This window comes from Leptosomus discolor, chromosome 4 (genome assembly GCF_034619465.1).
Source record: "Leptosomus discolor isolate bLepDis1 chromosome 4, bLepDis1.hap2, whole genome shotgun sequence".
NCBI lineage: Eukaryota > Metazoa > Chordata > Aves > Leptosomiformes > Leptosomidae > Leptosomus > Leptosomus discolor.
In genome coordinates, this window is record NC_141394.1 from 67,540,968 (window position 1) to 67,613,056 (window position 72,089).

General features: G+C 40.2%; 1 protein-coding gene across 4 annotated transcripts; it reads left to right on the forward strand.

The window, feature by feature from the left end:
- The first annotated feature begins 20,132 nt into the window (after positions 1–20,132).
- BOD1L1 (biorientation of chromosomes in cell division 1 like 1) lies at positions 20,133–59,690 on the forward strand. Of its 4 annotated transcripts, XM_086463662.1 has the most exons (26): positions 20,133–20,339; positions 20,819–20,943; positions 22,241–22,431; positions 23,679–24,302; positions 24,780–24,929; positions 26,250–26,419; positions 27,989–28,112; positions 28,479–28,623; positions 30,491–30,566; positions 31,429–35,842; positions 35,912–37,567; positions 39,637–39,704; positions 41,282–41,351; positions 43,926–43,969; positions 44,890–44,981; positions 46,089–46,164; positions 46,796–46,880; positions 47,857–47,930; positions 49,310–49,385; positions 49,466–49,500; positions 51,450–51,495; positions 54,448–54,482; positions 54,597–54,681; positions 55,128–55,284; positions 56,947–57,090; positions 58,289–59,690. In XM_086463662.1, exons 1-26 carry the CDS (start codon positions 20,133–20,135, stop codon positions 58,395–58,397), a joined length of 9,078 nt encoding a protein of 3,025 aa, XP_086319788.1. In that variant the 3' UTR covers positions 58,398–59,690. The 4 variants fall into 4 exon arrangements, with proteins under 4 accessions (XP_086319788.1, XP_086319787.1, XP_086319785.1 ...); XM_086463661.1 differs by having other exon boundaries at positions 31,429–37,567; positions 46,089–46,173; XM_086463659.1 differs by having other exon boundaries at positions 31,429–37,567.
- Positions 59,691–72,089: the final 12,399 nt, after the last annotated feature.

Here is a 72,089-nt window from a genome sequence, read left to right on the forward strand (position 1 = left end):
TTTGAGCATAGTATGCCATTTTCCTCCCTGACAGGTTAATCCGTTTATTATTCATCCATTTAATCAAAATACTGTGTCTCCATGCTAAGAACAAAATAAAACGTCCAACAACACTGGTTCTCTTTAAATCGATTCATAATCTTGCACAATTTGATTTGTCTTTGAACTCAGCTTTATTTCTTAACTATAAATTAGAAGCAGGAAACCTATTTCTTCAGATTTTGCATTGCTGCCTCTAGCCACTTTTATGGAATGTTTTCCGGGTTTTGCAAAATTATCAGCATTTCATTACCTGCCTCTGCAACAGCCATGTATCTACTGTGAAAAGGTCACCTGAAAGTTAATGAACTTCATGCTTAACCAAACTGCTCTTCTCCTGTGGGACAGAAGTTTTCATGAAACTCTGTAAGGCTCATCTTGCAAAGTTTCCTAAACATGTTCCAAAAAAGAATAGTTCTGTCCCCTTTTCACAGGCAACTGGCTGTATTAAGATTTCTGCAAACATACGAGCCTCGAGTTCTCAGTGGCATCATTTCTAAAGGAAAACTACAGGAGTGTTTTGAACCTGTCACAGAAGGATTACGACCACGTAGCCATACAGAACAATCATATTCCCTTCCAGGCCTTAATTCTTCCAGAGGATTCCCTGTTTCCACTGCAAGCATCTCTTTTGATGCACCACGTATGTTTTATTCACAGACTCATCATATTAGAGCACTGGATTCAGGATCGATTCAGGTACTATGCCTAGATCTTTCTCCTCAGGCATTTCCTCATGATAACTACCTTGAGTACAGAAGAATTACATAATATTGCATTTTGAACTACTGATTTTCATACCACTCCTCTTACTCCAGTCCTCATTTCTTATCTTATATCCCAGCCTTTTTCTGTATGAACAATGCCTCCCAACTCCGGCCAGCCAGCACACATCCCTGTGTTTCAAAGAAACTATTAATGAATTATGAAATATGAAAAGCCCCATGAACAACATTTGATTCTCCCTCTGATCCTTCCTTTCCCAGCACTGATGACTGTTGCCATGTTCTCTGCCTTCCAGTTCCCTCAGGTAGCCTCTACTCCAGCAGCTTCCACTTTGGGACCACAGCAAATGTTTGCTTTTATCAAGGAGTGACATCAGAGAAGTCCAGCAGAACTTATTCTTCATGAGCCTGTTTTATTATACCCCACTTTGCCTTTCTTGGGTCACAATACCAGAGAAAACTTTGTGGCCATTTATTGCACATTTAGCTGGAGGTCACAACATCCTGAAACACCTTTGTGGAACTTGATGCTGCCTTTAAAGTGAAACACTGCAGTTAGTTAGATTTTTAATCTGATCTACTACTAAGAATAACTCCACGAACAAATTGCTGGAAAAAGATGCCTAGATGATTATTGCTTTTTTTATTTCATTTTTGGAAGGAATGTTCTTGCACCAAGAAGTACATTCAAAATGAAAATTTTTTTAAAAAACAAACAAACAAACAGAAAAAACCCTAAACGTGTAAAAGACAAGGGTAGTTGTTTTGGGATTGTTCCACTTTGCATTACAGGCAAATTGCTCCAACAGGAAAAGGGATGTTTTGTCTTTTTACTCTTAGAGGAAATGATTACAGCATTAAATGTCTGTAGGCGAACTAGAAATAGAGCAAGACTTGAGTTTAAGGGATGTTAATTCAACTGAATGCAAAATCTGCTAGACTCTGTGGTGTCTGGATTTCATTCACTGATAACCGGAGTTGCTAGTTCAAGTGAACTGTGATTTCCACCTACATCAACCACTGAGTTCAGAAAATGCCACTCCGAAAAGAAAAAGACTATGTTGTCTAATGCTTTCAGCTCACGATAAGGAGATGGTGTTTCCCAACTAGACGAGGTTATGGAATTTAATAAAAGGTATATTCCAATAAAAAGCCAGATTAACAACCATGGAAATTTTTAATAAGACTATGTTGTTTGGGGGAAGAAACCCAAAGAATTTTGTAGAAGCTGTAAAAACTTCTGGTAACCACTAGAAATAGACTAGGCAATCCCAGACTACCTAAAGGTCAAAAGATCTGTGGTGTGCCTCACTGGCACAGAGATGTTAACCTTGTCTCTTATATGTCACTAAGCGCCCTTCCTAGTTAGTTACTGGTTATTCTTTACTCTGAAAAAAAAACGTCTTTCTCTTTACCTTTCCTTTGAAATGTCCTGTTTCCCCCTAGTACAAAACAGGAAAGGAATTTGGGATAGGAAAACAGTTCCTTCTCCAGCTGCATTACCAAATCCTGATCTCAGCCCTCCTGGAGGCCTCCCTGGGGCTTCAGCCAGGGTTGCCTTTTCCATGGTTCCCCCCAACAGTAATAAGAGATAACAGCTCACAGAACTACTGAAGATTAACTGTTTGAAGCACACCCTGGAAGTGAATAGCACTTCCAGAGCTTTAACTCGTAGGGCCAGGATGTATAGAGGCACAACAGGGCTTGACCAGGCTCAAGCCTGGAGGCATTGCAGCAGTCCATGTGCATGATCACAACCACTTAGGCTGGAAGGGACATCCAGAGGGCTCTGGTCCAACCTCCTTATCAAAGCTGGGTCAGCTGTGAGATCAGAGCAGGTTGCTCAGGGCTTTATCTAGTTGAATCTTGAAAACCTCTGAGGATGGAGACCGCAGAACCTCTCCAGCCAAAATGTGTATTTTAAAACATCTGTTGTTCAAGTGCTGGCCCAGAACAGCAGTTTGCCAGGCCTGAATATCCCACTGGTTTTAAGTCTGACACCATTGCTACTTATCTGTCTTGACAGAAATCATCACCATGGCACCCAAGCACCTGGAACAATTACCTAAGGGACAATATGGAAATTGCAAGGCAGCTCCCAGCACAGCTAAGAGAACTCAAGAGCAGCACAATGCCCAGTGTATCTGTAGGCTGCTAGGGGCTAATGGCACACTCTTATTTCGCCCTAAACCTGGGTGACTGCGCTCTGGCGTGAAACCTCCAGCTGCCCGCCTGTGGCAAAAGCAGACAGCACTTCCCAAGCTGTCAGCGGATGCTCAGGTATCATCACAAGCAGTGCATAAACACACCTGGGCATAGGCAGCGTGACAAAGCAGGTGATAAAGCAGACGAGTTTCTTCAAAATAGCAACTCCCTTTGAGAGGTTATGCTTCAAAATGTAATGTCCTGAACCTTTTTCTTTAGTTGTTACTGTAGCTACACAAACTCCACAAAACCACCACTGTACTTCTTTAACTGAACAAAAACAATGTTTCGTACTCTGCTTTCAACCAACAGACATAATGAATCTGTGCAGGTTCATTTGTTCTGATGGACCACATGCCCATAGCATAATTGTTTAACTTAGCTGTAACTTAACTTAAATTTCCTAATAATCCTCATCAAATTTCCTCAAGCTGTCAGAATACAGACCATATTTAAATAGCAGATTCTAGGTATTAATAGTCCAGAGAAAATGGCAGTTAGACAATGAAAAACTGATTTTTTTCTTGCCACTACAAATAGACAAACAACCAACAAGTTATTTTAGCTTGCTTGGTGTGTCTCAGACAGCAAGGCTAAAATCTGTTGTGAAAAGATTTATGAATGTCTCAATTTCAAAGAGAAATTCAAATTTCCCACAAAGGTGAAAAAAATCAGCATTCATTAATTTTCATAAGAAACCATGCACTGCTGTACATTTTGATATGCCAAAGAGGTCTCAGAATGGGGCAGCAAGAGGGGATGTCAATACTGAATAGGCTTAGAGACGCTTTGCAAGACTGGCACTTACCCAACAGAGAGCTCAAGGACTTGCTGACCTTGGGTATGTTATTGGCCAATTGTTCCACAAGGAAAGGACATTAGACTGCTTGGACCTAATAAATGAGACAAACACTTAACAACAGGCATGGAAATACATTTATTTTTTTCCTTGTTCCATCATCTGTTTACAAGATTCATCTGAAATATTACTAAGTGACATTAAGTCTGGATGCTAGAACATGCAAGTTTATGAGGTCTCAGTACAGGCATATTAATTAATGTCTATGCTTCACAGTAAAAGATATGATACACACAACTCAATTTACACAGCTCAGTTTTGAGTTGTGGGAGTTCCTGCCTGTAACTGAGAGCTGGGGAAGGGAAAGGAACAACACTGACTTGTAAAGCAATAGGCTTTCTAAGTTCTGCTTTAAAAATTCTTTGATGACTAAGTAAGCGTTTAAATGTTAAGAGAGGTTTGGAATGAGATCTCGCCCAGCTCCCAGTCAGAACATCCGATGCAAAGCAGAAACAGCTATTTGAATAAGAAGAGTTTGTGTTGTGCACACAGAACTTTTCTGTTCAGACGAAAAGTAGAGATTGCCACCTGCTGACCAAACGGAAGGTAGCAACGGGGACGACGAAGCACTTGCAGTGAAATCCAGGCTCTGCCAAAATCAACGAGGATTTGCAGCTGACTGCAGCAGAGTCCACATCCCACCCTTGCTCTTAACTTGCCTCGCCAGACAAATGAAGACATTTACTCATAAAGCCCCAAATCTGCCTACTTTATCTGTGGAGAAAACAGCTGACAGAACAAGAAACTCAGCTAGCAGGTCTCCAGTTCTGTCAGCTTCAGCTGATGAGCTCATATTATCAGTCATGCAATGGTTTGGGTTGGAAGGGACCTTAAAGATCATCTAGTTCCAAGCCCCCTGCTATGGGCAGGGACACCTTCCAGTAGACCAGGTTGCTCAAAGCCCCATCTAACCTGGTCTTGAACACTGACAGAGAGAGGGCACCCACAGCTTCCCTGAGTAGCCTGTTCCAGTGTCTCACCACCCTCACAGGAAAGAACTTCTTCCTAATATCTAATCTAAATCTGCTCTCTTTCAGTTAAAAATCATTGTCCCTTGTTTGTCACTACAGGCCTTGGTAAAAAGTCCTTCTCTCTCTTTCTTATAAGCCCCTCCTTTACATATTGAAAGGCCGCTATAAGGTCTCCCCATAAGCCTTCTCTTCTCCAGGCTGAACCCGAACTCTGTCAGCATTTCTTCATAGAAGAGGTGATCCAGCCTTCTGACCATTTTCATGGCCCTTCTCTGGACCTCTCTAAAAGATCGATGTGTGTCTTGTACTGGGGACCCCAGAGCTGGATGCAGCACTCCAGATGTGGTCTCATGAGAGTGGAGTAGAGGGGTAGAACCAACACCCTCAACCTGCCTGCCTCACTTTTCATGCAGCCCAGGATACTGTCGGCTTTCTAGGCTGTGAATGCACATTGCTGGCTTGTGTCCAATTTTTCATCTATCAGTTGATCGAGGGGGAACATCTGATCAATGGGATCCCACAGTGGCAGGAGGGCCCTGTATGAGGTGGCTAGTGGAGACAGGAGGCAGGACTGGACAGCAGCCAGGGACATATTGCTCCTCACCACACCAGAAAGAGGGCTGCAAACACACCTGGCATAGCCATAGCCACCTGGAAATACAAGGCCTGTACTGTACTGCATTTCCCAATGAATAAAGGATAAGAGGCAGGAGAGGGGGACACCCTTTGTGCTCTGAGAGAGGCTGCAGCTTGTCATCCCTCCTGAGCTACCACAGGATCCACATAGAATGGGGACCTTATGCCTCAAGCACAGTAGAAGCTTCAAACCAGAGCTCACATCTTCTTAAACATCAAACCTTATCACTTCTGGATATATCTAGAGAAAATCAAGACTATACGTGAGCAGTGCCTCTTACTTCACCAGGGAGACCAGGCATCATTGTGTTATGCTGCTGGTTCCTTTCCATACTGACAAGACAGAATAAATAATCAAGAAAATATTTGCTTTGTTTTCTTTCTGAAACACAATAGCCTATTTAATAAGACATGCACTGCACTCATTACTGGGGGCATGTAAAAATATAAACACTAAAACATACATTTCAGCATGCTTTTGGGGTTTTTTCAGATTTTGGAAATGTATTTTTAACTTGAGGTGGAAGTGAAAGCAAAACATGAACAGTTTTCCACAAAACTGAAAATCCAGCCTGATGTGCTCAGGGCTAATTGCAAGAGGCCACTGGACACAGGACTGGGGCCATATGAGTTTGCCTAGCTCCTAGCACACAGCCAAAGGCACACAAAGAAAGTTAAAGCATGTCTGGAGAGACATTACTTTTGTACAGCCCCAAAAGACCTTGTGTAGGCTAGTACCTCCTCATTAGCACCTAACCTCTGCATTAAACCATGCCGCAGGAACTGTGCCAAACCCCTAACTGTCCTAAGGCAGTCTCCCACATCTCAGCCATAGTTCCTACCCCTGTGCCTACAGCACAACACAGTTTTGTCTAGTGCAGATCATACCATAAACTGAATCAAAGACCCACTAGCAGTTATGCAACGGCAGGTAAAACAGTGATGCAGATGTAGGAACGAGCAATCTGAGTTGGCAGGAACTCCTTAAATTCCTTAAGTCAACATCAATGCCAAAGTCAGAACGTCATGGAACTACAGGATCAAAACATTGTGGCTGGTGTCCAAAAATCTCGAGCAGCAACATCAGATTTGCCCCTCACTTCAATCAGGAGTGCAGAGAGGTAGAGGCTACTGACAAATTCTTTCAGCAAAATGCTTTTAGACTGCATATAAAGTAAATTGGATCAAGTTTGTATCAGTTACTTTAAAACACACATCTCAAATCCAAAGGGAAGTGAACTAGGCATTACAATGCCATGAGCCTAAACACACATGTTAAGCAAAACCAGGAGTTCCCAAATTGTCAGAAAACAATTTATTCTTGTGAAAAAAAAAACATTTCTGCAATAATGCTCCAAGTGAAAAGAACTTTTCTGTGCTGCAGGCGCAAGCCTACGTACTGAATATGCAGGTTTCCCAGCACCAACATGGGTTCACGCCTTTTAAACAAGTTATTTGTTTTGCATATGTATGTATTCATCATTCATCTACTGTCTTGCTTCCTCCTGCCCCCTCCAGCATCCAGCTGTTGATGCTTGTCTCAGAATTGCCCTTTTGCAGCAAGTGGCACACAAATCCCAAATTGGCTATTATTCATGGTTTTGATGAGGGCCTAAAAATTCTGCACACTTCAGAGAGCCTAGCCAAAATGTGTAAGTCACACACCACTGCACAGAGAGCTTTGTCATGGAGGTGAATTTGGGGCTGAGCAAGGTTAGATGAGCTCTGTGGATTACTGCCTGCCTCTTGTTACGGGCAATGTGGGAACACTTTCCTCAATAACAAATTTAAGTTTTCTTGCTCAAATATTCAGGCTACAGAAGGGAATGTGTCCCTTTATGTAAATACTGGGGAGCTTCTTCCTCTGAAGACCTAAGAAATTAGGTCCAAATATACATAGCTATTGAGTTACACAAGTGTCCCCCCAAGGGAAGAGTTTGACACAGCATACTAGAGAAGGCATAAGGGGAAAAACCATGTGGGAACTGTCATCCTAGGAGGGGGGTGATGATCACTGTTAGGGACCAGAAGAAATGGATCATATGATCCTTGTTTGGAAAATTAAGACATTAAATTGGAAAAAATTTATATACATCAGCTTTAAGCCTATATATTGGCACAAAAACTAAATAGACATAATAAATGGACAATTAAATACTATCAGTATAGACAGTAGTATATCTGAACTGTTCAAAGTTTGTTACTTTATGTCAAACTGAGGGAACTCTGAAAGGAGGGTTAAATGAGAAAGCACAAGGAAATAAACAATTGCAAAGTTTTAATGAGTTTTGCAGTCCTTTAAAAAACATGAAAGACCGCTGGAGATTTAACAACGAACAAAGGCAAGATAGAAAAGAAAATCAGGTGCATGTTAGCTGAGATAAGAGCAGCATGCAGCCAAATAGCACATACTTAACAAAAATTGTCACTTCATTATATTTAAACCTTAAAGAGAAACTTTGCTCTTTTACTCTATCACAATATGAAGCCTAAAAGTAAAATTGTGCTTTGAGACTTTAAATAGATCATGTCTCCCTGGCAATTTTAATTAGCATGCTTCTGTTTATATAAATGTGTCTGTGGGGAGCTGGTTTGAAGAATGGAAGAATAAGCCTAGATGAGTATATGAATAATTTTCGTATTCATAATTTAAGTTTCCTTTGTCTGCCCATGAGCAAAAGGATCCAAAAAAGCATAAAATTAATACTTTAAAATTATTGAAAACCCCTGTTCATTTAATGCACTATTTGCATTTTCCTGGCTTGCTCATATGCTAGTGCAAATAGCCATCTCAAATAGCATTGCAATTACACAGAGCGGTATTTCAATAAAACGTAATTGTAAGAAGCAAGTTCTAACTGCAGTTAAACTGGAGTTAAAAAAAATGAGGGGGAGAGAGGGGGAAAAAAAGGGAGGGAGGATCTTTGGAATTCTTATTCAGAAGACTTCACTATTTTGTGACAGGAAGAGAATTTGAGATTAGTTGTATAGAAGAAACAGAGATGGGAGCCCCATCCCCCCCTCCCCCACTTACTCTGAGTGCTTTAATATCAGAGGAGTAATCTATAATTTACATCCCAGGAGAATCTAGAAATATTTTCCCCTGCCCCAGAGGTTTGGATTACTTGTCTAATAAATTATTTTAATCTGTCCCTCAGGCAAAGTGAGAAATTTGGCATATGGCAACTCTGTCCTTCCCTCCTCTGCCATACATAAGATAAAATCCCACTCTGATTTACACTCAATACTCCACCACTACAATTAATAGAACTGCGGCAGGAAAAGTCAAGGCATAATCTAGTGCTACAGAAGTTTTTCAGGAATGGTAGATTTCACAAACTTTCACTATTACCAACCTTTCTTGAGTTCTGAAAGTTCACGTGTCGCTCTCCTGACTCCCTTCCTCTCTTGAGATATTTTATTGCAGGCTAGTAAAGAAAGTTCTCTTATGCTGTAGAGGACTTTAGTTTATGGGGAGCGTGCATACATCGTATTTGTAATAATCTTGTCTCTTCAGACTGTTTTCAACAAGCAGTAAATCATGAATTTGGCTGAAACAAGCAAGTACGGAAAGATATTTTAAATGACAAAAAAAAAATCCAGATCTTGCCAGGGAGATCTTTTATTAGTTTTTAAATAAAGCTGATTTTAACAATCACTTTGTAATCAAAGCTGAAAAAAATACCTCCCAAAGTTCATGCCAGGAGAGACACACAGACCAAGATACAAATAGTTGTTCTGTTCATATGAATAGACAGACTGTGGGACAATCTAACAGGCGGGCTTGGAGGCAGGACATTGTAGTACCAGTCCTGAGAACCTCCTTTCCCCTTTAGCACTTTCAGTAGCTACACAGCTTCATGGTCTCCCTCCTTCTTACTTCAGAAAGCAAGGGGGAAAAAAAAAAAAAAAAAAAAAAAAAAAAGAGAGAGACTAAAGTATCTTTGTCCAATGTGGGCAACCATTCATTCTGTCTCAGTGGAGGGACAGTGAGAAGAGTTGGAAGCTGGTGCTTTTTTTCATTAATGGACAGAAGTAGATACAATCAAAACTCTGGAAAACTTCAGACTATTTTCTCACAAGAGAAATCAGTCCTGGGAAGAACTTCAACTTAGGAAGAGTCAAAAAAATAAATTTCCATCTATACTCGACATTCAGTCTGAGAAAACCATAACTGCTTTGTATCATTTCCTTTGATGCCAGCAGTCTTGGCAGAACCGGAATATTTTGTTATCAGTAATAAACACTGCAAAACATCCCACTGCATGTATCACTTGAGGGCAGCAGTCTGAGACCCAAGGACAGCTGTCCTCGTTTCTCAAGCTAGGCACCCTAGCTACCAGCCTCTGAACCTGACACGCATCTTTTCAGCAGGCCAAAAAACATCTTGACCCCTGCCGCACACAGAAGCACTTACTTCCTCTACAAAAACATCTGCTGGCACTAGATGGGAACAGTGGTGTTACTGCAACAGCAAAAGACAGAAAGATAGAGAGCAGGTTCTTGCTCAAGCGTCCCTAGTACAGAGGAGCAAGTAGACCTCAGGCTGTGGAGGAGAACAGAGGGTTACTGGCATACAGTTGGTATTTTAATTCTCCAAGCCTTTCACTGTTTTTCTAAACCTGCCTTTCTTGAAGTTTCAACTGCTAAGACACTTCAGTGAGCCCTGAGCAATAAGGTACTTCGGATGATCAGGTTTCCTTTTGTTGATCCACATCACACACCATCATACAGGAGAAAGAGACATTGCCCAAAATTTTCCCATCACCTTACTGATAAAAGGGAAGAATATGCCTTTTAAGTCAGCGTATAACGAGAAAGAAATTAGAACTGTCTTTATGTAAAGCGTACCATACAGCTCATTAAAAGAGCCTGCAGCAAACAGAGATAGCTTTAAGACATTTCTAACCGCAAAATAAATCCACTGAAGTGCAACACTGCTCTCTTAAGAATTACTTTTACAAAACAAGCTGTACAACATTAACAAAGCCAGTCGGGTGACAATCATTCACACGGAGCAACAAAGACCATGGGGTAAAATAAAGAAGGACAGGTTTGTGCTACCTGAGGCAATGTCTGCAGAATAGGCTGCAGACAAAGCAGTCTTGCCCTCTGTGCTTGGAAGGGGCTGCAGGCAAGCCGTCTGGATCCAGCAGCTGTGCGGTAGTAGTGCCCATCCTCCTTCCAGCCAGCATATTCTTAAAACAGGAAAAAAAGGCTCCTGCAAAGTTGTTTTTTCCTCCTTTACAGCCTCAATAGTTCCTTTTTACTGAGCACAAAAAATGTTCAATATTCTTTACTAATCCCATTTCTGGAGTAAGCATCACATTTTTCCATTTCACGAAGGTTTCAAACCTTGATAGGAGCAAATAAAAGCTAAAAAAACCACCCACACATTCAGATTTCTTACTCTCATACGCATTCATGAAAGTAAGTTTTAAGAATGGTCTCTTCCTACTGTAGGATCAAACTTGGGATGCCTGAATGTTTGGGGTTAGCATTTGTAACACTGTTAATAGTTTTCCCTGCCTTTCCATTTTTCTCCAGTTAAACAAACTAAATAGAAAACCTTGCATTTCTCACACACCCCAGTGTGAGGGACCAGGCACACTTGTCTGGGATTTTTTCCCCTTGTCCAACTTCTACATCAGTTCCTATTCAGAAAGCAGCTGGTCTCTGAATATATTCAGAACTGGTTATCTCCATATACAATATATCCCAGCAGATCCAGGCTTCTATTCTGTTTTTTTTTTTTCTCCCCAGGAAACAATTATTTCCCTATTTGTCAGTCTTTCTCCAACCCCTGCCTGACAACTTTTGAAACAGTTGGCTAATTTTAATGAAATCTGGCAGAAAAACATGAATCTTAAAGACATTAAATTCCTATCATCTTTCTGAAAATCAATAAGTGAGGAGGAAAGATTTTAAGCAAGCATTATAATTTCTGCTGTTTCACTGAAGATTTTTTTTCTTCTATGTTCCACCTTCTTCAGAACAAGTCTCGAGGGCTGCCCTTGGCCTTGAAGTGCAATAGTTTGGAGTACTCCTCCGGGTAGGCAGGAAATCTCCAGGCTCCCGATCAGGTATACCACCTGGATTTATAGTGGGACCAGCCTCAGATGGGCAACCTCTCCTCCTCTCTCCCCACTAGATGGACAGCCAGGCAAGGATGCCAGGCATGCTGCTGGGGTATCCAGTGGAATCTGCAGCAGACTGGGAACAGGAGAACACCACTGACAGCACGCAACCCACAGCCTCCATTTGCAGCCAGACCCAGCAGGGTGGTGTGTTTTGCCTATGCCTCCTTCACACCAGCCCTTCCCCTGCATGCTCCTGCCTCGCCAGTGACTTTGGATAGAGTTCTCTTAATTGCCCAGCAGTACAGGGAACCAAACACAGAAAGTAGGTCAAAAGCAATCAAATGACCCACCTCATTTTCCCTCCCTCCACCCCACCTCTCCTAGAAGAATGCTGTTGAAAGGTGACTCACCATTCCTTTTCCTCTGAATGTGTGGCACCTCCAACAAGAACGAACAAGTCAAAAGCCTGTATTAACTTTTTTATTTTATTTTCCTAAATAACATTTTGAAAATTTTCCATGGAAACTACTACTTTTGTACTAGATACAATAACTCTAATTTTTACTTCAGGACTACAACCAAGGCTGCAAAAATGATGGCATGAGCAATCTTGAGCACCCTATTATTTAGCAGAAAAGTCCTGCTTTGATCCATCTCCCTGCTGACTTCAATGGAACTACACTAGGTATACATTAAAGCAAAATTCAGTCCATCAGCTCTACTTTAGGCTTCATACATCCCATTTAAGCAATGCCTCCACCTTGATTTCACCTTGCTGCAGTCAGCAAAGAATGCTGATATAAAAGGTGTTGTGCTTTCGTGTATCCACTCACTCTGCTTTCATGTTTAAGCTGTACCATTTTACCTTACCATTAAAATTACATTTAGGCAAAAGTGAGAGAGTGTAGAAAGAGTGTATAATCTCTTGTGCTCTCTCTGGAGGACCAGCCTCCATTAAGTTTTTCTCTGTCTCCCTGCACACAAATAGCAAAAACATGTATTTTCCAGTCAAAAACAAACAGCAAAGTAAAAACTCTATTAAAGGGAGCACAGTCACTCATTCTAACATTTTTCATCTGAATGGAGAAATAAAGTGGTGTTTCTCCAGCAGGCAGGAAACTACATTTCAAAGAAAAAAAAAAGCAGAGATCATCAGTCACGTTAGTGGGAATTAGATGTCCAATCCCTTAGATGCCAATAACAATCCCAACCATATTGCATCAATTAGCATCAATATTGATTGCTTGTGAAGAAGTAAGAAGGCTTCAGTGCTTCCCTCCTTTCCCTCTTTACCATGGAAGAGTACAGCAGTCATGTACACGGGTAGGCTTTCCTTTCATGGGCAGGGCAAGGCTCCATCTGCCACTGAAGATTTCTTCCTAGTTACAGGGAAAAAAAAAAGTCTCTAGATTAAAGCTGTTTGTTACAGTAATTTTTTTTTTTTTTTTGCTCTCAAATATCATCTGCTAAGCAAGCTCTACTCATCTTCTGGCAAAACTTGGGGATCCAGGCACTTATTCCTTGGCCGAGACATAAAATGAGAAAAAAGGGAAGAGATGCGTGGCTGTACCTTCAAAATAATGTATTTTAAAAGCATCATGTGCAAACTGGGCATCACACTGAAGTTCTGAAATTGGAAAACATAACCTTGTGATAAGGTTACACTCAGAAGTGTAACTTTAAATCATTTCTACATGTTAAAGATAGATAAAGATTAGTTCATTTCTCCACACATCAGTGAAAATGTATTAGAAAATGCAGTTTGTTGAAGTGTGACTTAGAAGACTTTACACTTTTTTTTTTTCCCCCCAAACTTTGACCAGATAATCTTCCCGGCATATACAACCAGTAGTACTAGCTACTGAACGCTTAGTATTTTTAAAGAGCACTTCAGTCTATCTATTTGACTGGCCACTTCGAGAAGCCAGCATGTGCTGTCTCCATTGAACTAAAGCGTCACTGACAAAAATCTCCCTGCTCAGCTCCAGTGAGAAAACCAGGATCTCACAGTAGTTTTAGTTTTGCTCAAGAAATCTCTTTAGAAGTGACTGAAAAGTTCTAGAGGTGTCAGCACAAGGTCACAACAAGCTAGCTTAAATAAAAGCTTTCCTTTCATCACTTTAAAACGTGTTGTCCAGTCACTGTTTTCATTTCTGCCAAGTCTTTCACTTGCCAAAGACTTGCCTGCAGAAAACACTTAGGACAGGCAGCCTCCTACTGAATGAAAATACATTTGCTATTCCACTGGATAATACACTTCATCCATCAAGCACCACCTTTTACATAGGGCCTATTTGCCAGCGCCAAATAAAAAGAGATACATGTATGTATATATGTGCTGGAACAAATCAAAACACTACTAACACCTGGAAAGAAACATGGTTCTACAGCCAGAAAGAGCATTTCAAGCATGTTTTATTAAACAACAGTTTATCCAAGTGTTCTTTATTTATCAAAAAAAAAAAAAAGATGACAAAATCATACCCTACAGTCTTGGAAGTCCAAAAGCATTTCACCCACTGCAACTACTGCCATGTAAGGATATGGACAGCACTGTGATCACATCACAGCTGAAGGTACAGTCCATGTCTTGGCTACATTTCAGCCTCGCAACTAGAGCATTTCATGCCACAGCTCAGCTAAAGCCACATTTGATGTTATCGATGAAGCATAAAACCTCAGCAATGCCAGCACAATTTCTCCGCTGTTTCAAAACACGGTGGACTAGATTGCGGTTACTTGTGTTGCTCCTAGGCATAATAATTTTGCCTTTTTTGGAAAAAATCCCATATCGGCATGCATCAGAAAGTCTGAGACTTGAACTAGAGACAATCATAAAACATACTGTTTATGCATTGGGAGAAGTAAACGTGAAATATGCATCAGGAGATGCACATTTATACAACAAATCAATTCATCACCGACAGTTCTGGGTTTTATTGTGCCACAACAAATAACACATAAGCTACACACCAAAATAAAATAAGTCTCGGAGAATGAAGCAACAGTGGTAACACAGATGGTGCAAGGCACAGCCATGTTACCACATATGTAGAGGAAGAAGTGAGCAATTCATCCGGGGCAGAGCTCTAGCTAGTGTTGGACAGCATTAAGAGTTTTTACTATGCAAAAGTCTGCTCAGGCATTTCAGCCATTCCCAGTGAAAACTCTCTACTTTTTCCTAAAACACTGAGACTGCTTCTAAACAGCTCCCCTTTCCACATACCCTTGTTTGTAAAAGACTACAGAGATTTAAGAGGAACGTTATCCTATTAAGCTTCTCAACCCTGTAACTCAACACTGCCAGCAACACTTCAGAGAGCAGAGAACTCTGCAACAGAGTTCATCGCAGAGGAAGGGCGTCTCTTAGCAAAACCAAGCTCGTTCAGGTTGGTACTTCACTCCTATGCAAAATGAAGAATTTTTACTTTCTTTTTACCTTAAGCCAGCTGCATTTCAGATACTTCCTAAGTTTATATTCATTTTCAGCATACACTGCATAAACAGTTTTTCAGATAGAAGAAAAGAATACACAAAGAAAGTGTTTTATTAAAAAAAAAAAAACCACCCACAAAAGAGAAAACATCAACTAGCCTGCCAAGTTCTGTTACCACTTTTATTGGCTATGTTATGAGCTGGCTTCAAGAGTTTAATTTTGTTAACACCCATGAAATCAGTTGGGGACATTGGCCACTCTGAATTCAATGCTTGTGGTCAGCAGTCACAGAATAAGATTTCTGCAACACGGTCTAAAAAAGAAAGAGCTACTGCAGGTACTTTATTTTGACTTACACTGATGCCAGTAACAGCATTTCCAAACTCAACTTATTATTGTATTACCATTTAGAAGTGGATTTCCTGCTTCAGAGGTGGCATAAATATTCCACTTATGTCCCAAGTTACTCAACCATAACCTGAGACAAAGAGATGTTAATCAAAAATTACAAGCTGCATCGCTTGCTGCCCTAACAGCAATGGCTGAAACAGGCCTGTCCAGCCTTACAGTCCTGTATTTGATTTGAGGAGACCAAAAGCAAGCCTAGAGACAGAAAGAGAACGAAATACTCTCCCAGCCTCCAGCAGCACACAATGCAGGTACATTCTGAGCCAGAAACACTTTTCCTGAATTTCATAAGTTGTCATGATTTCATGTACCTGTACAGTCTCCTCTTGCAGCTATATAAACTTTTTGTTCCCACAATATTGTAGACATCTCCTTTTTCTTTGTCTTGTAACTTAAATTTTATGTTGTAATTTAAATGTTACCTGAACTTTAAGAACTGCAGCTGGAACTAAGAAATATCTGTTACCCACTTTATTAAGTAAGAAAATATTTAATATGAAAAGTCTCAGAAAATTCCTCAGTATGTCAAAAATATTCAAAAATGGGACTGTTTCCCTAAAAGGGAATGCAAAAGCAACTGTAGTCATCACTAGTTTGTAAATACCCATAACGGGGGCTGCAGGATATGAAAAAATTAACAAATAACACTGACATGATTTTTTAAAAAAAAAAAAAATTTCACTAGAAGTTCCACATAAATTAAAATGCACTGCAGTCAGAACCCAGAGTATAAAATGAAGATTCTCATACTGTGATTAGGGATCACAGATGTTAACACCAGAAATATTCCAAATTACTTTAGAAAAAGTGTAATTCAACATACAGAAAATTTGCAGTGCAAGACATAAGCCAAACAGACACTATATGCAATTCAACTGTTTACATAAGTGAAAACTAAGGAATGAGGCGAATATGGAAAAAGCAGAAGTTAAGGAGAGGTACTCTTAATACTGTCCAGAAAAAGAATTGTTCCAAGCATAAGGTAAGATATGAAGCATGTGCAAATTCAAGTGATAACATAAACATAGGTTAGAAAAACTAACTGGGGCTATGAAAGTAAACAAGGAGATTCTCAACTTAGAACAACAAAATACTGAGGGGGAAAAAAAAAAAAAAGAAAAAAAAGCATTCTTCGTATTTTCGTATTCACTCCAGACTGTTTCTGTTAATTATCTGCCAAGTCTTTTTCATTCTGTTATCTCACAAATAAAAACATTTTACTGGCACTGGATATCAGGCATCGCTAAGTGACTAATAACTATGTAAACTACAAAGATAAATACAGAGTACCAAAATAAGCAACTACAAGTACTAAATAGCTCTGGAACAACTGAAACAATTGCACTTAAATATGTAAGTAAGGTCATTTGTGAGCTCACAGAAAACAGCAAGATGGCTTAACATTTAGTCATACAGTCATAATTCTTTGCATAGCTATACTATGGTGCAACCAACAAATAATGTATCTGTTTATTAACATAGAAGACTTCATGTAACCATAGCTTAGATAATATAAAACAGCAAAGCACGCTTAAAGCTAACAAAGGTGTCTACGCTTAGCCCATATCTGGGGCCAAACTGTAACAGCTGCTCTGTCACCTGACAACCCCTCACCAGCCAGGAAGAGGAATCAGGAAAAGGAGAGGAGACCCACAGGTTGAAGTGAAAACAGATTTAATGAAACAGCACCAATACCAAGAAGGGTACACAAAGTCACTACCAAATGAGCACGCAGCAGCCACAATTGACAGAGGAGCAGTCCTCAGGAGCAGGAAGAAGCCAGAGAAAGAGCAGGAGAAACCTCAACAAAAACCCCACAGGAGCTTCCTTGCCTCAGCAAACCTTCCCCCTTTATAACGACCATGACATTAGGGGATGGGCTACCCCTGTAGCTAACTCAGGTCAGCTGCCCTGGCTGATTCAAAACTGCTAACGGCCTGCATGGCATGGCTAGGCTGGGATTCTGTCCCAGCCAAACCAGAACAAAAGGGCTGATTTCAGTTTAATTCAAATTTACCTTTCATTTATTTTCAGAAGGCTTCCAGTTTCCTCTACAACACCCTCCTGTAGGACAATGTACAGCTGGACCCAGACAATAAAAAAGCCTTTTTCAGCCAGCATTCAGGGTAAAGATATCTTATTTGATAAATAAGATATCTGATGAGCCTGCAATGGTTGGTAAATTGCATGAAACATGGGATGATACCTAATTCAGAGCACGGAACAAGCTTTTACATTCAGCTGCTGAATCAATTAGAGTATGGACTGCTTGTTGCAACAGTTTCAGACCACTAGACGTAACTGATCCCTGTTAGCACTTAAATTCCCAAATCTCATTAATGGATTCCTGCTCCCTAGTATGTATCCTTCACAGTGCATTCATTGACAGAGTCTGAGACAAAGACCACAGCTATTCCAAGTTGTCTGTGACATCTTGTACGTGAATGGTATACCTTTCTGTGAGGCAGGTATCTTGCTTGGGCTGTTAAAATTAAGAATAATTTTTTTTCTCATTTTCTGCACCACCCTTGATAGGGGCAGGGACAACATGGATCAAAACAAAAACAAAACAACACAACTAAAAAAAAAAAAACAACAAACAAAACCCAGAAGTTACAGTGCCTTTTCCTAACACAAAATTCTGAAAATATCAACTTCCCAGTAAAGCCTAAAATTTTTGTTTGCTACCACAGTAAGTCACACGCTATTTCTAAAATTAGTAGATGCATTTACTAAAATGACACCCTTTGCTTCTGCCCTTGCTTGCTTGCTTGCTGCTACGTGACCTTTAGTCAGCAGTGAAGAAACTTCTTTATTGAGATGTAACAGAGCTGGTAGAACACACGTTTAGACATACCAGTCGGGGCTGTACCAGGCTCCAAGCTGCAGATTCCCCACCCCTCTTACACTTTGGTGCTTTAATCCTTCTAGACATCCATGTAGGAAAGATGAAGCTACACAAATTTAAATTACTCCAGTATCCAGAGATAAAAATCTCACAATACTTTTAAATACTTGTCAGATTTGTTTCCTTCTGGGGAGTTCTAAATACTCTAGGAGTACTTAGTTTACAGCAGGAAAACTAGGGGCAAGCTTTATACTTCCAACTTGCTTTTAAGTGTGCAGTAATAATCCTGACACGCTTGCCTTTACAATCAAACTGATTCTTTTAACAATTACTCTAGAGGGTGATTCCTAACATTTGTAGCTGGACATTTGTAGCTCCACTCATTACATCACAAAATTTGTGTAACCAAAAGAGTATTACTGCTGAGTGCCTTTTCTTTTGCTGTAAGCCAGTCACTCTTTCTATTTTTAAATGTTTTTGTATTTCTTGTCATCCTTACGCACCCTGGTTAGGCCAGGAGCTCAGCCACCTAGGCAAGAAGAGACTAGGGAGCCAAACCACAGCCAGCACCGCCCCTCAGTTACTATAATGAAGTTAACCTCTCTATTTCCAGCTTTTGTCTACCGCCTCTGGGGTCCTGCTTTAGCCCTAACAGGTCAGCCTGGGAACCACCAGCCTGCAGTCTGCACTGAATTCAACTTCAGAGACTGTGGAAGCAGGAGATACTCAGAGGAGTGACAAGGGCAGTTAGAGCCACTGCCAAGGCTTCAGGGCAGCATATTAAACAGTTGTGACCATAAGGCAAACAAAAGGAGGCGTAACAAATCAAGTGGCAAAGGGGAGACGGCCTGAACACATTTGTATTGGGAAAGCACGTGGGAACGCACTGCAATTTAAGGAAACGCGCCTAAACTCAAGTATTTTCAATGTCTTCCCCCAGCCGCCTCACCCAGGCCTCGCACGGCCCGCAGAGGCTGAGGCGGCGTGAGACACCGGGCCCCACGTAAAGACCGAAGCCTTCCGTCACCCTTGCGCTGGCGGCAGCAGCGCCCCCTGCAGCAGAGGCGGGAGGACCGGGGGACAGCCGTCTCTCAGCGGCCAGCATCAGCCCCCGGGCGCCCGGAGGGGAGGGGAGGGGAGGGGAGGGGAGGGGAGGGGAGGGGAGGGGAGGGGAGGGGAGGGGAGGGGACCCGCCCCCACCGCCCCGCTCTGCTCCCGCAGCCCACCGGTGCCACCGCCCCCCGGCCCCGCCCCCAGCCGGAGGCCCCGCCCCGCCCCGCCCTCCCGCCGCCGACCGTCGCAGCGCCCCGGCCCCGCCCCGCGCCTCAGGGAGGAAGCGCGCGGCGCTGCCCCCACCATGATGGCGGCCAGCGCAGGAAGGGGCGGGGCGCGGGGCGGAGCTGCGGGGCCACCGCCGGGGAGTGCGGCAGCGGCGCGGCGCGGGGCGGCGGGCGGCCGGGGCAGCGGGCGCCCCGCGCTGCCCGCAGCGCCCAGCCGCGGCCGCGGGGCGCGGGGGGCTGCCGGCGAGGCGGGCGGGGGCTCAGGGCCGCCGCGGCCGCCCCTCTCCGCGCCCCCCCCTCTCCGCGCCCCCCCTCACCACCACCACCACCTCCCCCTCCCCCGCCGCCGCCGGATCGGGGCCCCACTGGAGCGGGCCGCGAGCGGCTCCGCCCCCTCCGTCTCCTTAAAGGGCCCGCGGCTCCTGCGTGCGGCTCCGCCAGTGCTCGCCTCGCGCCGATGGCGCCGCTCTCGGCGGCGGCGTCCCTGCTTCCCCTCTGGCCGCCCGCCGCTTCCTCCCTCCGTTCCCTTTCGCTTCCGGGGTCAGCGCTGCCGCGGCCGCTGCTCGGTAACAAACCCCGTCCCGGGGTCCGGCCGGGAGAGCCGGCAGCCGCGCCCCGCGCAGGCCTCGCCGCCCCGCCGCCCCCATGGCCAGCAACCCCCAGCCGCAGCCCCCGCCGCCGCCGCCCCCCCCGCCGCCCCCTCAGCAGCCGCCGCCGCTGCCGGGGGCCGGGGCCGCCGTGGCGGGCGGCGCGGCCGAGCCCGAGCTGGTCTCCATGATCGTCAACCACCTCAAGAGCCAGGGGCTCTTCGACCAGTTCCGCCGCGACTGCCTGGCCGACGTGGACACCAAGGTGGGGGCGGGCGGGCCCAGCGGCCGGCGCCTCGGGGGGGTCCCGGCGCCCCGCCGGTGCTCTCCCCCGGCTCCGGCAGGTCGGGGACAGGCTGGGCCTGGCCGAGAGCGGCGGGGCCTGGCCCGGGGGAGCGCGCCCCGCGCTCGGGGGTGGGGAGCGGCCTCCTGGGCCCGCGCGGGGCTCCGGCACGGCCCGCGGCCCCAGGGCTCTTCTCGGCCTCGCCGGGGGCAAAGCTGGAGCCCCTCTTTTTAGAGGGGAGCGTGGGCTGGCCGGCGGTACAAACACGCCTGGTTTTGCGGAGGGTTTCTAGCGATACGGGCGTGTTCACACGCTAGGATCGCTGCAAGGGAGCGGGAGCGGCGACGCCTTCAGTGGACTGGGAGAGTCCGAAGGGGCTCACAGCTCTTGCAGCCCGGCCTGCGGGAGGATGACTGCTTATCAAAACCCTCCTGTCCAACCTCTCTGTTGTTTCTTTCTAGCCTGCCTACCAGAATTTGAGACAGCGTGTTGACAACTTTGTTTCTAATCATTTGGCTACTCATACCTGGAGTCCTCATCTCAACAAGAACCAGCTGAGAAATAACATTAGACAGCAGGTGCTCAAGTAAGTGACAGCTCTGGAGTTTCTCTCTTTGAACATGTTTATGTCCTGCAATAGGTGACAGAGGCTCTAGGTTAGTTGTGAACTATCTGCTTTCTTCAAAGAAACTTTGAAGAAGCTCTTTTTTATTTAGCATTTAAAATGTGGTATTATTTCAGACGGCCACTCACCATCAGCACAAGTCAGAATTGGAGTGCAAATATTATGTTGCCTGATCCAAGTTGATGCAGGGGTGGAAAGCTTGTTTCTGACTTGGAATGTAACATCCTAGCTAAAGTTTATCTTTAATGTCTCTTTTAAAGAAGTTATTAATAAAATTGCTTATCCGAAGTTTTGAGCTAAGGAAAGTTAAAAGGATTCGACAAACTAAGCTCTGTGGAGTACAAAGCTAAAGTCACGAAACAAAAAAATGGTTGTAAATCTAGTTAGACAGAAAAGAGATTTTTTTTCAGAACTGCTGTTATGTCAAAATGATGTCAAACACTTGTCTAATGTTACGTTATCTTATGAGGGTTCCTCTAGTTTTTCATCTCAAAACTTGGAGTCATAAGAAGTGTTAGGAAATTTCTTCAAAGTAGAATGAGTTTGGGCACTAAATTGGGTCAAACAAGGGATTTGAGAACAAACTTACTCAGTTACGCTGTAGTGGTACCAGTGGTAACTTGTACTGAGGAGGTGTCTTGTTTTGAGGGAGGGGAGTGGTTGTTGGTTGGGGGTATTTTTTAGTTCTTTTTAAAGGAGCAATGAAGACAAGAGGCAATATATGTACCACAAAAGATTACAGGGGTCTAGAGAGAACCCATAGCTATGGAATTCCCTATTGCCATTTATCTGATTTTACTAGAGATTAAGGGTGTTCCATAAAGCTGCAGAACTCTGAGGTGTCTGGTCTAGTAGTCATTTGTTCCATATGCCTTCTAGAGTTCATCTGTTTTGTGCCATGGAAATTGATAACATCAGGTTTCATCTTAATTTTTTCTACAAGTGTGTTTACAGTTAGATAACCTTTGCGGGCATAACCAATAATGACATAACAACAGGCTGTTTGTTGTGTTAATTCCATGCGGCTGGATTGCTTTGTTTCTCTAGCAGTTTTTTTTCCTTAGTTCATAAGGCATCAAGAGAGCTGTTGAAATACAGGCAGCTGGCTAAATACATAGCCACAGTGGTGCCCAGAAAATGTTAATGCTTCATTGGAGGTTCTTAAGAGTGTTTATGTCACATCTAAATGAGCATATTTCATTAAGATGTTCTTGAAAAGTCATTTTTCTTACTAAGGATTCATGTAACTTTGTTCCAGGTCTGGAATGTTGGAATCTGGAATTGACAGAATTATTTCTCAGGTTGTGGACCCAAAGATCAACCACACATTCAGACCTCAGGTGGAAAAAGCTGTCCATGAATTTTTAGCCACATTGAATCACAAAGAGGAGGCAGGCCCCAGTACAGCTCCAAGTGAGGAGAAAACAGATGCATCTGTTACAGTACAAGGTATTCTACCATATCTCTGAGCAGTCTATTAAAAAAACCTCGGTTTTTGAGAGAGCAGAAACATTTGCTAGGTTTATTGTTAGCATCAGTATTAATAAGCTGAGCTCCAGGCAGCATACCATGATACTTGTCTCCTACTGCATGTATAAAGGTAGAAAGCAAGAGAGATGTACCATGTACCACTATGTCACTCTGTCACTTCTGCTTGAGATTACAAGGCATTGGTTTACTGCAGGGAAAAAAGTTGGTCTTGGGGTTTGTCTCTCTAAGGATTATAGGATCAGATAAGGTACAGCTGTAGGAGAAGTATAATTCTTTTTTTTTTTTTTTTTTTGGCATGCATTGGTAGATTGGAAAAAAAATGCCTATGAGACAGTTACCTATCTTAATGCAGTCACTGCATGCAGTAAAATTGGAGTGGCTAAGGTCCTCTCAGGAGCTTAAGTCCTCTTGTAAATTGTACAATCTTTAGTTTGTTTATAAACACAGCAGTTTTTCTTTATGGTTTTCATTTATGTTGCCTGATACCGACTTATAAACACTCCTGCAGTTAATTGTCCATTCTTTCCCTTCCTAAGAGACTCCACAGCAGTCCATCTATTTGTAACCAGACCCTTTATTTAAATCCTAGCCCTTTTCCTGTGAGGCCCACTTCCTTTAAAGTAAGTGGGTTAACAAGCCAGCTGCAGCTCTTAGTGCTAGTTCAGTTAACCCTTTCTCATCCATCTTCAGAGTTACTTCTAAGAGGATGGGAAATAATGGGTGATAAGGTATTTCTGGTAGTCCTATTGTTATATAATCAATATGCTGAGTCCGTTTCCCATATGGTTTATGGAGATACCAGAGGTATGAAATACAGATTTTATGCTGCAGTATTCTATATTGTCCTTCTCCAGAGTCATCATCCCACTTGGAATGATGGTGAAGTTGAACAAGTATTGTGTTCAGAGCATCCTTCCCATAGACAACCACTGCTTTATTTAGCTGATCTCAGGAACAACGGTGTGTCACAGAGCAAAATGAATCTCTGTTAATCAGGTCATAATTGCTACAGGAATGCAACTGCTCGTTCTTTTTTTTTTTTTTTAAAACCAAAATCTCTAAATGCAAGATTGGTCTAACCTTTTAGTTAATTTTACTTATTTTAAATAGAGTAATTATTCTTTTTACTTTCACTTAACATTCTATCTGAACAGAATTATGAAAACTAAAATGAACTAAAGCAGTTTTCTGTCTTACTATTCAAGGTGTCTCTGCTACAACTCCTAGTGGCAACGTAGCTAGTGATGCAATGTCCATTTTGGAAACAATAACTTCTCTTAACCAAGAAGCAAGTGCTGCCAGGGCTTCAACAGAGAACTCAAATCCCAGGAGCAATGACAAAGTTGCAAAAAGACTCTCATCTCAGCAGAGTGTGGATGGTAGCACTGATAGAGAGAGAAATGCAGAGGACTTGCCAGACAGAGAGAAAGCAATTTGTGATCTTTCTGGAGAAGGAGCTGAAGCATTTGCAAAGTGTGAAGATTTAAATGAGCTTCCCTGCCAAAGTGAAGAAACAAAAAATTCAGCAAAGGATACTAATAATTTGGCTCTTACAAGTAAAGATACAAGTAAAGAAATTCAACAGGAAAGTGAAGATCAAAAGAGTAAATTATTAGATAAATGTGACAAGAAGCCAGACAGCAATGAAAAAGGTGAAAGAAGAAAAGAAAAGAAGGAAAAACTTGACAAGAAGTCTGACCATTCAAAGAAAAGTGATGATACTATGAAGTCAAAAGAAGAAAAGCAAGCCAGAGAGCTGGAACCAGTGAAACAGTTAGTTCCAGAAAAAAATAGCAATAAACATAAACCAACTGAAAGTGCTAAAGAAGGTATGGTGTGGGCAATGCTTTTCCTTAAAATATGGATGGGGGGAGAGGTAAATGTATTCAGGAGTTGAATCAGAAGTATATTTGGAATGTTGGCTCTCTACTAGTTCTGGCAAATTTGTCTAGATAGCCACAGCTAGATGTTGGTTCATCTCCCTTAACTGAGGTGCCGACATTAGGAATCAGATGAGCTTTGATTCCTCAAGTGGTGATTGGTCATCAGCATTACTATGGCACGTTCTGTCAACGATTCTAGTCTGCATTTACAGTTTCTTGTTGTACCTCAAGGTGATTTTTGTTTTGAGTAAACCAGAATTAGGCTAATAACACTTCGTTAAGGTGTTATCTTTTTTTCCCCCCTATTTCTTGTTCTTAAAATAGTTCGGTTTTCAATGGCAAAATCGCTGTTTTGGTAAGAAAAATTTCTCAAATACAGTGTACTGCATTACCGCCCTTTCTTTTTATTTTTTCCTTTGCAAGAAAATACGTCAGTAGATTCAGATATGGATGTACTCAGTGACATCACAGTCAGCTCTGTCCATACCAGTGACCTTTCTTCCTTTGAAGAGGACAGTGAAGAGGAGACTGTAATTTCTGACAGTACTGAAGAGGGGGAGATCACATCAGATGGTAAAAGAATCATATTGTTAAGTAGCAAGAAAGAATATACAACACTTCCGTTGAGTGCATCATATCATAAATTTGAGGTTTTGCAGTGTGTTTTATTGAACTTATTTATGAGGAGAACTTAAACGTGGAATTGATAGTATTTGTGCAGTTACGAAAGACAAGTAGTGGACGTACTTTGAATATGTTTTTAACAGCTTGATATATTCTAAACATTGTAAATCTTTTGTACTACAGTACAAATAGGTGACAGAAACACTTAACAGTGGTGGGTATCGCGCTTCCCTATGTTTGTGGCTTGTTTTTTTTCCCCCTCCCTTCTGCCATGAATTTAGTATAACATTGGAGTGCTTTGTTTGTGACCCCAGGGTAGTGGTTATAGCTGATTTTGCAGATCAGGTTGGGTTTAGAGCTTTAGGATTGCAGGAGTTTCCAAATTCTATGGCCACAGTAGAAGGAACAAGAATGGATCTAGCTTTAAGAGTTTGGAGACACTACATCTTTTTACTGATGGGTTACCTTTTTGTGTTCTCCTTGTCTAGAGCAGACCTCAGACTGATTTCTGCTGATATGTGGCTTTTAAAGTCACTAAGACTTTCCACTCCGTAACGAGTGCCTTAGTACCTGAATGGGTTGCCTGTAGTATGCTGTGAGCTTATCTTTTCTGCCTTAACAATATTATTTAGAAGCATTGACTTAACTTGCATATTCTCTCGCTTTGGTGTTACCTTTAAACGTGACAGCTTGCGTTCAGTTATGACTAAATATTTGTCATATTTTGAAGTAAAAACAAGCCTTTCAGGGATACAAATAATTTGTACGGTATGGAGCGAAAGTGTTTTTGCTGTATTTCTAATAATCCTGATAAAACTGAAATAGATTTATTTATTTTTACTTGACAGGAGTATAAACAACAGTGTGGTTTGTGTATATATTCAGTAAGCCTATCTAGTTTTATGCACTCAAATGTTGTACAAATTTTTTTGGTGTAGGGAAGAAGCTTGATTTAATACATAGCAGAAATAATGTTCTGACTTCTTATGCAGTGTTAACTACTAAATATTAGATGTAAAAAGGCAACGTGATTACAGGCAAGAGGGTAAGCCCAGTTGTATCCCAGTTTATTCTGGGATTTGTATCTTGTGATTTTTTTATTTTAGCTGAATGGTGTGCACAAACACATGACTATGCCTTTCAGGTTTTCATAATCTAGTGATATTTTGATGTTAAGGTTTAATTTTTTTAACTGTTTATGTTTTTAGAATAAATAATTGTTAATAGATTTTATCAATATATCTCTACGCTTCACTAACCTTTCTTCAGATGAAGAGGAGAAAACTAGTCAAAGTAAGACAAAGCCTCATGCTAATGAGCTGAGTGATGGGAAGGCCAAGCCTGTTCGTCATGCTTATGTTCGCAAGCCTTTCTTGTACTCCAAATACTTCAGTGATTCTGATGATGAACGAACTGTAGAACAACGCCGTCAGTCCATTGTAAGTGTGGATTTCGTGACTGCTAACATTCTGGCTCCTTAAACTTTTCAGCACAGAAATTCCCTTCTTATTTGGTGGTTCATGAGGGGAAGTCTTTTGTTACTTCTCTCTTTTCCTTTCCTTGTGTTACAACTGGCTCTCGTTCAAACTTCCACCAATATTGAATGATCTGCTCTCCAGCCAAGTACTGTGCTGGTTATAGTTTGAAAAGTTTCTCGTGGTGAAAGCAACTACAGACTTTTCCATCTTCTTCCTCTGCTCTAAAATGAACAATCTTTTGGTGTTGACAGGGGATTTACTAATTACATGCACTGTCTTCGCAGAATCACAGCAATAGTTGGATTCTTTCTCAACTGAGTAATTTGATAGGGAGAATGAGAACTGCTGCACATAGGAAAAACCTGGTCTTCAGTAGATTTAATGTATATAATGACAATTTGGGTGGAAAAAGTAGCCCATAATATCTACCTGCAGCCTGCCTTCAGTGGGCTTTTCTGTAGTTCGGGCTTGTGTTGACTACTGCAGCCTATTTCATTACCTCATCTCTTTACAAATATAGTTCTTTCTGTCCATGAAAACAGAATTATGTAGCATGTCTGCAGCCATTGAGAATGGAAAGAGAGGTTTAAGCATGTTCACTATGTGCTGTGGAATCATAGAATCATAGAACGTTTTGGGTTGGAAGGGACTTCAAAGATCATCTGGTTCTAAGCACTGTGCCATGGCAGGGACGCCTCCCACTAGACCAGATTGCTCCAGGTTGCTCAATCCAGCCTGGTCTTGAACGCTGCCAGGGATGGAGCATCCACAGCTTCTCTGGGCAACCTGTTCCAATGTCTCACCACCCTCAGGGTGAAGAATTTCTTCCTTGTACCTAGTCTAAACCTGCCCTCTCCCAGCTTCCAACCATTATGGTGCATCCTATCACTGCAGGCCCTTGTAAAGAGCTCCTCCCCAGCCTTCTTGTAGGCCCCCTTCAGGTACTGGAAGGCCGCTATGACACAGAAGAGGGAGCAGCAGTTCTTTTAGATCTTTTTCCTTTGGCTAAATATATATATTTTTTATAGTTATATCTATTCTATATATATATATATACACTATGTAATATTATACATACGTGTATATATATGTGGATAAAACTAGAAATAAGATCTGTTCTTGAGAAGGTCTCATAGGCTCAGCCTGCGGTGTTAAGCAGCAATGAAACAGAATCCTAGACTGGTAGGGGTTGGAAGGGACCTCTGCAGATCATCTAGTCCAACTCCCTGCTGAAGCAGGGTCACCTAGAGTGAGTCACATCCGGGTGGGTTTTGAGTATCTCCAGAGAAGGAGACTCTACAACTGCTCTGGGCAGCCTGTTCTGGAGCTCTGGACCTCAGGTAGTTTCACTTCACAGAAGTGTTGGAGGATTCCATTAACTTTCATATAATGATTTCTAAGGACTGTTTATTTTTTAGTTTGCCTCAAGCTACTGTGTTCTGTTTTCTGTGGGTTTTAGACATGCATTTGTAGTCAAAAAATATTCTTTGGCCTAATGATAAATTGTTTTCCTTGGTTTTGCATCTCCAGGCCAAAGAAAAAGAAGAGAGACTCCTAAGAAGACAAATTAACAGGGAGAGACTTGAAGAAAAACGTAAACAGAAGGCTGCAGACAAAACAAAATCCCTAAAAACTGGAAATCAAAATGCTAAAGGTATGAGAAATATAACATTAGCCTCCGCCGCCCTGCATGTGCATGCTTGCTCTCTCTGGAAAAAAAAAACATTCAGCTTAAAACATTGGTAACAGATCTTTAGTCATTTTCCTTAAAAAACCAACATTTCGACAGTGGTGTAACAGAAAAAAAAATATATAATACAAATTATTAATACAAAATTCCATATCTTCACTTTTTCATACATCTTTTCATATATCATTATGTTGCTTAAATGTGATGAATACCTATATACACTAGTATTCTCTGCTACATACTGGTACTCTCTGTGCTTTCAGTCACGTTTATAGCTGAAAATAATATAATGGCATGCTTATGTATTTCATCATTTGTGTATTACTTTAGGAAAAAGTGGCTTGAACTTAGAAGAACCTTCATCAAGAAGTCTTGAGTCAAAAGCTACTGGTACCAGCATTAAGGATGTGCTTAAAGAACAGAAATTTTTAGAAAAAAAAGTGGCCTTGAGCAGAAAAAGAAAAAGAGATTCAAGGTATTCATGTATTTTTTCAAAAGGAATTAAGTTTTTGACTATTCATTTTTGGACATTGAAAATGTTCTCTTAAACTCTGCAGTTAGCCTTACCCATTTTAACAGTTTCCTCTTAAAATTTTCACATAATTTTGTTACTAATAAGCATGGATTTCAGGCAGAAAATCAAATTATGGCTGCTTAAATATATTGCAGCTGGGACTGCAGTAGCAGCCTGTATGTGGCTTTTCACATACAGAGTGGTAATAAAGGCATGAGAATGGAGAGCTTTCATGTTTGTACATCAAATATGTCAGTCAACTTGTTTGGTGTTTAAATTGTTGTTTTACATAGATATAGCATAGAATCACAGAATGGTTTGGGTTGGAAGGGACCTCAAAGACCATCTAGTTCCAACCATCCCTGCCATGGGCAGGGACACCTTACACTAGACCAGGTTGCTCAAAGCCCCATCCAGCCTGGCCTTGAACACTGCCAGGGAGGGGGCAGCCACAGCTTCTCTGGGCAACCTATCTCACCATCCTCAGGGTGAAGAACTTCTTCCTTGTATCTAGTCTAAACCTGCCCTCTCCCAGCTTCCAACCATTACCCCTCATCCTATCACTACATGCCCTTGTAAAAAGTCCCTCCTCAGCCTTCCTGTAGGCCTTCTTCAGGTACTGGAAGGCTGCTATAAGGTCTCCCCAGAGCCTTCTCTTTTCCAGGCTGAACAAGCCCAACTCTCTCAGCCTGTCCTTGTAGGAAAGGTGTTCCAACCCTCTGACCATCTTGGTAGCCCTCCTCTGGACTTGCTCCAACAGCTTGAAGTCTGCCTTTTGCCGGGCGCTCCAGAGCTGGACGCAGTATTCCAGGTGGGGTCTCATGAGGGCAGAGTAGAGGGGCAGAATCACCTCCCTTGACCTGCTGGCCACACTTCTTTTGATGCAGCCCAGAATATAGTTGGCTTTTTGGTCTGCAAGTGCACACTGTTGGCTCATGTTCATCCTATCATCCACCAACAGCCCCAAGTCCTTCTCCGCAGGGCTGCTCTCAATCCACTCATTGCCCAGCCTGTATCTGTGCTTGGGGTTGCCCAGACCCAGGTGCAGGACCTTGCATTTGGCCTTGTTACATTTCATGAGGTTGGCCTGGGCCCACCTCTCCAGCCTTTCAAGGTCCCACTGTCCCTCTGGATGGCCTCCCTTCCCTCCAGAGTGTCGACTGCACCACACAACTTGGTGTCATCAGCAAACTTGCTGAGGGTGCACTCAGTAACACTGTCCATTGCACCGACAAATATGTTAAATAGCACCAGTCCCAGTACTGATCCCTGAGGAACACCTCATGGCACTGGTCTCCACTCAGACATCGAGCCATTGATCACAACTCTTTGAGTGCAACCTTCCAGCCAATTTCTTAACCACTGAGTGGTCCATCTGTCAAATCCATGTCTTTCCCATCTGGAGACCAGGATGTCATGTGGGACAGTGTCGAAGGCTTTACACAAGTCCAGATAGATGACATCAGTTGCCCGTATACACATATACATACCTGTCTACATACGGATATATATGAGGCAAGGATATCTCTTATCTATTTTACAGGGACAACTGTAGTACTAACATTGTTGTACTAATATTTTCATACTAATATTCTCTCCTTTAAAACACTGATGTCCAGAGGATGTCTTTGAAGCTGGTTACACATAATTTTCCAAGAGTAAAAAGCTTGGAGAAATTGGCTTGTCGAAAGTTGTGTGGTCGTGTTCTATTTCACTATTTTTAATGTGCATTTTTCTCTCTCCATCTTTAAAAACAGAAAGATTGCAAACTGATGTTAGGCTGATACCAGTTTTTTCCTTTTTTTAATTGTCTGAATACTTGTTTCAGGCATGCTGAAGATGGCTGCAAAAAGAAGTATGAGCCATCTGAAGAAGATTCTAAAGAAATGCAAAAGGCAAATGAGGTATGTGTATCTTGAGCATAGACCTTATGATCTCCCATTTTAATTGTAACTGTACTTGTTCATATGCCCATACCAAACTGCATAATATTGCATTTGTTCTTACAAGTTAGTGATCTGACATTGCTGTAGTGATGTTTTTCTGAATTCCAGTAGCCGCTAGAATAAACACTGTATGTATTTGATGCTGATGCATGTTGTAGTAGAACACAAGATACAGTTTAAGCCCTATTCTGTGAAGCATATTGGCTTCTTAGAAAGAACAAAGTGTGTCTTTATATATAAAGACTTGAGGAGCTTGATCTATTGAAACTTCTCACTGGGAAATTTAAAGGAAAACTGAATGTAGTCCAAACACTAAAGAGAATTTTTATGGTGAGAGTTTTTACCAATAACATTATTAACAAAAAAAAAGTGATAATTGAAAGTTCAAATGGAAGTCTAGATTTGTCTTTTGTGGGTTTTGGGGTGTTGTTTGGTTTTGGCTTGTTTCTTTTCAAACAGACAGCATAATGGCTGTGTAAAGTAATCTATGGAGTACTTGAAATGGTGATTGTCAATTCGAAAATCTATTTCAGTCATTTTAGAAAGAAAAATAACTTTATAAAGAAAAGATACTCAAGTTCAAACAGACTGCTTAAGATTAACTTCTGTTTCTTTGTATTTTCACACAAAGTCAGATAGTTGGAAATGGCAAGTTTCATTTTCTTACTGACTATATTTTAGGTGAATTTTTATCATGATGTTAAGCATATTCTCTGGTGTATTGTTTTACAGAGAGTTTGCCCTTAAACAGTGCTGTTTGGTTACATAGTGAAGAAACTGCATAACGTTTACTTATATATATCAAAACTTTCTTTTGTAGACTTTTGAAAAAAATTCTTCCAAAGAATTGAAGCATAATCATGGGAAAAGTGAAATCTCTAAACAGCTTAGAAGACTTTCAGAATCGGTGCATTCAACTGAGGAAAGCAAAAGTGATTCTAAAGCAGAAAAAGAACATAAAAGAAAAACTTCCACCTCTCTTCAGGCTGAAGGAGCCCAGCAGGACAGTGAAACAAAGGATCCAAAAAGACAACTGGATAGAGCAGAAGTCAATACTGAAGAACTACAGAAGCAGAAATCCATATTTAAAAATGAAAAACACCCCAGAAAAGATAGTGACACAGAAATTCAACATGTGAGAAATGCTACCAAAAAAGAAGCCAAGTCTTACAGAGATAAAAATGAAAAGGAAAGAACTGCTTTAGAAGATAAACTTTCTTTAAAGCACAAATATAAAGGAGATGGTATTCACAAATCAAGTGAAGATGTTGATCTCCATTCATTTGAGAGAAGTTTGAAAGGAGAGGATGGTGGTCAGAAACATAATCAACAAATAAAGGTTTCTTCAGATGACAAATCTGAAAGAAAAAGTAAACACCGAAGTGAACGGAAAATATCGGTAACAGGAAAAGATGGAAAAACTATTTCTGAATCAACCTTAAAAGCTGAAGAATTGCTGCGTAAGGAAAATAAAAAAGACAGACATCTCTCAACGGAAAAATTAAGACCAGAATACAAGTCCAAAAGGTCCCTGAGTGATTCTAGGCCACAAAAGGATTCCTTAAGTGCCTCAAAGCAACTTGCTTCTGCATCACACAGAAGGAGTGAAAGCTACTCTGAAGATAAACATGAAATAGAATCGACTAACTCTGACTGTAATTTAAAACAAGAAGATGGTGTTCATAAAGATAGACGAAGATCTAAGAGCCTTGTAGAAGAAAAGACTTTGTTAAAGTCTAAGTCAAAGAGTCATAGTAAACAATTCAAAGCATCTGAAACAGAATTACAGGAAAATTTAACAAAACAGGAGACTGGTCAGAAACTAGACAAAGATAGGAGCATGGAGGAGAATGATTCAGATAAGCCACACAAATGCAAGAATGAAGACAAAGTTTTTGAGGAGAGTGGTGCTGAGTTTGAGCTTGTAAGTGGCACACAATCAGCTCAGGGATCGCAAAAAGACTTTAGTCACAGAGTTAAATTACATTCTGGAGAAAGAGGATCTGTAAAAGAGAAATACAGAGGTGATAAAGATTTAAGCAATTCCAAACTAGAAAGAAGGTTCTCTGCTGAAGGTCACAAAAGCAGAAACTTAAAGCACAGCAACAAGGAAATAAAGAAGAAGGAAGAGAGTATCAAATTGGAAGATAAAGATATTAAAGAAATGGATAGTGGGCATGAAAAAGTACTGAGCATCACAGTGGCAATGGATAAAAAGCAAAGTAAGAAGATATCCTGTGAAAACAGAAAAGGCGGTATATCAAACCAAGATTTGCTTGGAGAGGAAAAACAATCAGCTAGCACAACTGAAAGCAGCCATGCTCCTGCCCCTCAAAAGTCAAGTATGAATAATGATGACTTGCATTCTGGTCATGAGGAGGAGCTGATGGAACTTGATTTGAAACAAGCAAAAGTACAGGAAACAACTAACATCGAAGGAAAAAACATTCAAAAGTCACTCCAAGCCACAGATGCTGAGCATGCATCAAAAGGAAAGATATCTCTCTCCCTTTCAAATAAGCAATTGAAAGATATCTTGGCAGATCCTGAAGGCTGTGAATCACAGTTTCTACCTGCAGCTGAAAAAGCTGTTAAACAAGAAGATAGCGCTAATAAACAAGTTGGTGCCTTAGACACTTTGTCCAAACAAGCTTCCATGGATCAAGGACCCAATAAACAAGGGGCTTATAAAATGAGCGTTGTGTATGAAACAAGTGGTGGAATTTCACTGAATGTTCCCAGTAAGGATCAAGCTTCAGAAGACAGCAGAAGACCAAAGAATTTAAAAACTGTGATAAATTCTAATTCAGATGATGTTCCTTTAGCAATTAATTCTTCCAGAGAAGATGCTGCTGATGCAAAGTCCATGGATGTGGATCTCGCAGATTTTACAGATTCCTTGGGTAGTATGTCTAAAGAGTGCCATAATTCAGATGGGACTTCTTTACTTGAAGATACTGCCGTTTTGAAGAGTGATGCGGCACAGGGTGTATACCTAGAACAAAAAGATAGTGCAGTGCTGAGTTCTGTTATGAAAGATGAGGGGGACAACACCACTATGACAAACAGTAAAGAGAAAGATAACGATGTGCCCAAGCCCAATGAACAGGCAATGAAGGACAGTACAGCTGGGTTACCTAGTCAAGAAGATTATGATGAAGCAACAAAGTTAGAAAGCACTCAGGGAAGTGACTTGAAAATAAAAGAGGAAAACTTGATGACTGACATAACTGAAGATTGTGGAGATGTAACAACAAAAGAACAAAAAAGAAAAGAGAGAGAGTGTTTGAATACAGATCCTTCCACAGAGGGAGAAAGAAGCACAATGATGGATAATGTGGACAAGAACGAGGTGCATGATGTTGATGAGATGATACAATCTTCCTCTGTGTTAGTGCATGAAAGAGTTCCCGAGGAAACCGTCAAAGGCTCTGTTATAGCCAGTGGGCAAGAAGGGAATGGTGTAATTGGCATGGAAGATAAAAATGAAAGCAATACAGTAGGTACCAGTGCAGGAATTAGTAAACTTAATTTGTTGTATAGCAGCCTACAAGCAACTCCAGCCACTGTGATAGGAACTAGCACAGAAAAGATCATTGAGAGCACTGTAATGGCCACTAGTACAGGAGAAGAAAGAGCTGAGAGGGCATCACATTCTGAAAAGGACAGTGATGCTACAACCACTTGCTCAGAAGAAGAAAGTGAGGTGACAGTAATCTGCACAAGCATAGAAGCTGATGAAGGTTTCACAACGGGCATATGGGTAAAAAGTAGTGAGGGTGGCAGTTTCATCACAGGAGCAGATATTGGTGAATGTACTGTTGCAGCAGCTGAAGAAGGTGGTGGCAGTGTTGTCACTGAAGGATTAGCAGAAAGTGAAAGTTTCCTAACAAGTACAGAAGGAGAAGAAAATGGTGACTGTACTATGGTTGATGCAGAAGAAAGTGGTAAGGATTCAGTCAACGCAAGTGGAGTAGAAATTGAAGACACTGTGAATAGTGCTGGGACAGAAGAAAAAGATGATGCTGTGACTAGTGCAGGCTCTGAAGAAAAGCGAAAGACCTCAGCTTGTGTAGACACAGGCAAATTTGAAAGTTCTGTGTCCTGCTTAGGTGAAGTAGAGAGCGATGGAGCAGTAACTAGTGCAGGGACAGAAACAGGTGAGGGGTCGACAAGTGACAGTTCAGGTGAATTTAGGGGCAGTGTGAGAGCTGGCCAAGTTAAAGAACACGAAGGTACTGTGACTTGCACAGGTGCAGAAGAAAGAGGTCATAACTTCATCATCTGCTCGGTGACTGGTACTGATGCCCAAGGAGAAAGCACTGTAACTGGTGCGTGTATTGCAATGGTCACAAACAACAGTGCCGCAACTGGAACTAGTGGTGACAAATCTGAGGATACCGTAAATGGTGAAAGCGCGGTGACCAGCACAGGCATAACTCCAGAAGATGATGCTGAAATTTCAGTAGTCTGCACAGGGCTAGAAGACAGCAATGAGGGCTTTGCAGTTTGTTTAGAAGCTGAAAAATGTGAAAGTCTAATGGACAGTACAAGGGCAAAGGAGGAAGCCAATGTCACTACGGTCAGTGTAGGTCCCTGTGATGATGAAGGTTTTGTCACTAGTACAGGTTCAAAAGAAGAGGATGAAGAAGGTGAGGGCATTGTGACCAGTACAGGAAGAGGAAATGAAGAAAATGAGCATGCTTCTACTTGTACAGGAATGGAAAGTGAAAATGCACTAATTTGCATAGGTGGAGAAGATGGTGAAAGTTCCATTATCTGCATAGTTGCTGAAGAAATGGAAGCTGAGTCAGGAGTGGCTGGCACAAATATAAGTAAGCTTACTGTTGACAGCATGACAAGTGCAGAGAAAGCAGCTAATTGTGGCACAAACTGCAAAAATGATAAAGGGATTGTTGAAAGCAGTGTAACCAGCGCAAGTGCTGCGGATGAGGGTGCCTTGACCACGCATGCAGGAAAGCATGAAGGTACGTTGATTCCCTTAGATGCTGAGGAATGTGAGGGTCCCATGACTAGTGCTATGGCAGTACAAGATAAGAGTCAGTCTGGTGCTGAAGACGAACGTGAGAATGCCATGACTTCCTTTGACAGCAGAGAACTTGATGCCTCTATAAGTAGTGCAGTTCCAAAGGAAGATGAGAATTCTCTTATTCCTGCTGACAGAGAAGAAAAAGTAAAAGGTGATATCATCTCTACCAGTACAGTGGAAGAAATTGATGCTCCCTTACATTCAGCCATGGATGCTGAGGAGGGTCCACTTGCTGTTGCAAGAGCAAATGAACGTGGGGAAAGCTCTATGATTTTAATAGACACTGAAGACATAGAGGTGCCTATGCCCAGTACAGCAACAGAGTTTAAAGAGTGTGTTCATACTTTTAGCACTAAGCAGGAGAAAGATGAATGCACTATGATTTCCACCAGTATTGTGGAAGAATTTGAGGCTCCTATGTCAAGTGCAGCCATTGAATATGATGGTCAGCTCCACTCTGTGAAAACAGAAGAAATAAATGAGAATGCTATGGTTTCTATAGATATGGAAATATATGAGGTTCCCATGCCTAGTGAATCCAGTGCAGGGGGAGATGATAACAATGATGATGAAAGTCACCCAACTGCTAGCGGTAAGGAAGAAAAAGACGAGTGTGCTATGATTTCCACAAGTGTTGTAGAAGAACAAGTAATCCTAATGTCAGGTGGAGTCACAGAAGAGGCGATTCAACGTGTGTCAGACACAGAGTCAAAAAATGAAACGGTAATGATCTCTACAAGTACAGCAGAATGTTTTGAAGCTCCTATGTCTAGTGTAGCTATGCAAGATGAAAACAAACTCACTGCTTCAGAAACAGAAGGAAGATATGAAGCTGCTATGATCACTACAAGCATGGCAGAAGAATGTGAGATAGTCCTGATCAGTGCAGCACCACAAGCTGAAAGTCAGCTCATTGTAGCAGAAGGAGATGAAGATGCCATTATCTCTCCAAATGCATCAGAGGAATGTAAGACCACTGCAACTGTAAGTGAACAGTTTGGACTAGCTGCTTTCAATGCAGATGCAAAAAGCAAAGGTTCTGTGATTTTTGTGGGAGAATGTGGAGCTCCTGTGCTGAGGGTTGCCACCAACAGTGAAGATCAACATGCTGCTTCAAGTATAGGAGATAAGGAGGAGGGGGCAGTGATCACTCTGAGCACAATGGAAGAATGTGATAGTCTTTTCACCTTTACAGTCATAGAAGAAAGTCAGCTTGCTGCTGAGAGTACAGAAGTAAAAGACAAAAGTGAGGAGATTTTTAATACTGCTAACCAGATTGAATGCATCCTATCAACTACAGGCCCAGAAAAAAGCAGTAATTCTTTGCTTGTCATTGGTAGAGAGAACGAGACCCATGAAAGTGGTGTGAGGGGAGAATTGGCAGCATCTCAGACCACAGTAGACAGTGAAATCACAGAAACAGATGAAAATTCAGTGAACCTCATGAGTGTAGATGAAGCCCTTTGCGTGGAGATTAGTACGGAGACTGCTGTGAGTCCCAGTCCTTCCTCAGAGGCAAGCGAGGATGATGAGCAAGCTGAAGATGTTTCGCATGAGGATGTTACTTCAGAACTCTCTTGTTTGGTTTCAGAAGCAGCAGTAGAGAGTGAAACTCTAAGGAACGTAAACTATCAGTTTAACTCAAACTTGGTTTTAGAAAGTGACTTCTCTGAAATAAGGACTCCCCACCCTAGGGCACAGGCTTTTTCCTTAGTTTCTGCAAATGAAGGGACTGTAAATACCAGCCATGGTGAAGTGACAATAGAAGCAGAATTAGGGGAAAAAAATGACTTCCCTTTGTTGCATGTAGAAGAGCTATACAGCAGTGATGACAGAACGAACTTGGTCAAAATAGATGATATTGGAATTGAAGTTACTTTTCAAAAAAGTAACACAGCCTTTAATTCAGGTGAGGATTTTTTCTTTTTTTTTAACTCTGGTTTATAAGCTATCATAAATAGGTACATTTTACGGTTATTATAGTTAGAAATTACTTACACTGTTCAAATACACCCGGTTTCTCTGTTGGTTGCAAAATAACAATTATTTAAGAATTGGTGACATATTTAAATAAGCATGTGATTCTTGGAATATAAGAGTGACTGAACACAATTATTTGAAGTGTGTTGGAAAAGAACTAAATGTTATTGGAGTGCAAAAAAGTTATTAAAATACATTGACTTAAAATTGTGAGCTAATATATGAAGTAGTTTGCAAGGGGTAGTTACTGTGGAGCCACAGATGGGTTTGTTATTAACATGTTTTAAAATTCAAAATTTTTATAGGAAAGAGGATGCATTTCATTAGTCATATGTTCAACATTTTAAAAAGGCAACTTAGTAATTTTGAAGATTAATCGTAACTGCAGATTTTGTCTGGATGGTTGTTTAATGGTCATATTCAGATTCACTCTTTTATGCTAAATTTTGTTATGAATACACTTGAAATGGGCCTCCTTTGTGTTACAAAGGAATCAGACTGTCATCCTAAATAAATATTTTAAGTGAGCAATGATGATAGGTGGCTATTTTAAGTAGAAAACTTAAGTGACAGTAGTATATTACATTAAGGATATCATATTTGATTTCCAGATCTGTTTTTCTGCAAGATAACATTTGAGATGACCTTGCATGGTTGCTAGCTCCTAAAATACTGTGTAATGGACTTCCTGCTATTTTCAGCCTTTCTTCTCTTTGACCCTCCAAAGTAGTCGAAGCACCAAGTTATGAAAAACAATTAATTCTGTAGATGCCATAATGAAGTCAAGATTATGACTTCATTATAAATTTTGGAGAAATTAAATAAATAAATAAACTGTGGAAAAATAGTAGAGAAATTTTATTATCTTTCTTTATACCAGAGGAAGTGGAATGATGCCAATCAAGTCCTACTTTTAAAAACTTTTCCTTCTCATTTGCTCTTTGATGTTATTTCAAAAAACATTTTATAATGCGAGTTTAGGTCCAGTTTCTCAAAGATTGGCTTTATTCTCTAGTTTTGTTGATTTTTGGGGTGAGAAAGCTCACTCTGCAGATTTTGGGATCTTAGCAATTTGTCAAGGAAAGATGCCCATCCAGTAAACTTGAAAAATGTTACTCAGTATTTATACAAGAGACAAAGGTGAGCCGTGAAAATGTAAACTGCTACACTATGATATTTCTGTCTTGGTGCTTTGCTCAATCCTTGTTGTCTATTGATGCAGCCTCTGTAAGTACCAGTGGTAATGGTAGTCTTATTCTGTCGACTGCAACCACAATTTAATCACTTCACATGCATCATGCTACAACTATTTCTTCAGGAAAAGCTATATAAACAGGCTTCTGAAATAGGTGTCCAAAAAGGCTGTAGAGGTCATATGAAGATGCTGTCTGCATGGCCTGTTTTTCAGATGTTATAAGCATACAGCTGTTCTCATGGGGAATGAAATGGGTGGAGTTTTAAGATTTTCTGAAATGACATTGACACTAACAGGAGTTACTGAGCTTTCAGTCTCCATGGAAATTGGATAATTTCAGTGATGGTTGTTCTAGACCTTATGGGTTTAGATCTAATTGTCACTTAAGGAAAGCTGTTGTCCTTAGTGTTAACTCTCAGCTCTGCATTCATTAATACAGAGGTAATTTGCTGTTTGGAATTTGGTCTGAAAATCTGTTCGTGTTTGTTTTAAAGGAAAAGCAAGGAAAAAAGCCAGTCAGCGTTCATAAGCAAGTTCTGGTAAATCCTGATAGCCCATTTTTCCCAATCTTGTTGTATTTAAGGAAAACATAGAAGTACTTGTGTTCTTGTAGATGCCAAGTTGGGGTTTTCTGAGCTGGTTTCCTGCAGACAGACTTGCTATTGTTTCCTTTGCCTGCAGGAAAGGATTAAATTGATGTGCTGTGTTCATCAGGTGGTACTGAGAAATAGCGTCCTACTGTAGCATGCGATAAGTACAGCATAATGTAATCTCATAATTTTTACATATTTGTATTTCATCAGGCAATAATGCAGCTTTACCAAAGTTGGCAGAAGAACTAGAATTTGAAAGTAACTTGAGAACTGACGAGGTATTTATGTTGTTTTAAAAATTTTTACTATGCTGAATATATATACTATTATACATCTTGTTAGTGTTTCTTACTATACTTTTTGATTTTTTGTGCAGAAAGTCATTTGAACATCAAAACTTTTTGAAGGGTCGTTTCTCGGATTATTTAGCTGTACTTTTGTAAACAGCTGGCATTTAAATTGTGGGCTGTCCGTGTTATTCTGTGGTAGAACATTTCCCTCCCTCAGCTGTGCTCCCTCTGTCACCATGACATCTAAGTTTTGCTTTTTTTAGAGCTGGTCATACTGTATGCATGTTGCTTGTGGTAGTACTTGTAAAGAGTCATACATGCCTTAGCTCTTACAGTTGGCAGCTGTTAGTTTAGTACTTCGAAATAGCAAACATACGCTAGTGTTCATTTCATTGTATCACTTCTGTGCCAGTCTTCAGACTCGCCCATCCTCTGTGTGTTTTGAGGAACACTTGCTGCTGTTCTGTACTGTGGTAACTGCAGCTCCTTATCTGCTGTAACAGAAGAGTAGGGCATCCTGCATAATCCAGGGTATTGGGGCTTATGGTCACCTATAGGTTGTCTAAGACCAGAGTTGAGCCTGTCTGTCTGCGTGTCTGTGCCATGGTCCATACTGGCCAGGATGCCAGATGGGTTAATTCTTCATTCAGATGCGGGACTGGACCCATGTATTCATATCTTGCCAAACTCTGATAATCAGAATTTTGAAGGACAACATGGTTCAGAGGCTCCCAAGCATCTATGAAAGGGTAGATCTGCACAGGGCTACTGGATGCAGCTGCAGGGCAGACCAGCTGAGTATTTCTGAACCATGGTTTTGATGCCTGGTATGCACTTGAGGAAATTCCAAGTCAGCTTCAGTCTGGTAGGATTTATTGATCTGAGTTGAGTTCCACCTGCAAACAGCTATACTGTTTGCCTGCATAAGATGTCCTAGAGTCAGTGTAGCCATGTTCACGTGGCACTGTCTCTGAGTTTACGATGTCCAGGTCTGACTTAAGTACGCTTAGCTCCATATAGCATTATCTGTGCCTCAGTTACATACAGCTCGTCAGCAACTTGAATTAAAAAAAAAACAAAACCAAAAAAAAACCAAAAACAAAACCAAAAAAACACCACAACCCAACACCCCACTGCTGCCCCCACCCCCCAAAAAAAAACTCTAGAGTTGAAAAGGGTTCACTGTACCTTGTTATACATTGCAGATACCTATTTTTCTGTGTATGTGACCATTTCTAGAATATTGTTTATATTTGGAACTCATCTTAGAGCAGGCGTTGCACCTCAACTTCCTGACACTTCTCTTGAGATCCCCTTTTAAGCTGATCTCTGGTACCAGTGTTACCTCCAAGGTCAAGGTTAGGCACTGAGCTGTTCAACAGTAACGTGACATAGCTCTGTTGGTGTTCTTCATTAATAATTGTGCTGCTGTCTTAATAAGAAAGCTTTTGAAGGCTTTTATAGATCATGATAAGACAGTGTTCACCATGACATGAGGGAGAGTAATGAGACATACTTGTTCTGGATGTCTGCAATATTTTTGTTTGTTTTGCTTTTGTCTTTAGCCCCAACAGCCTGAAAGTCCAAGAAGTGAAGAGGGATATGTGGGTCTTCGTACTAAAGAGTTTCCAAAAGGTGATTTTTATACTAATAGCAACTTACTTTTCATCCTGACTTAACTATTACATATGATGGGAGGGTTGTAGATTTGATATATACTATGTGTAGAGGGGTTGAAGCAAAGCCTGCAGAAATCTTCTTGAAATGTTTCTAGGAGCTCATGTGGCTTTGCACTTGGTTTGTGGCAAAGAAGGAGGGTCAGCCTTTTCTTCTGATGTGCTGAAAGAAAGGTGAAAAGCATTTAGGATTTTAAAAAAGTAGTCTGCTAACATTATACTTGAAATCAATAAATACAGAGAAAAGTTTGCCCAGGAAAGATACAGAAACTTCCACAAAGAGTGGCTTTCTTCCTACTAAACTTAAAACATCCTTATTTTGAGTGTTGAGACAGGCCCTGTGAGGATATGACAAGAGTAAGTACTATATGACTTAAATCACAGAGGCTTTACAGAAAGATTTTGTTTGGTTGGTTGGTTGGTTTTTGTTTTGTTTTTCTTTCTCGCTCACCAGAAGATTAAACTATTTCTGGCCATCCACTGAAATTTGAACAGCACTTACGAGTAGATAAATACTAGCTGGAAAGCTCAATTAGGTAACCTGGATCTGTGCTGAGTAATTCCTTTTTCATGTATTAAATTAATCTTCAATAGGAGAAAAAAAAAGATCCATGTTTTACAAAGCCACATTATTTTAAAATGTGTTACAATTGTTTGACTTTCCTATTAAAGCGGAAACAAACACTTACTTTGTTCTCATCTTGATGCATTTGTGCTCCAGATATATTACAAAGATGTCTACAATACTACCAATGAGAGTCAATCCTCAGTTAATGGAGTAACAAGCAAAAGTAAAGTGAATTCCAAGAGGTACCCGTGGTACAGCTGCATATAGAGTCCAAAGAGGTTAAAGATATGTTTTTTCTTATGGAAAGTTGCAGCTGAAAGCCTAAATGCTATGAAAGGACACACTATTAAGCTCACTTCTAAATTTTTTGGACATGCATACCAAAATAACCGTTTAGCAAATAGAAAAGAGAAACAGGAATAAGGTGAGATATGAGCATTGGTATAAAACTTTGGATTCCTTTTTATTCTTGGGGTAGGTCAAATTCACATACCTGATTTAATGGTGGTGTATATTAATCTAAGTGATAGGAGTTATGCTCTGCTCACAAGAAAGAGAATGTAAACCTGAGAATGGGTTGGAAGAATGTCGTCTTCAGGACAGGAAATCCAAAACTCAAACCAGTTTTTCTGTACTGCGAGGTTTCTTTGAAGTGGGTGAAAAACTGCCGCTTCGCATCACTCAGTCACCCAGACAGTATGCAAAATGTGCAGATTGAACTAGCCGTGATAATCTTGTTCCATGTAAAATATTTAACAAAAATCCATTTGTTGTGTAAATCATGTTGGATATGACACGCACTGAAGAATAATGCTTTGTCGGTCTTGGTAGAGAGTTTTTTCTTTTTCTCCCCCAGCATACAATAATCTGGCTTTATATATATACATGCATATATACATATAGCTCAACGTACGTAAAAGGAAGTTGTTTAAAAGACAAATGTGTGTCCTGTCATGAGTATGAACAGCAGACATGGTAGTTTAATAGTCCAAGATTCCTTGGAATGTAAACAAATCATTGCTGTTTGAGTGGGTAGGAACTAGCTCTTCATTTGACGCTGATTTAAAAATTGAAAGATGTTGTGCAACTGAACAGTATAACTGTGGAAGAGTTGTTGCTGAAACCTGTAGATTTATGAAACGAGCTACAGATTATACAAAATTGTATGTAGAGTGGGTTTATTGGATCACGGTTTTATTTTCTTGCTGTAGCTGAAAACAAAACTGCCTGGAGTATTTTAGCAGCTTTTTTTTCAATTAAAATACTAATTTGGTACCTTTATGACTCGGACTTCAAGGATTTTGTGGAACACTCAATGGAACAGCTTCTGTATGCTTCTTTTTATGTATCTATTTGAAAGTTATGGAATTTTTTCAGAAGCACAAAGCACGCATCAGCTTCTATAACTCATAATTATTTTCCACATTTTTGTGATATGGAAGGCTTAGGCTCTACTTTATCAGAGTTAGAGTACAGTAGAGTCTAGCATTTGGACTGTTTCCTTATGTGCACTTTATCAACTACAGGTCTCAGTACAATTGCACAAACATCAGTTCTGGAAGCATAATGTTACAGCATAGTTTTCATCATGCTTTACTTCATCCCATGATCCAGCGTCTAGGGTTGTGGTGAATAAAATTCTGATTCGTTCAAATGCTGGAACTGTATTTGAAATGTTGAAGTTACCTTATATTTCAAAGATGACAGCCCTGTGATTGCCAGTATTTTAGCCATAAAATGATTCTCAGTTATTCTATGCTTTAGAAAGCTGTATTCTTTAACAATATTTGAACAAAAGAATAAAAATAAAGAGAAGATTGGATACCTCTTATTTCCAATATTGAAAGTAAGTTTTATATACTTTCAGGTAATCTGGAATCCTTTCAGGGAGATGAAGTAGAGGATACTATGATACTGTCGTCTTGTTTAGCTTTTCTGATTATTTTTGTAATTATTTTTTAGCAGATTTGCTGCAGAGGAATATTGCGTTAGAAAGAGAAACTTTTAATGTAAGTTCTTGGTTTTTAAATTTACTCTCTGTACTGCTTTTTTTTTTTCTTACTTGCATCTACTTCTATTTACATTAAATACTCTCTAAAGGAAAATACTATTTTTGTATATTCAGAGCCCATGTATCTTGAGACTGTGCAGCTGTGTAGGTTGCTGTCTAATTATTCTTTCAAATTTGACAGTAAATAAATCTTCTTGTATTGTTTTTCCACAGTCTGTGACTATTTCGAGACTCTTGTTAACTGACAGAAAAGAGAAGCTTGATTATCCTCCTTGAGAACAGAGGACAAAAATAGGGATTATTCTTGGGGGTTTTGATCAAGAAAACCTGTTATTTTAATGCGGTCTGCTGTGATTTCACAACTTGGAGCTTTTAAGTATAAAAGGGATAACTGGGAAAGTTGTGGGTCTGAAGTGTTTCTTATGGAGCAGCAACAAGATAATTAACGCAGATGACAAGCTAAAAAAATGTTTGTGGCTTCTTAAACTCAAGTAGTGAATTTATTTATTTCTATATTGTAATGCTGCTTGGCCACATTTCTAGTGAGATCCTTGTTCTGTTTCTGCATATGAGAGAGTATCCTTTTAAATACAAAAATATTTTGTGTGAATTGCCATGATAAATGGCTTTTAAAGAACATAGTAAGGTGCCTAATTAAAACTGAGACTTTTTAAATGAAAAATTTCAATTGGAAATTCTGAAAATACTACAAGTGAGAAGTTCTTTCATGGTGCAGTCCTATCGTGGTAACGTTACTTGAGCTCTAGAAATAAATGGCTTTTGCTATACTGCTAGTTTCCATTCTAATGCATGTTGTACTTGAAAGGAGCAAGCAGGGAAAACTTCCTCCCGTTTGTGTTTATAGACTTTATGGAAAAGAGAAAGTAAGGAGTTATCTTTCTTTGTGTTTATGTGTAGGTGGAAAACTTGCATACACAGATAACTGAAGAACATAGATCTAGAGGAATACAATGTAAATCTTCAGGATCAGTAGATAAAGAAAAATGTAAGTGATGGAACTACACAGATTTGTGTAAAGCTTTTCTGCTGCAAAACAAAGTTCTACTGCGGTTAGGCCATATAATGGTATTTGGGAGGAAAGAATGGAATATGGGGATTTGCAAACTACAAAGCAAATGTTCTCCCCAAAACAACCTTTAATATTACACTCGATATATATTTGATAAAAATATGATAACAAATTTAATACTGCACGGAAGGGTATTACAGTGACTTTTTTGTCAATGAGTAAAGAAAATTCTTTTGTTTAACCTTTAAAATAATTATTAATTTTAGCCTTTTTTAATAAAACACAGGGAAGGAATATAAAGCTGAGGAGCGCTGATCATCGGGGGCAAATATAGCCATTCAATAGACTTTGTGAGGCTGGATGCTTTATTCTGTTAGATTGGAAAGAATTAAGTTTTAGTGTCTAGACTTTTGTCTGTCTAGAAGCAAAAAAAGTGAGAAGGAAGTCAGTCCATTGAGTGGCATAAGCATTTCTCAATTAAAGTTAAACTTATCTAACTTAGAAATTAATTAGATATTTGTTGATGTCTAATTATGAGACTGACTATGTACTGTCTGTTCAAGTTCTGCCCTCAACTTTTGTCTTTTCAGCATCAGAACAAATTAAAAAAAACACATTAGGTTAGTTATGTCATTTTTTGTAACAGTTTTTATTCTGCTTCTGAGAATCTTCACTTAATGAAGGGACGAATTAGAAGCCCTGCTGTATTCATTATAGTGTCCCACATAGCATTAACTGTTTTCTCTGTCTCTGGGTGAGTTGAAGTTAAGGTTGATGTTTTATTTCTTGATGTGGTACTGGTCAAATTTCAATTTTGAGCTTATCTTTAAAAATGAACAAACAAAAAAACCAAACCCCACCCATAAATTACAAGAATCATAGAATTCTTTTTTTGTGATTGGTTTGTCTTCCGTTTTCGAAGAGGGGTTAGCATAACTTTCTGTTCATATTTTTGTAAATAAGATACTGCTTTTCAGAATCTTTTGAATCACCCTAATAATGAGCGAATAACAAAGTGGCATCAAAATCTGACACATGCAGAAGGCACTTTTGTAACACTTGAACTGTTGTTTGTTTTTGCAGGCAGCCAGCTGATTGCTCAGGATATAAGCAAAGATGATGAACAAAGTCAGTGTTCCAAAACAAAACCTGATAACATCCAGGTATTTTCAGTAGCATTTTTTTAATGTTCTGCAGTTGTAATGTAAATACGATGGAAGTCTAAGGTTTTTATTTCTAGAGCGGTTTATTTTGGAAGATATTTTCATTATTAACCATAAACTATTTCTGAATTGTCTTGAATACAAAATAACTGACTATAGGATGATACTCGCTTTTCAAGGGGGAGACAATTTAAACCAAAAAAAAAAAAAAAAAAGGCAGGGGCTGGTGAACCAATTTGCACAATAGTTTGGAGCTTGGGATTGCATGGAGCATTACTGGATCCTAGCTGTCCAGTCAGTTCAGCATTTTCATGGTCATACTGATCTGAGATCTGCAAGGGGGTATCTGAATTTACCCGAGTCCTACATTTGCACTGATCCCTTCTAAGTCGAAACAGGAATTCAAGACAAAGTAAATGTTCCTTTTAAAAAGTACATGCAGAATATTTGGGACTATCTTACCCATTGATTTTGATGAAGCTTCTCGGTGTCAAAGTTTTTAAGAAATCTTGATGAATAAAGTTAACTACTCTTGGGGGTTCGGGTGTTGGGTTTTTTAGTATAAGTAACTGACAGTGATCTTTAGTTTGTAGTAAGATGCTTTTTTCTTTGTTGTTTCAAAATAATGTAGGAAGTCATTTCAGGTGATACAGCAGAGGTGTCCAAAGAAATTGACATAAAGCATACACCTCCTAGAAGTACTGTGGAAGAAAAAGGTAATGGAACTGCCCATTCTGGGCAATTTTATGAATTCTGAATCAGAATACTGAATGCTAATTTATTTTCATTTGAATGATTCTGAGAGAAATTAGGAACTTGATCCCAGTTTGATCCCAGCAAATACTTGTATATATTCTATAGTTGCTATGCTGTTCTATTACTGTTATCAAATAATGCATTAATCCTCATTCCTTTAATGGTGAGAGCAGATTTGGTTTTTCTGTGGTGCTATCACCCATCCACTCTGTTATTGTTTCAGTATGTGCCTCGGGTAGGAAAGCTAATTGCAAATAAGTAGGTGGATAGGGAAATAGCACGATTGGGGTGTGTGACAAGACCTTCTTTTAGCTCTGACCATAAGCAAGAGGTGTTCCTCCATGAAAAAGAAGATATTCAGCATCAAAATCCGTCCTGTTTCTTTCTGTAGAGAAAGCAACCAGGAAAGAGTGTGCAAGTTGTAGTCATAGTTGACTCAATTGCACTAAAATAATGATAGGAGATGGTGTGTCCACAGTTAATATTGGCTTTGATGTAACTGTCTTTGTGTGAACAGTGTGTCTTCCCTAGTGTTCGTTTGACCTATTAATAGTTTGTCTCTTCAGTAAGCGTGTTGCCAAGTCTGAAACTATTCTGCAATGAGCTTTTATCCTCAGCTTCCTGTTTCATGCAATGTGGGAGAAAATTGAATAGTAGCTTGTATTTATCTTACCATTTTACAGTGGGTCACATTCTTGAGCTTTTGTTTTTACCTTAAATTAGAAGACCTGCCTAGTTAGGGAAGCATTCTGGCAGACCAATATGTTGCTGCTACAAGGCAAATAGTGCTAATTTCTGGTGGTTGGTTTTGGGGAATTTCGGGCTACGGTATGAAATAATGCCTTTAGTGCAGAGGTTATGGCTTGTACCTTTTTCTTGGCCTAATAAAACAAAGGTGTCCAGTTTCTCATTTCTTGTTTTTTTGTATATGTGAAGATGAATTTACCATCGAACAGGAAATGTCTGAAAAGGAAAAGCACGGTCTAGAATCAAATGAAAATTCTCCAGAGGTGAGTGGTCTTATTCATGTGAGACAACTGAGATAATGCAGGTTCACACCGAAAATAAGTACTTTGTCTTTGTATTTTATTGACAGCAGTATTAAAACTTTGACTTTACCAACACAGAAATTGCTGTGAAGATTTATGTTTGATGCTGTAAAGTAGCAAAGACTCATGTAGTTCTGTGTCACAGCATATAAACTTACAGACCATAAGACATCGGTGGCTGATTACTGAAGTAGGAAGTAACTCCCTACATTTAATAGTGCTTATAGATTGTATAGAAAACAGTCTGTAGAGTTGTATTGTATAGAAATCATGTTTTCTGAAAACCATGTGAGATGTGGACAGTCCAGGCACTAGCGAATATGACTTGGCTTTACAAAAATACTGTCACTCAACAATTTTAAAACTCTATATGTTATCGCTATATCATATACTTAGAATATTCTACAGTGGTGGTTGTAAACATATGTCTGAACCCTAGAGATTAAAATTGTTGCTGGCCTCTAGAAATGAACACAGTTCTCATATGTCTGAACCCTAGAGATTAAAATTGTTGCTGGCCTCTAGAAATGAACACAGTTCTCATAAAGATGTTGGGTTTTGTCATTTGGGGGTTTTGCCTCTAGAAGTGGAAGAAAATTTAAAGAATAAATTGTTACGTTTGTTCACTCAGGGCTTGATTCACTAAGATCCATTGTGGGAAGAGGCATTGTTAGACTTCAGTAAATGCTGAATGAGGTGCTTAACCTTCTTTCCTTGTAAACAGGAGAAAGTCTGTTATTGGGGATTTTGTGATTCGAGATTGGGATCTTTGTGATCTCAACATCTGATCATATTCATTACTTAAAGTTGTACTCAAAGCTTAAACTTCAAATTAAGGGACCTTTTTTATATAGAGAACGTCACCAATCTGTGTATTGGGATAACTAAGGTATTGACTGTTTAATAGTACTTGCTCAGCTGTTATGAGATGTAGTCTGTGCTATGTGGCATTAGGAAAAGGGGCTCACAAAACACAAAGTTTGGAGGCCTCCAAGACTGAAAAGACTTGGTGGGATATATAGGGTAAGCCAGCAGCATTTGTGAGACCAAGTGATAGAGTTGTTGGGGGGAATGGGGGCAGAAGGCACTGGGTTCTCAGGCCAGCCGCAGAGGATTTTGTGTAATTGGGAGTTGCCTTGTTTCTTTGCAGCTCTATCAATGGATTTATAACAGGCAGTGTCTCTTCCTATGAAACCTGCCGCAGCTATGTTTTTAAACTGACGAGCACTACTTTTGCCACTATTGCATTATGAAGTTAGCAGCAGTCTTTGTATTTTACTGCTCAAATGCTAAATGTCAATTACAGTAACTAAAATGTTTTTGTCCTTTACTTTTAATAGGAAAATCAGCCTGTAATAGTGAAACGGAAAAGAGGAAGGCCTCGTAAATACCCTCTCGAAGCTGTACAGCCTGGTGGTAAGTAGTTCATGATACCTGTGTGGAAAAACAAGGAAAATAGTGACATTCAAGTTCTGAATTCATATTTCTTCCCTCAGGTGGGGAGTCAAAAGCTGATATGAGCACTGGGAATGTAAGTGCCTTTATTTTGTTTGGGTGCATTTAAAGACAGTAATTCAAGAGCAATTTATCTATCTTAATGGTATTTCAGAAGCATCTTATGGAAAATTTGGTAATTGAGTTCAGTCTAAGCAAACAAAAACTATTAATAGTATCTCATCATATAACTGAACTTTTTAAGTAAAATATACTATTAAGTCAGAACACAGCAAATAATTACAAATAATTATTGGATCAAATTTAGTACAACATACTTAATACAAAGCTGTGTTGCACTGGCTAGCAATATACTTGTACACACAGTGAAATTCTGATTGTGTGCACGTGTCTTAATTTGAGTGTAATGATGAGAGTAATTTTGGCCTGAAGATCAAGGGTGACTTTTTGTTTTGAAAATGAGATTTATTTATTTTTCTCTAATGAACCTAGTAGTGTATAGTAATAGCTCATAGTAACTCCTAATATCAGTAAAATAAAGTATTGTGTAATTTCTTGTTGTTGTATTATCTATATTACAATGTGTACCGTTCATTCAAAAGATAGACACATGCTGGTTAATAACTTAAGAGCTCACGAAACGTACCTCTGTCTTGTTAAGCCTCAGCAATGTCTTAATTTCTTAACCCCCGCCAAATACATTCACTGCTAAGAAAGTATTCTGTTGGAAGTGTTTCTTCAATGCAGTTGGATTACAGGACAGGGTAGTAATGGATCAGGCATGTTGGCGGAGTACGACTAAGTAGTTGGATTTATTCTGGAGGAAGGCTTCTCTCTTGGGAATTCCTGTATGTCAGAATCAATGTTATTGCTTAGAAAAGAGGTGATTTTAAAAATTAAGTTGTATTGAAACTCGTGTTTTCTACCTGCTTGCCTGGTGAGGCACCAGCTGGCCATGGGTCTTGGAAGTCTTGGGAGTTTAGCTAGGCTATAGAGAGCGGGAGTTCTCATCCCTGCTTGTTCTGTCCCCATGGCATTTCAGGCAGACCTTTGAGTCCTGTCCCTTCTACCCTTCTGGTGGAGTTTTGTTTCAGAATTACTAATCTCTTTTTTTCCCAATATTAATTTGATTAAATATATGGTGTAGTTTTTTGGTGTGTGTTTGTTTTTTAGGGGGGGGAGGTGGGGTGTTTCAAATAAGAATGAAAATTAATTTTAAAATCCCCCTCAGAAATAGATATACCTTGGCCCCCTGTGTACTGGAACAGAATACTCTTGTTCTAGTTCGAATATTTTAAAGGTCTTGTACGTCTTGGCAATCACTGATTGGTGTGTCAGTCAGTCACAGGCTGGCTCCAGGAGGAGCGGTATCTGCCCTCCATCTGAGATAGTGGTTCTGTAAGGTGAGATACGATCTTTGCATGACGGTTTCCCCTAGGCTGCTTTGAGAACATGTTGCTACTTCAGAGGAGGCATAGCCATCCTAGTGTAGTCATTCAGTGATGAAAGCAACTGGATTTTTTTGGACAGTCATCATAGGAGATTACGTAATTGTACATAGCTCTTTCTGCGTTCTGAGTAAATACAAAATTCTGATGACTTATAATTCTGCAAATCTGTATGCATGATTCCATAAAGTGACTGCGCTGAACTTTTTTTGTATCGTTGATAATTAACTTTTCAGGAACGTATTTGACTGAAACTGCTTTTGTCTTTGTGTTTTATTGCAGTGACTTTAGAGTCAATTAGGTTACTGAAACTGCTATGATTTTTTTTTGTTTGTGGGCTCATTTGACTGCTTCAAATATTACTCATAAATGGAAAAATACATGCTACTGTTAAGAAACTTGGTACAAACTTTCTGATGCTCATTAGAATGGTCACGCTTTCTAGGTTTGCAGATATGTTCTAATATAAGTGAGAGCAAGTTTCTATGTTTGTTTAATGCAATCCTGGATTTTTCTGATTTTTCTTTAAATTAAAAAAGCCACCTTTTTTGTTTTGTTTTTTTTTTTTTAATTTCAGCTGCAGTGTCCTATTTTTGCGAGTAGAGGAAAAACACCTCAAACAGGTAAGTGAATGATACCTGCTTTAACAAATGAAAGGTGGAAGAAACAGAAGAGAGTTTTCAAGAAAATCACATGGGTCCTTCCTAAACGCCATCCCTGGCAGTCAGTATTATCAACATGTGAAGACATCTGAGTAAACAGAACAGCAAAGATTTGTCCCTGATTCCTGCTGTATTTTTAATTTAAAAATAGAGCAGCTTGATAAGAACTTATTTCAAAGATGCAGCATCATGTTAAGTGCTGAATAATGCATTGCAGAAGATAACAAATAATTTGTACAGAATAGGTACATGGAGAGTTTCAGAGGCACGTAGGTGCCCCATCAAACTGGTTTTTAGTGACTGTTTTCCATTTCTGCTTATTTTCTTTCATACGGTGACTATCAATCACACTTACTACATTAACTGTTTTAAAATACATGTGGGAAAAAAATTTTAATTTTGTTCAGTTAATTGGATTATCTATGGATATGTGTCTAAAGAGCTTAGTGGTAGCTTGAGGAGATATTTCTTTCTGCTTTTATAACTGCTGTAAGATCTTTAGAAGATAATTGCTTAACTTCACTCATGAAATGTACTTTCAGTGCTTCAAACTAAAGTCAAGTAAAACAAGATACTTTTCTATTTCTCTTTCCTATTCAAACATCGGTGATTTGTAGGAGGTCAAACCTTGGTGAATTTTAGATGGTATAGTTAATTTTACGCGTGTATGGAGTCTGAACTGCACCAGTTGTTTAAATGTGCCTTTTTAATTATGGCCATTCATAAAATAGGGAGCAGATGAACCTGAAAAACAGGTTAAAAAAGGGTTTGTAAACAAATACAAACATTCATGCAACAAATCTGAGAAAACAAGTCATCAAAACAAGTCTTCTGGAGTTTCCAAAAGTTTAGGTTTCTACAGAGATACTAATCTGGCTGCACTGCATGTATGGACTCTTTCCTATTTTCTCCACATTTGTTAAAATGTCAGCTTTAATCCATACACTTCAGAATTGTCTCTGGAAGGTTAGCTGGTGGTGTGGTACTTGATTTCTATGAACTGCAAAGAGAAGACAAGAATGTGAGAAAGGTATAAAAGTGCATTCTGGTTTCCTTTTTATTCAAAAGGACAGACACCTGTCTGGGTACTTAAAGCTTAATTTGGTGTGTTAAGTAACGTTTCATTTTCCAGGTAAAAGGCTGTTGATGTCACAGCGATATTAAGAAGAGTATATAAAGTGGATGAAATACCCACTTTTCATCATGTGTTAATACTCATGTGAGAAAAGGGGTTGAAAACCTCTGGGAATGAAAAGAAAAAAAAAAAAAAAACCTGAATGAATCCCTCTGTGCAGCTCACTTATTCTGGTAATTTTTGAGTGTTCTGCACAAAGGTTAGCGATGGGGACAGGCTCGCATATAGAATGGGAAGCAGAGAGTTTCTTTTCAGTCAGTACAACTCCTGCAGTTAACAGACCTCTGGTTTCTGAAGGCAAAATCCTCCTGTAACACTGACACTGAACTTGAAGTTAGAATTATTTTGCACTTACCAGAGGTTGCTGCTGTAAAGTTAGTAAGATTTTTAAATATTATAACTTATTATTTTTATACTTATCTTGAGGCAAAAGTACTACATTTTCACATCCGAAAGAGCGGGTTGTGTCTGTTAAGAAAGGCATGTCTTGTACCTACTTACATGGAGTATTCTTCAATCAAAACCCATTTTGCTACAAATTTGCCAAAACCTGCCAGAGTTTTGAAGTATCTATTGAACACAGCAGAACTAATAAATGTTGGTTATATGTTGGACTTATTTTGTGTAAAATAGTTAATACAGTGAGCAGTCCTATGTTTTATTGCATTTCTTTATCAAATAGTTAAACATTTTTGTGTTTTATTTCACTTGATTTTGTGTAAAAGTTTTTCCCTGTAACCTTAACAAAGGAACTCCATAAAACTTGTGTGTGAAATTTAGAATGTGTTTCTGCTCTTTGAGATCTATTTTTGATCAACTGCATTGACAGTCTTCTGTTCTATCAGTCTAATTGGTGAGAGGTTTAGGGTTTGTGTTGTCTTTAGTGTTGCTTTCAGAAAACAAAAATAGGCATCAGTTTCATGGCAGGGAAAAAAAACGTATAAAAACTTGCTTTTGTTCATGTTGCTTTTCTCCTTCTATTGCTAAGGATTTTTATTGTTGCAGATTATTCCACAAAGCTTTGGAGCTTTGTCAAATGGAATTATCTCTTACCCTAAGAGTTAGTCAGGGTCAAAGTGGTAAGCATCTACCATGGAGAGAGGCCAGACTGAGACATGGGTCATAGGGTTATAAATGTATTTTAACATGGACAGGCCAATTTGCAAGAAGTACTGAATTGAAAGCAAGAAGTATTTCAACAGAGAAAGTCACATAATTTGTGACAGGTTCTAAATACTGTCTTTTTGAGCTCCAGCCATCTTGGTGCTTCACCACTGGCATAGTTAAGCACTGGAACAGATTGCCTGGAGGGACCATGTTCCTGGAAACTCAAGACTGGATTGAACAAGATCTTAAGCAGTATGATCAGATCAATTAATTTAGCCACGCTTTGAACAGGAGGTTGGACTAGATGACCTCCGGAGGCCCCTTCCAAGCTAAATTTTTCTGTGATTCTGTAATTGGTTGACAGTAGTTAAAAGGGGTAAGTAGCTTTTGCTTTTCCATTAAAACAAAACAGCATATGGAACAAAGCAATAAATAATGTCAGTCATATAAAGCCTTACTACTTTAAAAAAAAAAGTTAATCATTGTCCCAGACTCTGTATATAACAAAATACAACAAAGCCATATTCTAAATTAGAGAGAGACTTTAAATGTTTTCTGAGCTTCTGTGATGTTTATGCAAAGTTGACAGAGTTTGAAAGAACTCCGTTTTAAACTGTTTGGCAAAAGATTTGAAGTTCAGGATTAAATTTTGCTCTTTTCTTTCTTATTAGGTACAGACATAGCTAATAAGAAAGAACCAACAAATGTAAGTGCAACCATTTTAATTTGTACGTTTATTAGCAGTATGTAATGAAAAATGTCTGTCTCCTATTTAAATCAAATTCTTCTTGCCTTACTTGCTTCTGTTTAATTTTTTCAGGAAGATGAAGCTGAGAAAGCAGAAATGATTGTGCGTAAAAGGGGAAGAAAGCCCAGGCGTTCTCTGGTTCAGTCAGAGGAAACTGGTAAAAACATGAAACTGTGCTACTCCTAACAGAATGAGAAGATACTACTGTGCCTTTCTGTTTGCTAATAGCAACAAGATAAGCTTTATTCAATTTTCCTTTCTTGAGGAAAAATCATTGAGTTACAGCTAGTGTAAATATTATGTAAATATGTGTAAATTGCTGTAATCTCATGTCAGAATTGCTACATCCCAGATGCTTCTATAAAGCCTCATGAATTTTCTATGAATTCTGGCTATGAGCTGCATAAGTAAACTATGGTGAATATGTTAGCAAGATTAAGTCAAACAAGTGTGAATTAAAAATGTTGAAGCATAAAGGAAATGGAAAATTACTTACTTAAAATGGGATTTGTGAATAGAATACCTTTTCTAAACTAAGTGTTCATATCCTTTTGGAGGGCTTTTGGAAAATTATAGCACATGTATAAAATTTTACATGGACAGAAACACTGGAGCCAGAAAGAAAACGTCGGAAATTAACGTCTTCTGAAGATGAACTAAAAGAGCAGGAGGAAGGTGAGGAAGAAGATGGTGAGGAAGATGATGATGAAGCACATTCCGGGGCCACAACTAGATCAGCCACAAGATTAGAGGCTCAAAGGTAACTGTGTGTGGAGACACCAATAGCACGTGTTTTTTCTACATTGTTCTCAGTTGTTGTAGGGGTTTTTTTGGTTTTGGTTTTGTTTTTTTCATTTACTTTTAAATTGATGAGAGCTTCCCAAATATTTTTGGTTGCAATTCTAGTACCACTCTTCTAGGGATCACGAGACAAAAGGGGAGGCGGGGAAACTGTTCTTTCTGACACACTCAAGTACATGTGTCAGAAGGTAAGAACTGATCCTGGTGACAGTCTTCATCCTAGTGATGTCTCAGAAGTTGGGTCTAAGGGCACTTAGTTCTGATAAGTAAAAAGGGACCTCTGACTTGACTGTGCAATCCATCGTTTGATATTTGGAGTTGGAGCAAGGTGAAAATGTAATTTTCCATGTCCGTTTCTTTTTCCAAATATTATCCAAGTTAAATACATTAATCTGGAGCAGCAGAGGATTTCATTTCTGATACAGTGATTTGCAAGCTCAGAAAGCAGTCTTGGTGCCAAGGCCTAGTGTAGTAGCAAGAGTTCGGTTTCCAAGAAGCCGTTCTTCATCTCCCTTAGCACAGGTGCAAATGGAATTATAGCAGAGCTCATCCTCTTGACTTTGTTGTGGAAACAAAGAAAGATACCGGCTTTGGGAAGCTTTAATTTATGTTGCTGCCTTCCAGAACAGTATTGGAGTCCGGGCTTTGTTTTTATGTTCATGGTGAGATTTCTGTAAATTCACTGGATTTACTTCATTCCTCAGGATAAAATATTCTATGTTAGCTTTTGGGGCTTATTTGAAGCACTGTTCACGTTATGCTTTTGAATTCATAATTTCAATGCTGAGTCAGAAAGTAGTTATGTGTAGTCTTTGTTTAAAGAAAAACTGTGAAGGCTTACCACTACTGCTTTGCAACAGCAGCTTTGTTTTGGTAAAGGCAAAGGGACTTCCTTTAGTCTCCTGTACTGAAATTGTACTGAAAGTTTAGATACTAGTATTTTAATTCTGAATGCTTGTGAAAACATCTGCTTTTTTATTTATAGATGTGTGTGTTTGTGTTATCTCAAATTTCCAGTGCTATCTTTCTAGCTCTGACTGTAACAAAGCATCTCTATCTTAAGGTGCTGCAAACAGTCTGTGAGTAATTCTGTGGAAGGGGCTGCTGCTTCATCTTCAGCATTGTTACATTATTGTTTTTTCTGACTTTGAAGTTGATTGCCAGTAACTGGTTTTTTGTGTTTCTGAAGTGGTGGATACTGAAGCTAATACAAGTTCGTTCTTTACACGGGATAATCAAATTCTCTTTTCTTCTGCAGCCTGTTTGCCTTTGCTGCTTTTGTTTTTCTGCTGGTCCTACAAGCTATTTTTTTTTAAACGTGGACACTTACGTACCAGTATTATTGCACATTTGGATCTAGGATTTTTATTTAGTTAAATACTAAATATTGTCAGTAAAGTAGCTTTTTGATTCTACATTTGATATGACAACACACAGCTTGGCATTGCAGTTTGTGTCTTGGAGCACACAAATGGTTTTTTTCACTCTTTCTTTTGGCAACTTTGATTTACTTGTTGCAAATACTGTGTAGTCTTAATTTGCTGTACTTGGAACGCAAGAAGAAAGTGACTTGGTAAAAGTATTTTATTATATATACATTCATCGTTCTTTTGTATTACAGAAAGCAGCCCAGCAAGCCAACCACACGTGCAACTTCTAAAGGCAGCAGTCCAAGTTCAGTTTCTCCTAGAAAACGACAGAATCTAGCAGCAAAAAAAAGATCTCCAAGTGATACAAAAATTAATAAATCTCCTCCATTGACACAGTAAGTATTAAAGTTGAATCCACTTCCATTATTTGTTTTGGAAGTCATTACATTGTTCCTTACCTTATATATAATATACTGCTTCGAAATCTGAAGAGCAGTCTAGCTTCACCCTGTTCTGTTCTCTTGCTTTTAAAGAATTTTCTTCGGTTTACTTTTTTCATTTTTCTTCCTTTCTTTAACAATTGGAAGACTAGAATTTTTTCCTTTCTGTCCTCAGAAAGCTCTTGGGAGAAGCTGAAAATGCTGTTATGCAGTATTTTGGCTTGAGATGTGATTCTTTCCTGAATGGAGGGAAGAGCAGCTGTAGTTCAGGTTAAAGCAACATATGATGACATGATTCTAATGCTTCAAAATTCTTTCTAAGATCAGCTGATAAGGGAAGAAACTCTGAGAGTCTTTATATCAAGTTTTGAAAATATTTCCCTTTCCCTCCTTCCCTGATACATTTTTTAATTTTTAAAGTTGAGATCACGGTCTAAAATCCCAAAGGGCTAACAAATATGATGTACAGTTGCTATTCGTCTTGTAGTTTACCTGTAAAATGGGTTATATGCCAAATACACTTAGTTGTCATCCACTCTGAAATGTGGCACTATCTTTAAACTGAACCTCAGGAGCACGTGTATCATGCGCTGATGGGCTGTGACAGTTCACCTCATGTTAATTACTTCACCTGCTTATGAATGGCCAAGAGTTTAAGCCACACTTAAAACTTGTTGCAGCTGAGATGTGGTGAGTTTGTATATGGATGCTTAGAGATAAGGGTACGTGATGTCTGCCCTTTACTTCCTCTTGTATATGTGAGACTTAAGCCCCTATTGCTATTCTTCTGTCTTTGCGAGACAGGGTACAAGGTAATGTAGTTCATTATATTCTGTTATAATCCACAAGTCTTTCCAAAAGAAAGAGGAGGAAGGAGGAGAGCTCTAGCCCCAAATTCTACATCCAGAGCGTGCCCCAACATACAGAATTAGCATGTAGTACCCTGCTGAGGTGTGATGGGAGAGTGCAAGGTCTCCCTGTGGTCTGTGCTGGTATGTAATGTTTTAGTAGTCAGCTTTGAAGTAATACGTCCTGGTAATTCATCAGAGATTGACAATTAAGTTCTGTCCTCTACACAGGATTTTGCCTGGCCACCCTTTTTGTTTTACAGGTCCTACCATTGTTAAAATAATTATTAATAATGCCTTTTCAGGTTAAAGGTGCAGTCTACCAAGCGTAAAAGGGAAGACAGCCCAACGGTGGTACGGAGAAAAGGCCAGCAGAAAACAGAGGAGATGCCAGTAAAGAAAGCAAAACGATAATCTTTACCAGCTAGTACTGTTCATGGAAAAGAAAAGAAAAAAAAAATTTAAAAATCTGTGCTTCTATTTTTTTTTTAAAGCAAAGGGATTTGCACGTGCTTGTTTCAGAGCTCTAAGTTAATCAATGCAGTACTTTTAAGTTACATTTTAAACAGCTTTATAAACTATTGTTTATACAGAATATTATGTACATTTATTTCAAATGAAAAATAAGTTTACTTTGTATCTGAATGAAAAACAAAGTAGTTATATATTTTATCACTGACTTGGAAAGTTGGGATTTCCCAATGTGACATGCTAATGCAGATGCTTCCAACCCATGAGGCACCCCTGGGCCTACTAATACACTTTGTATATAAACTTGTAAAAATAGGTTGTATTTTACTCTGTGTATGAATCTAATCAATGATGGACATTTTATTTATTATATGGAAAGCATTGGTCTGTAAACTTTAGTATATACCTTAGGTTTTTTTAATTATATATTTTACATTCTATGCAGATGTCAGTAGGAAACTTCCCCTCTGCTCCCCGAGGGCTGTCTAAAACCTGAAGTTCTTTAAAATATGCTCAGACAGTTGGTATTTTTCTCGCATGCATTAAAGTAGTTTAGCATAGTGAAATGGACTTGGCTCCTTTCTGTTCACATTTGTGACAAAGTATAAAATTTCAAATATAATCTTACTAGATTATATTTTCACTTATGAATTTACTACCAACCTCAAGAAATAAATAGTATTAGGTTAGGTTTATTCACAGTCAGCCAACACTACCCTGAAATGAAACAGTTTTATTTTGCAACTAAACACCTATTCTTTCAGTATTTGTCTTTTTCAACAAAGAGGGACCCATTGAAATCAAATGTCACTTCTCCAAACTATAGAGCTTCAGCATTTTATGTTACATTTTATACACAGGTATTAAAAATAGAACCTGGTATTATTGCCAGAATCTTTTTTTAATGTATATTAACTCTCGTAAGAGCAAATGTTCAAGTGAAGTTGTATATACAAGTTAAACTTTTCTTATGATCAAATGTGTCTCTTGTTATGATGTGATGAGTTGCCAAACAATCTGAGATTATTTTAAGTGTTTTGTTGATATTCTGGTTTATAATTAAAAAGGATTGGGGGGGGTGGGGTGTGGAATTTTACTTTTTTTCTTTTTTCCTTTTTTTTTTCTCTTTTTCTTTTGTGAAGTTTTTTTGAACTTGTTGTAAGGCAGATGTTTCTGTCAGATATTCTGCTTGGTTTCTTACTGAAATTTTTATATAAAAAATTATAAAATGTTTGCCAAAAATCTGAGTTGCCGTATTTTTTTGTCCTTTAATTGTATCGCTGTGGAACTTGTCTTTACAAATGTATTTGATTGGAGCCATATCTATAAGCTTTACCTGATTAGTGTCTTTAAATGTTTACAGGTCCTTGTATTTTAGGTATATAAACAGTTATAGTACATAGACCTGATCATTTACCAGGCTTAGTACACTATAAAAGCAGGTGCACACATAATTTATTTTTTTCCAAAGCAAACGTGACTCTAAAAAAAGAAAACCTCTTTGCTCTGAAAATTAACTCCTCCTGATTTTTGCCTTAACTCTGCTGCCGTACTAACACATACCTGGCTAACATGCTGCTGATGTATGCCTATAAGTTACTAACACTAGTGTTTATGCTCTTCTTCATATGCTGTTGTAGGGTAAGTTGAATCTTCCCCTGTTTTTCTTTTGTTCTTGCCTTTGCTGCCTGCAGTATGCATAGATCAAAATTGTAGATTTCTTCTGTAAGGCTAAACAAGCTGAACTGTTCATTTTTCAGTTGGTGCTTTCTAGACTTTTGATCATGTTTGGAGTCCTTCCCTGCATCTGTTCTTGTTTTGTTTCCCTACCCCTGACTTGAGTTCAGTAGTGAGATTGCTCAGGAGGCTCTTAAGGAGCCCACCACACTGTACGTTGTTATCATTTATTCTCTCTGCTGGTAGTACCTCTGCTGCCACAGTACAGTCTGTGTTTGCGTATTTCACAGACACATCTCTTCTGATGGATTATAATGACTGGCAAAGCTCCTGCTTGTGTCAGATCCTCTTGCCTGTCCAATCTCAGTAGAGAAATACAATCCTGAAGATCAATGACAGTTTCTCAGAGTTAACGTTCCTAGAAGGTCTTCTACTGTCCTTCCCCTTAGCCATGGATAACATTTAGGAAAATCCTCTAGTCTGTGGAATGTATCTTTGATCATTCATTACATTGTTCCATAACATGAAGGCATTAAAGAAGTAGCTTCCCCTGAGAGAGCAACTTCTGCAGAAAGGCTGGGGAGGGCGCGGGGAGTGCCTGTTCCACAAACTGTTTTAACTTGTGCACCCTTCGCTCACTGCATGATGGTATGAGAATAGCATCTTCTTGCTCCATTTCAACAAAATGGACATTTCTGCCAGGCCACATCACTGTTGATCTATGTTTGGAATTTTTTCTTTCTTTTCTTCGTAGTTTCAAGTGCCTGTCATCTAAATTACTATTATATTTTACAGGTACCGTAGTGGTCTGCTGTGTTTAAGCGTAACTTGGGCATAGAATGTTCACAGTTTCAAAGTGTTTTGTACATGCTCTTTGTCTCCCACAGCGCTTCCTGAGCACAAAGAAGGAGAGGGCAGAGGAATCAGTTTTCCTGAGGGGGCAGCAGGACTCACATCCGTATTGTTCAGAAGTTAGGCTTGTAGTACAGCTTGAACCTTGACATACATATGAAGCAGCTGCACTTGCCTACTGCAAATTTAGAGTTCAGGGAAAAAATGCTGTTCTGCACTGTGATGGAACAGAATGTCCTAGGTGTGTTTTATGGAGAGATTTGTTCGAGGCATTTTGTTGCCACCTTTACAGCAAGAACACAGCTACCCTGCAACCCAAATAAATTTCTAAACCACTTGGCTATTTTTTTATGTTATTGTGGCTGTTTTTTCTTCCAGTTCTTTCTCTTGGAACTGCTTAATTTCTCTGAATTTTAAAAGACTGAGTGAAGCAGAGACATCTTGGTGGAAGATGGGAGTTCAAGTCCCCCCGCTGAGTTTTACAGAAGAGCTTGAGTCCTGCTTGCCATACCTCGGCTGCCTGTGTTAACCAGCTGACTGTTGGCTAGTTATGAGTAACTCTTCATATTTTCTAGTGCATTCTACTTAAAGGTTATTTACATCTCTTTACTGTCTTCAATGTAAAATGCTATGGGGTTATCTACTATTTTTGTTCCTCTCCTAAACACATTATCACAGAGGCGCAATCACCATCACCAATTGTCTCGGCCTTGGCCAGCAGCAGGTCCGTCTTAAAGCCGGCTGGCATTGGCTATATCTGACATAGGGGAAACTTCTAGCAGCTTCTCACAGAAGCCACCCCTGTAACCCCTCCACTACCAAAACCTTGCCACGCAAACCCCTTACAACTACATAGATTTTAAATCACTCAAATGGATTTTGTTTGGTTTTTTGCGGGGGTGTGTTTTTTTGAACCAGCTAAAGGGTCATGAGTAAAAGCCCAATTGCAGTTTTCAATTGTTGAAGGCGTTTGGCAAGCTTGTGACTTAAAACTGCTGAAACTTTCCTCTAGAACCTGTTCCAAAGTCAGTAGGTATACTCTGCAGCTGGGGCAGAGTTTTTGCTGATGCTGGCAGATCTTGAAATGCCTCAATTTTCTATTCCAACAGCTTCTCTAGTAACACATCTACTTCTTGCTTGCTTGGTTCTTTTTTAGTCTGTGACATACATCCCAAATACACATGTCCACTGTTTCTTCTCTCAGCCTATATTCTGAGAGCAGCATGTGTACAGGACAACCTCAGACCCTGATCCCTCAGAGGCTATATGCTCTCCTCAGCTGCCTTCATCTACCCAGAAACTTGGCAAAAATTTGTCCCGTAAAACTTGGCAACCAAGAGCAGCAACTGCTCCTGGTTGTAGTGACTATCAACAGATGTCCACTATGATGCAAGTCCACTACAGGCTTAGCTGTCAACAGTAGAAGTGGTCAAAGTCTGATACCTGTATCAAGTTCTGCATTGGGAAAAGATAATTTGCCACCACAAACTCTTGTCACTCCTTGCTTTTGGAAGAGATAGTGGGATCTCTGTGATACTGAGAGTGACTGGTCTGAAGAGAACTGTTGCCCTGAAGCTGGGATACGCTGAGTGACTTCTACATGTCCTTCCAAAGCACTGTTTAATGTCCCTTCCATTAAAGGCATTCCATGTGAAATGTTTTCAGTTTTAGCGTGAACATCTTAACAAAGGTGACTGCACGTTCCTATAGCATACACTTACTCCAAGGTCTTCATAACGTAAGTATTCTCAACGTTACCTGCTCGGTCATTTCGTATACTGGCTCAGAAGACTCATCTTCACGACTTCTGTGGCCTTCCATCTATTTCATTTGCTTGTAGCTTCAGTTCAGAGGAAATTGCCCATGTCAGCCTTCTGCAGGTTTTGGCAAACTCTTAAAGATACTGTGCTTGCTTCTTCCAGTAGATTCCTTGTCCCAGCTATGTACGTCACACTCCATTACTTCCATCAGCTTCTCAGAAATCCTGAGTCTGTTTCAAGCAGGGTGTTTTTCTACTAAAATATGAAAGTTTAAACACCAAGGAAATTCTATCTACGTTCTAGTCTTTGTTTCCAGATTCTGATGTTTCACCAAAATTCCTTGGAAGGCTATTTCTGATTTAAACTCCCTTCCTCTTTCAAATCTCAGCTTTTTAGCTCTTATCCTTGCTGGCTTTGTGAATAAAGTCCAAAAGAAAAACATAATAAAAATAAATGTCTCTCTGGGAGTCCCTAGATAGCTGTATTTAAAGCTAGGAACATAACACTCTTGCCAAACAACCAGGGAAGAAAAATATGGTTTGAAACGGCCGTAACTTAGTAGGGCAGGAATATATTTTTGGCACTGACTGTGCAATTAATTAGCCTAGGGTGGGGTTTCATGGTCAGCCTGCGACTGCAAGGCACCTTTCACCTTCCCTCTTCTTCTGCCCCATGGCCAGTGCCTTCCTCCGTGCCAGCATTGAGTTGTACAGTCACAGGCTGCTGGACCAGGAAGCCTGAAGTTTCCTCTACAAAACAAAACTGCAGATTAGCTTTTAATGTGGTCACTTTACTAAACCAGCTGTCGATGGGGCTGTGCAGACACTGCTGCCTGCACAAAGATGGCCATGTGGCAGAGAGGGGATGTGGAATCACCCTTCCATTGTACCATGGATTTGGGTACACTTAGGTCAGTCATCCGGGTGCACCATTAGCTCTCACATGCATTTATGATACCTCTGTATCGAGGAATCGGTGTATAAATGGACAGTGAACTAATTTGTGGGGTTTATCTTTTCCCGGTGACAAAGCAAGGAGGCTTCTTGCCAGAAGCATGCATTATCCAACTAGTCAGGCATCCTTGCTGTTATACCATGTACCAAGAAAAGAACATGCAGTTTTTGAAAGCCGAAGCCAGACAAATTCAGGCTATCATATGCTGTGTCACTTCTTGGCAGTGCAGGTAGGTTAACAGTGAAATGACTTGCAGGAGTGTGATGGGTTCTCCCCTAGTGGGGTGCTTTAAATTCTGACATGGGACAAGATTTTTCAGAGTTCTTTAGTAACTGAAGCCCCATTTCTAAAACTGATGTAAAGGTTGGGGTTGTGCTCAAAGGTTAAACTGGATCTAATGTTGAAATACCTGCATTCGAGCTGGCTGGCTCCCTGAAGAAGTTAGGAAAGCAAATGAAGCATCAAAGCTTACTGTATGAGGAGACTTAGATCCTCAGACGTGATCCACAAAGCTGAGCAAGCTGTCCTGGAAGCTGACAGCACTGGTCTCTAGGAAACATCTAGGATTAGCTCCTCGAGGACAAGCATGTAGTGCTGGAAGTCATCTACCCTCTACTTAGGTTTCACCAAGAATGGACCTTTGTTGGCTTTTCTTCCAAAGACGCAAAGAAAGAAGGTGCTTTTTTATGCTGTGGTTAGAGCATGGGGGTACTTGAACCCACATATCTCAGGAAAGCAAGACTGCAGGGTATCCGAAGGTGGATACTACTTTCTTTCCTGTTAAGATACTTCACGTCCCATGACATGTCCTACTTGCTGAAGGAGGAGCTAGGGACTGCGTTCCGATGACTGTTCTACTCCATAGCATATTGAGGAAATGGATGTTAGGGGCATACGTGTACCACTGTCTCATTCACTGTTTAGCTTAGGCTTTTAATTCCAAGGTAGGTTTCATGTCTGAGGCTCTTGAACAGGACAAGGCATCTACTGCCACCCCAAGTTAGGGGTTAAAACAGACTTTGAAGGGTGGTTTGTCCAGCTTGGACATCTCACCAGGCACCTGGCTAGCGTGGCCACTTCGTGGGCCCTATGCAGGATCCCTGCTGAGGTGGTGTGACACCCGGTGGGTATCTACCTCCAAAGAAGATAGCACAATATTGATTATTATTAATGCAAATCCCCTTATAATCACAGGTCCCTTGTTTCTCTGTAGCCTCAGCGTGGTGGAAATTCTTCTTTTGCTGCTTTCTAGAGACGCAGTCTAGATCAGGACAGACCAGTTTTCCCACATCGGAAACAGCTTATGTGAAGATTATTAAAAAGACCGTCTTAGAAAAAAAAGAAAGCATCACCAACAATAACGTTTTATTGTTTAGTTTGTGTATTTGCTTCGGGTTGGCAGCAAGATATACTGGCACTTGAAAGGCAACGTGGGAGCAGTGGAGGGAGATGTTACTGGCTCTTTGAGGTACTGCGTTTTTCGACATCTCATAACCACCTCTTGTGAGACTTGAAGCCTCAGTGTGGATGTGATGTAGAAGTAATAAGAGAGGCAGCCAATGACCTAAACTATGCAGGAGGACAGACTGGGATACTTCATGGATCCCTGCTTGCGCTGAGATCTAGGCCTTCATTAGTACAGTGTAAAAAACTTCACTGTGCAGGATATGGTGGGTAGAGCAGACAGACTAGAAAGTAAAGGTGAAAGCAAGTACTGAAAAATTATTAGAAGTACTTTGCTGGGACTGGTGGCTATAATGTCACCCCTGTGCTTGCTCATACCTTAGCTTAGCTTTTATTTTTTGAACATTCACAGGCACGAAGGTAACTCTGCTGGGAGTTAACAGTGAATGTAAGACACAGGTGTACTGTGGGTGTGCATCTCTGTCCTCACCATCAACACCTCTTATCAGCAAGCTAAGGTATCTGTAATGTAGAAAAGCTATCTGAAAGCCCTGATCTCTGTCTTTACCAAATATGTTGAAAATAAATATAAATTTCACTGGGGAAATATAAACCATCCTGTCAGTCGTTGAGCTCAGTTTGGAGACTACATACCTGCTGCAGCCATGGCAAGCTCCGTTTGGGGCTTTTCCTCATGGAAGGACAATGTTTATACGTGGCTCCAGCTAAGCCACACACAAAGTGCAGCTCTTAACTGGCTTAATCACCCTGTGGGAACAGAGCTGAAGTATAAAATTCTTCACCACCTATTTCAGCGTAATTTGGGCCCTCCCTCACTAGTGAACCACATGAATGGACAAAAATTGAGCCATATTTTTAAACATGGTTCCTTTGCTGATCACACAGCCAGACAGCACAGGCACTGCTGTGCCTCTGTACATGTGCTGAGGATGTCATTGAGAATAACAAGGGAATATCAAAGCTATTGGTCTTTTTGTCAGCTGGACCACTTAACCCTCTAATGATGTCCATTCCTTTTCTAGATTTTGCTGTAACATGTCACACATGCTATGCAATGATTTATATAAGTGAACATACATTAAGATGGATGAATAAAGAGGAATACATAAGAGAAAAGTGCTCAGTGATCGCATTCATGATACTCAGGCACCAGTTCCAGTATATAAATTTTAAAACATTAAAATTAAATAGTCATTCCTGCTTTGGTGCCCAAAGCAAGCAGAGATCTGGAATGTGACTTTCCTTTCAGACAGTGATAGGTTCACTCTGCTCTTTTATATAAACAAGAGCTGAGATATGCTCAGTGACATGGTGCTTATTTAACTCTATTCAGCCAAGACTTTTCAGGCTAAGTAAATAGGAAATATAAGGCCACATAAAAAAAAAAAAACCACCACCACCACCAAACCGGTGATAGGACTTCTTTCAACTAATTGTGAACTTAGAACTCTATTTGGCCCTCAAGCACAAGAAATAGCCTTTTGGGGAAGCTCTGATCAAAGTAAAATGGGACTCCTGCACCCCTGAGCATGGTACCAGTGAGCTCCTTTTCTGGATCAGAGGAGGGCTGGGTGACAGAGACTGAGCCTGAAAGTGGGAGAGAGAGGCCACCAGGGACATGATGTGCCTGAAGGGCTGCTGAGCCCAGGGGAGGCACTGGGAGATTGTACCCTCCCCCTTCTCCACTCCCTGCAGTGGTAGGTGTGATGGGACTGCCAAAGGGCGGGGGGGGGGGGGGGGGGGTAATTAGTTAATTCACGTCTCTACAGACACCGGCACCTCTGGAAGTCAGCTGCCTGGTAGCCGCTGTCTTGGGAGGAGGCAAAGGCTGACTGATCCAGCGGGCAGGTTGTTCCAGGTTATTCCAAATATGTGAGACCTCTAACCAGACCCTACAGCTCTCCAGCGACGGCAAGCCCCCAGGTCACCTAACCCTTGTTGTTGAATAGATTTAAAACATCTTTTCTAACCTGAAATTCTCTGTTGCAATTTATGCCTTTTATTTCCTATATGACCGTGTCTCTTTACAGCAGGGTGCTACCCCCTTGAAGACTTTCATTTTGCTTAATCTAGCTTTGTTACTTTTAAGTTTTCAAAAATCTAAAGTGTTTTCACTCTCAGCTTTCAGTGTCTCATATATTTTCTTTCTCTCTTTCCCCACTGAAAAACAAAAAATAAGAACAGCATGAAAGCCTCAATTTAGAAAGAAGCATAAACCAAAGTTTTCCTGTTTTGAAATAAACATATAAAACAAGGAAAATGTTCTGCATTTAAAAAAAAAAAAAAAAGAGGTTGTTTTTTCCACTGTGAAGACATCTATGATTTTATATTTTCGCTGACTTCTTTCATATGAAGTCTTCAGATTTTTGCCCTGCAGTCAAGCTTTGCAGGTATGAATTAGTTTTCCTTAGCCTGGAGCTAACAGACCAAGGAGGCTCTTCAAGTATAGCCGAGAAAGGAGAAAGGCAGCTGCGCCATGTAACACATTCACAAAGCCTTACTGTTAGGGACATATTGCCAGCTTCATTTTTCTTGCATGAACAAAACACTGTCCAGTTACCATTATAACTTCATAATAGATGTTAATACAATTTTATTGCATTTTCAGAATTGGGGAAGTTTTGCTTCTGAAAACAGCAATAGGATCAGGGCGTAAGTACTAAGTACTTAAAGCACAGTTGGACAATATTTGCTACGATGATTATATACCACAATGGCAATAATCCAAAATGGAATAATCCATCATAAGTGAACACGAAGACAAGCAAATGCTACCACAGTGCTAGATGTGGGGATGAGTTGTAATGAGGTACTCTATGAGACAGAGAAGGAAAATTCTTCCATTCCTTCATAGCTGTCTCCCTTTTAAGAAAATAACAAAATGGGGGGGGGGGGGGGGGGGGGTATTTCATTTTTCTAAGTTCACCTAACTCTTCTCTTGGGATTTGTCCATTTGTTTTCTTGAGATAATTGGATTGTTCAAAGATACCAGTGAATACAGGACATCCTTCTGAGATCTCATTCCTTCGCTCCTCTCCCTCTTTTCACAGGTCTCTCAAATTTTCTCAGCTTTCATCGTCAATTTTCTTCTGTTAAAAAAAAAAAAATAAAATAAAATAAAAGGAAAGTGACTGGCAGATTTTAAAAAGGGAAAGAAGTCCAATTACTTTTTTTTTTGAAACAGTCCATCTGCACCAGCTCTTCAGTTTTCATTGTCCAAGAGATAGACGGTGTGAGACCAAAGTGTGACATATCCATTGGAGTGATGGTCTAGGCTTGCCCAACATCGAGAATATCATGTCTTGATCTGTCTTGGATCTGGCAAGGGTGAGTATACTAAAATATAATGAGGAAAACTTTCAGCATATTCCAATAATCTGTTAGTGGCCAGAATCATTACAAGTGAGAGGTGAAAATCCTGATGCTGATGAACTCCTTGGAAGCATTGCTATTTTGCCGATAAGGGAGCCAGCCTTTTCCCAGCAGGGCTGAGGTCTCACTCGGCTGGTTTTGAGACTTTCTCAGCCTTCTCCTCCTGCAAAACCCAAACAGGCAAGTAGCCTGCCCCATGGAAAAGCAAGGCCAAATTCTGTACATGCTGCAGGAAGGGGAGCCCCTTCTCCATTACGTGCATCCGACCCTTTGTTTCTGTGCAAGTCGCTCAGGAGGTTTTGGGAGGCAAATCTTGCAAATCTTCTCTAGGAAAGCAATTTCTGGGTTGCAGGTTGGTCTGAAAAAAAATCGTTTTCCACGCACAGATAGTCCCAAACTAGCCACTAGATGGCAACTGGTGCCTGCCAGGTAGCACAGCCTGCGCCGGGCACACGCACGCACGGCCCCGCTCCCGCCGCCGGCTGCACCCGGAGCCCGGGGGGGTTACGCCAGAGCCGAAAGGGCACGCCAGAGGAGCAGGGAGGGGCTGGCATGAGCTGGTCCTGGGGCCACCGGTGCCTGGACATCCCGACCCGCCGGTCCGCCGGCTCCTCCTGAGCCGCCGCGCTGCGCAGATCAGCACGGGCAGGGTGACGCCAGTTCCAGCAGAAACACCTTTGTCTCAAATCTGTATCCATGAATACACTGTATAGCTACCATGCATAGGTCTAAATCCATCTAACGTTGTTTACAGATACAACATACGCATATTAAATTCCATTTAACATGGGTCTGTTTTTATAGGGACATCAATTCTTGAGCAACAATGCATTTAACATTTTTTTCTGAAGTGTAACAAGTTAGATTTGGAGGGTTAATAGAAGCTATCCATTCCAGTCACAGTTTCCTTGCCCAGACCTTCCCGTTTCTCTCATTTTCCAGCCCCCTATTCCTAGCACTGTTTCAGTCTAATTCCCTCCATCCTCGCTTCTCATCTGACTTGTCTTTCACTGCTCAGTGTCCGTTTATCCCCATCCCATGCACTCCAGTTCCCTCACAGGGTCCCTCTCAGCTCTCAGTTCTCCCTTCCTTTCCTCTCCCCTTTTCCTTTTCCTTTCCCTTTCCCTTTCCTTCATCGATTTGTTGCATTCTCTTGGATCAGGCAGATCTGACCTCTCCCTCTGCCCTTGTTCTCCTTTTATTTCTATAAAAGTCCTCCCTTTAGCTCCATTTTTCCCTCCCCTCAATCTTCTTGCCATGACCAAGAATCTTTGTGGATGGCAAAAGTACATGGACATACTGACATCCAAACTAAGGGGCCTTTACATTTACTCTTACTTGCAGCTCAGAGTAAAGACAATATGAGAAGTTGTGAAAGTATCGAGTAGAGCAATTACAATCATTTTTCCTTTAGCCATTCTTATTCCTCATTTTTCGCAGTTAACTCTAATGTGACTGGAATCACCTTTCAGGCTCCCAGGACCCAGCAGGCAAGAACTGGGACAGAGTCAACATCCAACACCAGCTGAGCCAGCAGGTGGGAAAATAAAGCCCATTCTTCAAGGAAATCATCAAGCACTCTCTGCATCTTGGAGAAAATGCACAGGGGATTTCTCTATGTCAGCTGGGGCCCAGATGCTAGGACACACGATAAGGGATACGTATCAAAGCTAGCTACAGCCAACAACATCCCAGTATTTTCATAAGCTGGTCTTATGATGAGGCTCAGAATCAACACTTCTTGTAAAGCAGTTTATTAAATGCAAGAATATGGCACTGTGATGTTCATGAGAAATACCACTGCTACATACCATGTCTAAAGCACTAGGGCTATTGAAATGGAGCAATGCACAGATTCCTGTCATGACACTGATTTGTAGATGACAGGCTACTTTTCAGCTCCACAGCTAGTAGAGTTGTCTTCTCCTCACTGAGAAGATCTCACTATCTCATTATCCAGCTGTTACCTTATACCAAAGCAGTTAAATGAGCCACCCAGGCCTCCTTCTGAAGTCACCACATACTAGAAAGTAGCTCTGGGAGCTGTAGTAGTGTGCCTGGCCATATGCAGACCGAGGAGCAAGGCTTTTGGCATTGGAAGGTGGAAGCTCTTCCATAGCTGCCGTACACTGCAGGCATGTCAACTCTTCTCTCCAGCATGCTGCTGCTCTTCCAGAGTCTGCCAACATTTCTCAGGGCTTCAGGGTCAACACACTTTATGGCTGCAGAGGTTTCTTACAGCGAGCTCTTGAGGAGCCACCAAAATAGCTACATTAAACCCTGTGAATGAAATATTACTGTATGTGAAGGTCTTTTGCCCTTGGATGATTTTTGTCCCCTCCATGATGACTATGGGTAAAGTCAGAGATATGAATGTCAACAAGGGATCAGCTGATCAAAATGCATATATACCATTCGTTTTTGGGGTGTTCAGTCAACCAGACAGTCATTGCAACAGTACAAGGAAGTTAGACTACAAGAGCATTGTTGCGTATTTTGCAGAAGACTATACTGCAGACATCTTTCTGGAGCTACGAAGTGTAACACTTTTTTTTATTACGAGTTTTATTTCTTGATGAAGGAGCATATCTAACACGAAGTAGCATGTTGCCTTGCACAACCCGTCTCAAAAGGAGTTCCTTTGACACAGAGGTGTTGCACAAAGTGTGGAAGAAATATAACCATATCAGAAGTCCTGCAGAGATGTGGAAGGAACAGTTGACAGCAGCATTTTTGGCAGAAGACCTGGTTTTAACGCTTCCTACAGGCAGCAGTCTACCATGGTCCTAAATGTGGTTGGAATGCTGAGAGTACATAGAGAAAAGCGTGGGGTTTTTAATCAGCTCTCATAAAATACAGACAATACTATAAAGCACCAGTAGGCCACACCACATGCTACCCTCTTTCCAAAGCAGAGAAAGCAGAAAGCTGTCATTCCTCCTGCCAGAAATAACCTCACCCCATAGTGCAGGAAATCACAACTTGCCATCTTGAAAATATTACCAAAATGGCCAGCCAGCCAGCACTCCTCTGCCTTCCCCGTTTCACTCGCAGGCAGATTTCTGCATCCTTTTGTTGTGAAAAACCTCCTGGAGAAATAAAACAGCTTTCTTGGTTTTCACGGGTTTCGTAGCTGACATTTTGTCTACCTGCATGTCTGGTCCCTCTCACATTGTGAGAGTTTCCCACTAAGTCACAGGAGTCCTTTAGTGCTGCAGACTTCTTCAATCATCTTATTTACTCTCGTCCATGCAATGGGTAGGGTGCAAAACGCTTTTGTCATATTACACATTTTTATTCTTTGTCACCTATCACCTGCCTTAATATTTTTTTTCTTCTGTTAGGTAAATCCCAAAATATGTCTGGCTAATAAACTGTACAAATAGCTACTTCTATGACAGGAATACGCAGAGAACCCACTCAGGCTGTGCTCCCCTCAACACCGTAAAAATGCTCAGACAGAGACAACCTATAACTCAGAATCTCTAAATTTAGGCAAAGACAACAGTAATGAAGACAGGAATTCTGAGAGGAGAGAATTGAGTGTTAAAAAGACAAGGCAGGGTACATATTTGCACTCATCCATAGTTGACGT

Excerpts from the sequence above, each read along its gene's own strand:
- BOD1L1 (XM_086463661.1), top strand. The coding sequence starts at position 20,133 with ATGGCCAGCAACCCCCAGCCGCAGCCCCCGCCGCCGCCGCCCCCCCCG. Across the intron at positions 54,682-55,127 it reads GGTTCAGTCAGAGGAAACTG|AAACACTGGAGCCAGAAAGA; the intron begins GTAAAAACATGA and ends TTACATGGACAG. Across the intron at positions 57,091-58,288 it reads AAATCTCCTCCATTGACACA|GTTAAAGGTGCAGTCTACCA; the intron begins GTAAGTATTAAA and ends ATGCCTTTTCAG.